Genomic DNA, 72,089 nt, shown 5'->3' on the forward strand with positions numbered 1-72,089 from the left:
CATAACTATGTACAAACACGCTTAGCTTCAGGACAAATTGGAAATAATTGAGAGAGGCGAAGCACTGATTCCCCAGTTCTGGCATTGATTGCTTTCATGGCTGGATCCATTTTACCTCTTCTGACCTGTTTCTTCCTCTGTTAAGCAGGGGAATCTCTGAGGCTTCCTTTCCAGTCTGGATCTATAATTCATCAGTGTGTAGGGAGCCTGCAGATCATCAGTTTAGGGTCTTATCTCTTAAGAAACAAGTGCCTGGAACCCTTGGTAAACTATGATTTGCTGAGGTCTCACAGTCAGTATGTGTCAGAGGCTCGAACCCAAGACTGCCAGACATCAGGGGCTCCAAATCCAGTGCCTCTGAGTATTAGTAGAGCTTTGATAGGAGACCCAGGCATCCATGATAATGGCTATTCACTATTTCACTATTTACTATATGCTACATGGGAAAGTGTAGTGGCACCATAGTGCATAGAGTGTTGGTTCTGAGTTCAAATCCAACCCCAGACACTTCCTAGCAATATTACCTTATACAAACCACTTAACCTTGCTTGAGGGTAGTTTGGTCTTTTGTAAAAACAATGAGCTGGAGGGGGCATCTAGGTAGCTCAGTGAATTGAGAGCCAGGCCTAGAAATGGGAGGTCCTAGGTTCAAATTTGGCCTCAGACATTTCCCAGCTGTGTGACCCTGGGCAAGTCACTTAACCCCCATTTGCTTAACCCTTTCCACTCCTTTGCTTTGGAACCAATACCCAGTATTAATTCCAAGACGGAAGGTAAGGGTTTAAAAAAAATGAGGCAGAGAAGAAAGCCAAAGGAGGGTTATTGAAGAATAGGATGTGATTGAAATGACTAAACAAGACAACAACAAATATGCCAGATACACACTTTACAAATATTATCTCATTTGCCTCACAAAAAGCATGGGAGGTGGGTGCTATTATTACCCCCATTTTACAGATGGGAAAACTGAGGCAAATGTGTTTGCTGCCTGGTGTGGCAGTGTCAGAAACAGGATTTAAATAATCATAATAGCTAAAATTTATGCCAGGCCCTGTGCTAAGCATTTTATAAATATCTCATTTGTCCCACGATAGACCTGGGAGGTAGATGCTATTACTGTTCCCATTTTACAGATTGGGAAACCGAGGCAGAGGTTGTGCCCAGGGTCACACAGCTAGGAAGTGTCTGAGGCTGGATTTGAATTCGTCTTCCTGTCCCCAGTTCCCGCGCTCTGGGCTTTGTGGAGCCACCTAGCGTAAGTAGGCGCTTTGGGAGCCCAGGGGAGAGGTAGACTAGCAGAGTCACGAAGCCATGGGGTCGGGATTCTTACGGAGCTCACTCTGGGTCCAGATGCACGTGGGTAGCAAGATCTAAGCAGCAGAGGGAGGGGCTGGCGCGCCCTCTGCCGACCGCGCAGGCTCTTTGCAGGCCGGGCGCGAGGGCGGTAGAGGCGGAGCAATCGGCGGAAATGCATCTGCTCGGCTGCCTCCACCATGGGCGAACTGGTACAGGAAGAGCTTTCGGCTCTGGAGTCAATTTTCTGTGGGCCGGACGAGTGGGAGGTGGTGAGCTGCTCAGGTGACTGACGCCCCTCTCTCCTCTACGGCCCCGTGTCTGAACCCACCTCGTTTGCATTTCCTCGCTATCTCTTATGTGAGGGCCGAGAATGTCCCTTAGACATCATCCCATGCGGCCCCTCCCATTTTGTAGAGGAGAAAACGTAGACTTCGGGGAACCGGCGAGTGGGAGCTCCAGCCCTTCCTCCCTTAACCACAGGGATGTGGAGAGGCAACAAAAATTTAATATTCCTTACATTCCAATAGACCAAGTGAATATAGCCCAACAGGCGGACTAGTGGAAAGAGCACAGGGTTTGTAGCCGGGTTTCTCTATTGTGGGTATTCTGAACGGAGCTGAGGATTGATTTAAGGGGGACCCTGTGAATTTGAATGGGAAAAGAAGCCACCCTTATTTTCGCTAATCTTTGGCTTCCTTTGCAATAGTAACATTTTATTTTGTGTATTTCAAGGATGGAGTCTGGCACCAGTCTGTAAAGGAGGCCATTACTTCTGGCTTTGAATCCTTACTCAGATACTAGCAGGGTGGTGAGCAAGGCGCTGATTTTTCTGACCCTTGATTACCTCAACTAAAAAAGGGGTATAATCTGTAGAGCACCATTTAGAAGGGGCTGGCCTTAGAGTCCCAAAGACCTAAGTAAAATAAGACTCATATTAGTTGCTGTGTGATCCAGGACAAGTCACTTTGCCATCTCAGTGCTACAGTCAGTTCTAAAGCTATAATTTACCACAAAGTTGCCCGTTTTCTGCAGTGGAGTGTCCTTTACACAAAATCACAGGTTTTGCACCCCTCTCCTCAGAAACTCAACTCCCAGAATTATTAAGAAACTGAAATGACATAAGTAAAGTGTTTTGAAAAATTTTAAGTGATATAAATGCCATCTATTCATATTTGGAGTAGGAAGTAAAGAGTTGGTGAGTCAGAAATTTGTCTGTAGAGGATTGCTTTATTTGTATGGAATTATTCATATACTCTTCTAGGAAACTTGGAAAGATTCGTGCCATCAAAATAGTGGTTACTTCACTATGGTACCACTCTTTTACTATTTATATAGCCTGTTTACTTGTTTGCCTTTTATTTCTAATACTTTTTCTAGTTCCTTCTTTGTTGGGTATTTGCTTATATACAAATCCTTATTTGAGCTTAAGGGTAACACTGGCAAAGAAGATTGTTAAAATTTATTTGCCATCATCTTTTGAGGGATAGGGAAATTCTATGAAGAAAATCTTCATGGAATTAAAAAAAAAGAAAGAAAAAGGTCCTTCAAACTGGATACTTTGATTCTAGTTGATTTCACTGTGAAGATGAACACAGGGAAGAATGTTGAAAAACATTGGAAAATATAGCCCAGAGATGGAACAGACATATAAACCTCTCAGAAGCTTCATGCTTCTGTATCATGAATATTTTCTTCCAGAAGCTCAAGACATTAGACTTGGTGAACACTGAGTAACATAAAAAATGAAATTAGCTATATCTAATAGATAGGAAGTAGCTAGGCATTGACTTGAAATTCTGAAGAGAAAAATAGCTTTTTTTGTATAATCATACCTTTGGCTAGAGTAAGGATTACAATCAACATAAAATTAGAAGAAAAGCTACAGATGAGAAGATAGTGTGCACAAATTTCAATAGCTTCAATCTGACCTATTCATATGAAATGAGTTGAAAATCAGGAAATGGCAAAAGATAAAGATATTGACTTTTATTATCACCATTTTTGCAAAAGTATAATTTATTTAAAAGCTGTGGCCACTGGGTAGAGAAATAAGAGCTCAGACTGTATTGGTCAACAAGCATTATTGAGTTCCTACTAAATTTGAATCACTGGAAATAGAAAAACCAAAATAACACAGTCCTTGCCCACAAGCAGCTTACTAGCAAGGAAGAACTAATTGTTGAGGTGGAAATAATAGTAACTAAAGAGAAGGGAATAGTTCCACAGTTTGTTACAGAGTAAAGAAAATTGAGACATGGTTTAACATGAGCTCAACGTTTTAGGGAAACAAATTTCAAAGTGTTCAGAGGAAATTTCATAGATAGGTAGAATCTTTTGCTGTAAAATACTGCATGGAAAATCACCTCAGGAGAGAAAGGAATTCCTTAAGAATGAAATTCTGAAAACATAAAGGGAAACAGTTGTAATGAGAAGAAATGGGATATTTGAAGAGACATGTACATGCATGGTGACCTCACCAAACTGGATTTAAAAAAAGATAAAAGATGGAAGCAACAATGGGTAATGGAAGTTAAATATATGAGTATGGTATGGTCAGAAATGTTAAAGTTCAGAGTGAATACAGGGTAATGATAGAAGCAAAGGACAAGAAAGGGATAAAAAAGTTAACTATATTGAGAGAAAAAGGTAGACTAAAGAAACAGTAGGATCTTGACTTGGGATATATGATATGATATGATAACTATCAATAGAAATAGCTCCTTAGCAATGACAACAAAAATGACCAGTAAGGAAATACAAGTAGTGTCTGATGCTATTTTTGTGAAAAAGGTGGAGAGATATGGACTAGACCTTAGCACAGTCAGAAAGCTTCAGAACTGTTTGGATCACCAGACTCAAAGAATAAATTATTGTCAATGTAGTAGGAGGCCTTTTGGAGTACCCCAGGGATTTGTGCTTGACCTTGTGATGTCTAATATCTTTATCAGTGACTTGGATAAAGGAAAAAATGGCATACTTATCAACTTTACAGATGGCATGAAACTTAGATAAGCCAGTAAATGAGTCAGGATCTAAAAGGATCATGATAGGCTGGAGCAGGGATTCTTAAACTGAGGTACATAAACTTTAAAAAAGAATTTGTATTTTGTATTTCAATTTAATTAGTTTCTTTTGTAATCCTTAAAAAAAACCAAACCTGTATTTGGAAACATAATTTTGGGAAAGGGCCCATAGTTTTCACCAGATTTCCCCATACTAGAATTGAAGATATATACACACCCTATATATATCACATACATACATACATGTATGTGTATTTGGAAGTCACATGGAAATGATAATTAAATCCATGGGAGTTGGTGAGATTATAGGGAAGGAGAGAAGAGTGCCCAGGACAGAGACTTCATAATTAGTGACTGTGATAGGCATTATAGGTGAGTGAGTAAAAGAGAATGAAGTGGAGTGATCAGAGAAGTAAAAGGAAACCAAGTCAGCTTTCTGTATATATATGTCACATAAATGCCTGAGAACCCTTGAACCAAATACACTTCTCACTGATGCTTACTGTAAGCTTCTTGTGCCTTTTTCCTTTCCTTATTCATTCCTAAATGTTAGTGACAGTTCCACTGTCATCAATGTTTAACATCAGTTCATATAGAGAGACTGTTCCATTTCACACTTACTTTCTTCCTTTAATTTTTAAATACATTTGGGATCATTGACCTCATTTTCCCCTCCAGTTACCCCTTAGTAGTTTGTGAGGAGATACTGCTTGGAAGCATTTATTAATCCTTCATAATATTTTTCAAATGAGTTTTTTTACTAAATCAGTATTGCCTTGTGAATTGTTTTGTGGAGCTGTTTTGGACCATTTTCACCTTGTGGTAACTTTTACACTGGGAAGAAGGCACGGGAATAAACATTTTGATTGCACCTAATATGTTCTAAGCTCTGTGCTAATGGCCTAAAAATATTATTTTATTTGATCCTCACAACAACCATGGGAGGTAGGTGCTGTTATTATCCCCATTTTATAGATGAGGAAACCAAGGAAAGCAGACTGTAAGTTACTTGCCCAGGGTCACACAGTGTCTTGACTACAGGCCCAATACTCTATTCTATTGTACCACCTTACTGCCTAAGAAGTGATGTTAAAATGAAAATTAAGGAGACAAATTAGCAGTGAAATGCTTGTAATACTTGGGAAAAGCACTAATTTTAGGTGAAATGATTAGTATAGATAACAGTTATCTAGATTAATAATTTGTAAAATGTGCATACTGAGTTAGTTATCTACATGATTTCAGAGAGTAGTATTAGGATTAGGTTCAGATAGTTACAGAAGAGCCTTTCCTTTTATAACTGGAAAGGCAGAAAATTGAATTTCTGGGGGATGGGGTAGGAAGGGAGGCCATTATAAGGGGATTGGTTCTTTGTACATCTGAATGATTAATGGACTACTGAAATGCATCACTAGGGAAAGGGGATTTTCCCAGAAGAAAGAGACACCTTTTATAGAACTATTTCAATGTTTTTTAGGTTAAAAAATGTTAACTCAATAAAAGGAGGAAGGGGGCAATGTTTTCCATTTAAAAAGGACAATTATTTTTTCCTTATTCCCTCAGTTATTTTATCCTCATTATTTAGCATCTGTTATGTACAATTATAGATTTATCATAATAGATGTGTGTGTGAAGAGGGATAGGAACTGTTATTTAGAGCAATGATGTCCAGGCCCTCAAGGAGTTTATGAAAGTCTTGATACAATGCTCTTTTCATCCCTTCTCTCTTTATTTAGCTTGATTTCCTTATTTTCTGCATCCTATTTTCTTTCCAAACCATTATTGATTATTACTCTCTGCATTTTTAAACTCTGATACATTTTATAGACTACTTAAAGACCTAAGGATATTTCTATACTCAACTTTTTATACCTCTTTAGTTATGGGTGCAAGTTCCAAGATAACATATCATTCATTCGTCATTAGTAGGAAGGGTGTGACTTTTTTGGGTTATGAGTATGAGCCTGAGAAATTGAAAAAATGTAGCCTGGGTTAGAGAAGAATAAAGAAGAGTCTTTGACTTGGGATACAAATGTGGAAAATGAGTATAGTGCCTTAATAATGAGGACACTGTGGACTCTTTATCAACTGTTAAGTTGAGCATGACTTTAAAGCCATGACTCCTAATTAATTTAATTAAGTGTTCTGGCATCAATAAGTAATTGAATTATAAAAGAACCTAGTATAACATCATAGAACTTTTTGTTACTGAAAAGCTTATTGGGAAGTGCATTCACTGAATTCAATAGTGGTATTTTTAAATGTGCTGTGTAGGGAGTACGGTAGCCTGCTTAGCTGCCATTGTTAGTTCTCAAATTTCTTGTAAAGGTGGGGTAAGGAGTAGGAACTCGCTGCCATTATACCCTGTATGGTATTCCCTGGGCTAGGCTCTGAAAAATACATCTTTTCACCTTGCCACTGGGATAAAGTGAATCTGAGAGGTATTATAGCTTAGGGGCAGAAATAGTGATTGCCTTGCTGAGGTATAGCCCAGTTTTGTGAATGTGTGACAATTAGCATGCAACTAAATAAATTCTATATTGATAAGAATACAGTGCAAAATAGTGAAAAGATTGTTGGATAAGGGAAGCCTCTGCAGTCACAACCTGCTTATACTCTCATTTTCCTCATCTGTAAAGAGATTATAATATAGTACCTAAGGTACCTACCTCAGGCTATTTTGAGGTTTACATGGGAGAATGTATACAAACACTATGATAAACTGTAAACCTTCAGTTATTATATAAATATTTATTAAAGGAATGTAATAGAATCCTGAGTTTGAATCTTATCATTTCATGTTGGTTCAGTTATGTGAATTGAGGTTTAATTTTTTTCTTTTTTACAAAATAAGTGTCTTAAAATAGGTACTAGGTATTTATTACTTACATTTTCCTGCTTTTAAGGAGGAAATTATAGAACATTGCTATATATTTAGAATTTATTCTACTTACCAACATAGAGTAAAATATATATTTTCCTCCCCCCCCCCTTTTTTTTGAATGGGCTTTAAAAAAAGTATCTAACCTGTAATTTCATTGTCCCAAGTGAGGAACTTCCTATACTAATTCTGATTTGTGCCTTCTCTGTAATTTATAGTTTTTAAATAGTTTAAAATGTCTCAAGGTAATTCACTCATTCAACAACAATAGCTACATATCTACCAAGCATTGTGTTAGGTTCTGGAGATTCAGAGACAAAAACAGAGTCCCTGCCCCTGTGTAACTTACATTCTAATGGGGGAAGTATATGGAAAATAAAATATAGAATATATCCACAGTAATTTTGTGTGTTAGGAGGGAGAGCACTAGCATCTTGTGGTGTTCAGAATGGCTTTCCAGTTGGATGCACTTAGGTTGAACTTTGAAGGAAACTAGATTCTGGAAAGATATAGGTGAGGCATAGAGGATAGCTTATGCAAAAACACAAGTGAAAGATGGAATAATATTTTCAGGGAATAGCTAGGCCTGTTTACCTAGAATGAAAGGCCATCTCTGTAGTACTGGCCCTCATCACATTTCACCTAGAATATTGTAATAGCTTCCTAATTGATCTCCCTGTTCCTAGTCATTTCTCTTTCCAGACATTCTTCACACTGTCACAGTAAGAGTGGAACTGGAAAGAAGGGGATGAATGTGAGATACAATGTGGTGGAATTGATAACACTTTGTAATTGATTTTATGTGAGGTCTTGTAAGGGAGAATGCAGAATAGAGACTTGACTTTTGAGGATGTGAACCTTAGTGACCAAAAAGATGGAGGTTCCTTGAGTACAAAGAATACATTCAGGAAGAAAAGGAGGTGTTTTTTTTTTTTTGTTCATTCATTTTGTGTGCGTGTGAATGTGAAGTTTGTATGTATGTCTACAAGACATATATTACTGGGGTTCAAGAAAGAGTCTTGGGCCAGATATGTAGAACTGGGACATATTTGCCTGAAATGAAATAAAGAATAGAAATCACTGCTTCCATATGTGTAAAGATGTTTTCTTTCCTTCCCAGTTTATTTTCGTTAAAATCTTCCTCACACTTATTTGAGTGATAACTTGCATGAATTTTTATGAACATTACTTTCTAAGAATATTTAAAATTACTATAAATAAAGGCAGCCTGTGTTTTTTGCCTAATCAGAAACATTGCCTTTTCCATCAGTACATAAGATATATTGACAGATTCTTTTGGCTTTAAGTGATATGGTCAGTTCTGTACTTACTCAAAATTCATTTTACAGGAAGCACATTTTTTTAAAGATATAGGTTGGATAAACCTGTCCAAACAAAAAATAGATCATGAACTTAAGTATTTAAGGAGGAAATTGTATACCTATCATGCAAATAATAGAATTTGAATTCTTTGAGAGTAAGGGTTATTCATTTTTTGTATCTATATCTTTATTGGTCAGGGGGTGGCATGTTGATTAGATGCAAAATGATTGAATGCAAAAATGTATATCTCAGGGGAAAATGAGTATCAGTATATCTCTTGAATAGGAAGCAGTGAGTAGTAGTCTCTCGGTAACCGAGGATGATGATTGTCTTTGTGTGCTTTCATCTGTGATGTAGATGAGTATGCACAAAAACACTTGTGCGTGAAGGAGATTTAAGTGGAAAAGTCGATGCACAGAGATAGTCCCACTCTCTCAGCATTGGAAGCCTGGGTCCAGTGGCACGAAAAATCGTTACACCTGGAGACTTCCTCAGCTGTATTGGATGCCCATGTTGTCCTTTGTGCTCCAACACGCCCTAAGCACTCCACAGTGCTTTGTTGCGTCGCCCTCTCAGCCGTTGAACCTTCTTATTGGTTTCTTCTGTCTGTTCGGCCGAAGAAGTCTTCACATGCTGGGTGAGCAAAGCCTTGGTTCACCAGGGGTCTGCGACCCGATAGCTATCCTCACAAGGTTTAGCCGGCCTGTCGAAGCTGTTGCCCAGGGTGTGGCCGCTGCCGCATGCTAGCAGCTACTAGGAGTCACAAGTGAGAGCTGGGTGTCAGGTGAGGGTCAGAGGTTGGAGAGCTGCCCTAGGAGGGCACAACAAGCCCTCCATACCAGAGATACTACTCTTCCCTGAGCACCCCATACACCCCATGGTACAGTAAAAGACCACTGGTTCTGGAGTCAAAGGATTTGGCTTCAAATTCTGTCTTTGTTTTATTGTGTGGTATTGGGAAAGTCACTTAATCTTCCTTTATCTCATTTTCCTTATTTGTAAAATGAGTGGATCAGACTAGATGGCCTCAGTGGTTCTTTCTAGCTCTAAGGTAATGATCCTATAATTCATATTCTTGGTTTAGAGATTCTTACTGAGTTTTAAAAATAGAATATCTTTACCTTCTAATTAAAAAAATATTTCTTTTCATTTTTTAGAATATTTTTTCATGATTACATGATTTATGTTCTCTCTCCCTCCTCATTCTTCCCCCTTCCTTGAGCTGACAAGCACTTCCATGTCTTATTACTCAAAGCCTATTTCTGTATTATTTATATTTGTAATAGAGTAATCTTTAAAAAACCATAACCCCTAATCATATAGCCATATAACTGAGTGATAAATCATATGTTTTGCATTTCTATTCCCATAGTTCTTTCTCTAGAAGTGGATAACATTCTGTTGCTTAAGATCCATGGGGTTGTTCTTGATTATTGCATTGCTGTTAGTAGTAGACTCTATTACATTTGATCATTGCACAATGTTTTACTTTCTGTATACAGTGTTTTCCTGGTTCTGCTCAGTTCACTCCACATCAGTTCATGGAGGTCTTTCCAGTTTATATAGAAATCAAGCAGTTCATCATTCCTTATAGCACAGTAGTATTCCATTGCCATCATATATCACAATTTGTTCAGCCATTCCCTAATTGAGGGACATTCCCTCATTTTCTATTTTTTTTTTTGCCACCACAAAAAGTGTAACTATAAATATTTTTGTATAAACATTTTTTTTTAATCTCTTTCAGGTACAAATCCAGTAGTGGTGTCAAAGGATCAAAAGGCAGAATGGTTGGATCAGTTCACAACTAATAGCAATGAATTAGTGTCTCAATTTTGCTACTCCAAATCTCCAACATTTATTATTTTTCTTTTATCATATTGTTCAATCTGCTAGGTGTGAGGTGGTACTTCAGAGTTATTTTGATTTGCATTTCCCTAATCAGGAGGTCTTAAGAACACTTTCATGTGATTATTTATAGTTTTGATTTCTTCTTCTGGGAATTGCCCATTCATATCCTTTGACTATTTTTCAATTGGGGAATTGGCTTGATTTCTTGTAAATTTGACTTAGTTCCTTATATATTTGGGAAATTATACCTTTGTCAGAGAATTTTGTTGTAAATTTTTTTCCCAGTTTGTTGCTTCCCTTCTTATTTTGGAGCATTGGTTTTATTTGTACAAAAACTTTTTTTTTTAATTTTAATTTTAATTTTTTAATTAATTAATTTAGTCAATTTAGAACATTATACCTTGGTTACAAGAATCATATTATTTCCTTATTTCCCTCCCTCCCCTCCCCCCACCCTTCCCATAGCTGACACGCAATTTCACTGGGTATTAAATGTGTCCTTGATCAAAACCTATTTCCATGTTGTTGGTGTTTGCATGAGGATGTTCATTTACAGTCTATATCCCCAACCATATTCCCTCGATCCATGTAGTCAAGTAGTTGTTTTTCTTCTGTGTTTCTACTCTGATAGTTTTTCCTCTGAATGTGGATAGTATTTTTTCTCATAGACCCCTCCAAGTTGTTCAGGATCACTGCATTGCCACTAATGGAGAAGTCCATTACATTTGATTGTACCATAGTGTATTGGTCTCTGTTCTCCAGGTATGTAGGAGCTGCCTGCAGTTCCTACACAATTTACTTGTGGGTGGTGACCTGAGAAGGAGAATGGAGACTGGAGGAAAATGGATGAATAGATAATAGAGATAGAGGGAGAAATGCAGGAATAAAGACTCAGAGACAACAAGTTAAAACACGTAGGGAAAAGCGAACTCCAGTAATACTTCTCATGAGCAAGAGAGTAATAGGAGTAATGAGAAGTATGAGAGGCAAGAGCGTAGTGAGAAGCAAGAGTGCATGAGGAGCAAGAGAAGCTAGAGCTGCTAGAGGATCAATAGGGAGACTCGCATGTGTTCCCTAACTTTTATTGGCGATTTTTGGAATGTGAGGTGGGAGGTGATTAGTGAATACGTAACATGACATAGGTTTTAACATTGGTTGAATTGACAATCACGAAATAAAAGAGGAGGAGATTAATCCAACATGTGACTTGGAAAGGAATGTGGTCTAATAAGGCATGAGCTAGGACATTGTGGCCGATAATGTCCTGCTCAGGAATTCTCTTGTCCTTTGGATTGAACACTTCGCAGTACAGTAGTCAATAAGTAACATGACCACGAGTCTGGAATACATAAGATACAATACAATATCAATACATCAATCATACTTCCAAGATGCTAATATGCCTGGTATGCTACATGGTACTGTAAAATTAAAATTTAGGGGAGACTGAGGCAGGTAGAAATTAGTTTCTCTCTGCAAGGAGTACCATATTTATGAGGTTTATTAAAGGTTGAGAATTTAAGAATATACAAGTAAGAAAAGGCACATGCCAGGTGGGCCATAAGGCCCACCCAAAATTTCACTTACTTCAATGAGGCACATCTGTTTGCCAGTGGAGACAGGAAATAAAGAGAGCCTGCCTATGGGGAAGACCCTTTAAATAAAATTTTGCTCTTGTCCCAGGTGAGAATTCAGTGAGATTAGAGGGCATTCTGGGAGCTAGCAAGGACTCCTGGGGAATGGAGTCCAGAGTTCAAATCTCAATTTTACATTCCCCCCGTTTGATCCTCTGGGAAGAAGTCCTTCCCCAAAGGATCATAAAAACATAATCAATTTAAAGATTACAATAATTTGAGGATAAGAGAAAAAAAAGAACGAAACCAATAATTGCTGGACGCATTGACAGAAAGCCAGTTAGGGAGCAGTCCCCTTTGGCATGAAATTGTATATATACAAATAAATGTTCAATCAATTACACCCAAAGTTCATTTTTGTGCAGCTTGTGGTCTGGAGGCTTCTTCATGGTGGCTTTTCCAACAGCTCAGTTCTTGATTCAGAGAGGTAGCTTCTTTTTTACCTAAAATTCTTCTCAAAAGGAATTTAAACTTTGCAATTTAAATAATGATACTTTTTTACATTCCCCCCGTTAAGAGGGTGATTAAAAAAACAGGATCACTTAGGGATGCATGGCTGAGGTATATGAATCAATTGGTAAGAGAAATTAACAAAAACGTCAGAAAAATCCAAAAGAAAAGAAAAATTTCTGGAAGAAAATATAGACTATCAAAGTCTTATGTGCAAAAATTCCAAGTAAAAAGAAAAATAAATCTATAACAGGTCCTTGAATCAGGGCCCAATTAAAATGATCTAAGCAATGATGCATTTACCTAGTCAGTAGCCAGGACTACAGAAATTTGCCACACTATGAGAGGCAGAAAAGAAAGGGACCAGATTATAGAAGCCAAGTAGGAGCCAAGTTTGGGGATACTCATCTGTGAGGATCTTCAGAGTGAGTGTGGACACAAGGAAAGCCTATGTCTAACAATGTTAAACACAGTAACCCCGAGTCTTCACACTATGTTCAAGACCTTTGTATTGGCCTAGAAGTGCATCAATCCATCCTGGATTGGCTTTTCTTTGGCTCTGTGGTATATATCTTGTCCTGGAATCAGACAGAACCATTAAGCAAAGTCCCATAATTTTTTAAAATAATTAGTGGCATTGTTTTTAGAGTCACAAGCTTTTTGGGCATGCTCTGACAATTGTATTTCAAACTTATAGTACTGAAAAGTCAAAAAGTTAAAGAAAATCTTAATTCTGGTGACATGTGCTTGAAATATAAAAAAGAGAAAAAACAAATAGTATATTGCACATGTAAGAAAAATATAATAATAAAAGAGCTTTAAAATTCAAAAATATAGCTTATAATCATTGACACACCATGTCAGCTAAGAAAATTAAGATTACAAGACTTTCTCACCAAAATGAGATCCATTTCCTCTTATCTGGCCATGCTCACTGTGAGTAGAAGGCAAATGAATTGAACAAGGTTAACAATTTTTCATTTTTAAAAATACAGTAGTACAAATATGTAGATATCAATATCGCCAAAATTTTCAATAGCCCAATTAATTCACATAAGTTGCTGTATGACATTTTAAAAACCTATGAATTGATGGATATTTGTCACAAGTTTTTACAAATGTAGCAATCTTTCAACCTTGGTATTCAAACATATTTTTTTAAAACAAAGTAAAACTCATCTTGGGTTAAGAACATAATCAAGAAATCTATATATCATTCTGGTGCAAGTAAAGTAGTGAGCTGAAGAGTATAAATAAAGGGATGCTCCTTTTTTGGAGGCCTTTTTAGGGGTACAAATGCCCTGAGATTAACTGCCCAACTTCCATTCACATATTTAGAAATGTGGGAAGGTTGGGGGTTATAAAATTTATTTCACTTCAGCCACTATTGGCCTTACCTCGTGGTAGGGGCAGGCAAAAATAACCAGAGATTGTTAAAAAAAATTACAAAAATCATATTTAAAAAACCCTTAAAATCATTTGAGATATTTAACACATTAAATTTTTCCAAGGTTGTTATACAATTATAACCAGTTCTGAAGAAGTCCATCTATCTCTATGACAATTTTACAAAGGCAAAATAGAAAAACTTTTTTCACATATGGGCTTATTCAATAATATTTTTTCAGCACAGTTATAGGGGAAAAACAGAATTTTAAAAATTCAGTACATTCAAAATGAACAGCATAACAGAATAATATCAAATCCAATAATATATGAACTTAAAATCACAAAGTTATATCTTAAAACAATCAGGAAAAATGCAATAGAGTACAGAGATTTGTATAAACCATTGGAGTCTGAAATGCCTCAAAATTTATCCTTGAGTCTCTTTGAAGTTCTTTAGGTGTGTTTTTTTTCTTTTAATTAATTATCCATTTAAATGTCTATTGTCTGAAGGCAGAGTGGTAAGGGCTAGGCAATGGGTTTCAAGGGACCCGTCCAGGGCCCCACAGCTGGGAAGTATCTGAGGCCAGATTTTAACCCAGGACCGCATGTCTGTAGGCCTGGCTCTCAGTTTGCTGAGCCACCCATTGCCTCCCCAAAGTTGAATCTTTGGGCTGAATCTTTCTTCTGGCACACAGGTGAAATCAATGAAATTACCAGAACAGTCAAAAGGTATCCTTTTAAACAGCCCATTGCTTTTTAAGTTTCTGTTTGAAAAATCTGTTTCTTCTCCTTGCCCTTTTCTCTCTCTCCTGCTCTGATACCTCCTCCTGCCCCAGTCCACGTGGAGGCTTAGCCTAAGGGAAAATTACCTGTTCTCCTTTTCCTCTTGTCTCTCCCCTACACCCTCGTGGCCAATACTGTTATCAGCTGGTCGCAATGAGTCCTGATCATCTGCTCCAAGGATCTGGGTGATGAGCCCGCTGGGGTCACGCTGGTGGGTCTGGGTCTGGGGTGATGAGCTGTCTGAGTCGGAGGCCAGATGGGTGAGAGACAGACCTCCAGGGTGGGCAGGGCTGAGAGTTCGGGCACCAGGTGAGAGGCCAGGAGCAGAAGCAGGAGCTGGAGAGGGCCTCAGGCAGGAGCTGATCAAGGTGGTTTTCTAAAAAGCATCTTGGAGAAACATGGCTTAAAAAAATAATTATCTAGGCTAAAAAATTTGAGAAGTTCTCATCCCTTCATGGTCGCCAACTGTAAAATTAAAATTTAGGGGAGACTGAGGCAGGTAGAAATTAGTTTCTCTCTGCAAGGAGTACCATATTTATGAGGTTTATTAAAGGTTGAGAATTTAAGAATATACAAGTAAGAAAAGGCACATGCCAGGTGGGCCATAAGGCCCACCCAAAATTTCACTTACTTCAATGAGGCGCATCTGTTTGCCAGCGGAGACAGGAAGTAAAGAGAGCCTGCCTATGGGGAAGACCCTTTAAATAAAATTTTGCTCTTGTCCCAGGTGAGAATTCAGTGAGATTAGAGGGCATTCTGGGAGCTAGCAAGGACTCCTGGGGAATGGAGTCCAGAGTTCAAATCTCAATTTTACATTACAATGTTCTGGTTCTGCATCAATTCCTGGAGGTCATTCAGGTTCCCATGGAATTCTTCCAGTTTATTATTCCCTTGAATACAATAACATTCCAACACCACAATTTGTTCAGCCATTTCCCAATTGGAGGACATCCCTTCATTTTCTGATTTTTTGCCACCACAAAGAGCACAGCTGAATATTCTTGTATAAATCTTTTTCCTTATTATCTCTTTGGGGTACAAACCCAGCAGTGCTTATGGCTGGATCAAAGGGCAGACAGTCTTTTAGCTCCCTTTGGGCATAGTTCCAACTTGCCTTCCAGAATGGTTGGATCAATTCACAACTCTACTAGCAGTGCATTAATATCCCAACTTTACCACATACTCTCCAGCATTCATTACTTTCCATTGCTGTCATGTTAGCCAGTGTACTATGTGTGAGGTGATACCTCAGAGTGGTTTTGATTTGCATCTCTCTGATTATAAGAGATTTAGAACACTTTTTTCATGTTTTATTAATAGTTTTGATTTTTTTAACTGAAAATTGCCTATTCATGTCCCTTGCCCATTTACCAATTGGAGAATGGCTTAATTTTTTTTGTATAATTGATTTAGCTCTTTATAAATTTGAGTAATTAGATCTTTGTCAGAGGTTTTTGTTATGAAGATTGTTTCCCAATTTGTTGCTTCCCTTCTAATTTTGTTTGCATTGGTTCTGTTTGTACAAAAACTTTTTAATTTGATGTAATCAAAATTATTTTACATTTTGTGATTTTTTCTAGCTCTTGCTTGGTTTTATAGTCTTTCCTTTCTCAAAGATCTGACATGTATACTATTCTGTGTTCACCTAATTTGCTTATAGTTTCCTTCTTTATATTCAAGTCATTCACCCATTCTGTTTATCTTGGTGTAGGGTGTGAGATGTTGATCCAAACCTAATCTCTCCCATACTGTCTTCCCATTTTCCCAGCAGCTTTTATCAAATAGTGGATTTTGGTCCTAAAATCCGGGATCTTTGGGCTTATCATAGACTGTCTTGCTGAGGTCACTTACTGCAAGTCTATTCCACTGATCCTCCCTTCTGTCTCTTAGCCAGTACCAAATTGTTTTGATATCCAGTGCTTTATAGTATAGTTTGAGATCTGGGACTGCAAGACCTCCTTCTTTCACATTTTTTTTTCAGGATTTCCCTGGATATCCTTGATCTTTTCTTCTTACAAATGAACTTTGTTATGTTTTTTTCTAATTCAGTAAAAAAGGTTTTTGGTAGTTCAATGGGTATGGCACTAAATAAGTAAATTAATTTGGGTAGGATTGTCATTTTTATTATGTTAGCTCGTCCTACCCATGAGCAATTGATGCTTTTTCAATTGTTTAGATCTAGTTTTAATTGTGTGGAGAGTGTTTTGTAGTTGTGTTGATATAGTTCCTGTGTTTGTCTCGGCAGATAGATTCCTAAGTATTTTATATTGTCCAGGGTGATTTTAAATGGAATTTCTCTTTTTAATTCTTGCTGCTGAGATGTGTTGGAAATATATAGCAATGCTGATGACTTATGTGGGTTTATTTTGTATCCTGTAACTTTGCTAAAGTTGTTGATTAATTCCACTAGCTTTTTGGTGGATTCTCCAGGATTCTTGAAGTAGACCATCATATCATCTGCAAATAGTGATATCTTGGTCTCCTCATTGTCTATTTTAATACTTTCAATTTATTTTTCTTCTCTAATTGCTACAGCTAGTGTTTCTAGTACAATGTTAAATAATAGAGGTGATAATGGGCATCCTTGTTTCACTCCTGATCTTATTGGGAAGGCTTTTAGTTTATCCCCATTGCAGATGATGTTTGCTGAAGGTTTTTAGATATTTACTGTATATTATTTTTAGGAAAGGCTCTTCTATTCCTATGCTTTCTAGTGTTTTCAATAGGAATGAGTATTGTATTTTGTCAAAGGCTTTTTCTGCATCTATTGAGATAATCATGTGATTTTTGTCGGTTTGCTTCTTAATATGGTCAACTATGTGGATGGTTTTCCTAATATTGAACCATCCTTGCATTCCTGGTATAAATCCTACCTGGTCATAATGAATAACCCTTATGATCAGTTGCTGGAGGCTTTTCTCTAATATTCTATTTGAGATTTTTGCATCTATGTTCATTAAGGAGATTGGTCTATAGTTTCCTTTTTCTGTTTTTGACCTGCCTGGCTTTGGAATCAGTACCATATTTGTGTTGTAAAAGGAATTTGGTAGAACTTCTTTGCTTATTCTGTCAAATAGTTTGTATAATATTGGGATTAGTTGTTCTTTGAATGTTTGATAGAATTCATTTGTGAATTCATCTGGACCTAGGGATTTTTTCTTAGGGAGTTCTTTGATGGCTTGTTCAATTTCTTTTTCTGATATTGGGTTGTTTAGGTAATTTATTTCTTCCTCTGTTAGTCTAGGCAATTTATATTTTTGTAAGTATTCATCCATATCACCTAGATTGCCATATTTGTTGCCATATAATTGGGCATTGTAGTTTTTAATGATTGCCTTAATTTCCTCTTCATTAGAGATGAGGTCTCCCTTTTCATCTGAATACTGTCAATTTGGTTTTCTTCTTTCCTTTTTTTAATTAGATTGACCAGTACTTTGTCTATTTTATGTGGTTTTTCAAAGTACCAGCTTCTAGTTTTATTTATTAAATAAATAGTTCTTTGACTTTCAATTTTATTAATTTCTCCTTTGATTTTTTAGGATCTCTAATTTCATCTTTGAGGGTTTTTAACTTGTTCACTTTCTAGTTTTTAATTTGCATGCCCAATTCATTGACCTCTGCCCTCTCTAATTTGTTAATATGTGAACTCAAGGATATAAATTTCCCCCTGAGTACTACTTTGGCTTCATCCCATAGATTTTGAAAGGATGTCTCATCATTGTAATTTTCTTCAATGAAATTATTAATTGTTTCTATGATTTATTCTTTAACCAATTCTGGGGAATTGTATTGTTTAATTTCCAATTAATTTTTATTTGCCTCTCCATGTACCCTTACTAATTATTATTTTCATTGCATTGTGATCTGAGAAAGTTGCATTTATTATTTCTGCTCTTTTGCACTTATTTGCAATGTTTTTATGCCCTTGTACATGGTAAATCTTTGTGGATGTACCATATGCTGCTGAGAGGAAGGTGTATTCCTTTTTGTCCCTATTTATTTTTCTCCACATATCTACTAACTCTAATTTTTCCAAGATTTCATTCACTTCTCTTACCTCTTATTTATTTTTTGGTTTGATTTATCTAGTTCTCATGGAGGAAGGTTCAGGTCTCCCACTAGGATAGTTTTTCTATCTATTTCATCCTTGAGCTCCACTATTTTCTCCTTTAGAAATTTGGATGCTATGCCATTTGGTGCATACATATTGAGTAGTGATATTTCCTCATTCTCTATACTGCCATTTATCAGGATGTCATTACCTTCCCTATCTCTTTTAACTAGATTTATTTTTACCTTAGACTTTGTCAAATATCATGATTGCAACTGCTGCCTTCTTTTTATCAGTTGATGCCCAATAGATTTGGCTCCATCTTCTTACTTTTTCCCTATGCGTGTCTACCTTCCTCATGTGTGTTTCTTGTAGGCAGCATATAGTAGGGTTTTGGATTCTAATCCACTCTGCTATTTGCTTGCGTTTTATGGATGAGTTCATTCTATTCACATTCAGAGTTATGATTATCAGCTGTGTATTTCTCAGCATTTTGATTTCCACTCCTAGTTCTGCCTTTTCTTCTTTTACTATTTCCTTCTACACCAATGTTTTGTTTTTAATCAGTTCCCCTAATCCTCCCCCCCCTTATTTTCTTTACAGTCTTTTTAAACTACCCCCCACCCTCTCCCTCCCTTGTACTGCTTCCCTCCCCACCAGACCATTTGTTACTTTGCTACTTCCCAATAGGGTGCAAATCAATTCTCTGCCCCAATGTATTTGATTGTTCTTCCCTCTTTGAGTCAATTTCAGTGCATGTAAGAGTTGAGTATTTCCTATCTCCAACCTCTTTACCCTTCCAGTGTATAGATGTTCTCCCCTTTCCTGCCATGTGCTTCCTTATGACATATAAATTTACCCCCTTTTGTTTATTTTCCCATTTCTTTTAGCACACACATAAATACACATATGTATTTATGCATACATATTTATGTCTTGGCATTTCATCCTATACAGTTTGTCACTGTTCCCTATAAGTGTAATTTTTCTAGGTGCCCAGGTAATAATAAAATTTTTTAAGAGTTACCAATGACCTCTTTTCTCATAGGGATACATATAGTTTTAACTTACTGGGTCTCTTAAAAAAAGTTTTTTGTTTTGTTTTTCTGTTTTCCCTCTTAATTATCTTTTGATGATTCTCTTGAGTTCTATGCTTGGGCATCAAATTTTCTGTTCAGGTCTGGTCTTTTCTTTACAGAAGCTTGGAATTCTTCTATTTTGTTAAATGACCATACTTTCCCCTGTAAGAATAATAGTTTTGTTGGGTAGTTGATTCTTGGTTGTAGACCTAGTTCCCTTGGTCTCTGGAATATCATATTCCATGCCTTTTGGTCCTTTAGCGTAGATGCAGCCAGATCCTGTATTATCCTCACTCTGGTTCCATGGTATCTGAATGACTTCTTCTTAGCAGCTTGTAATATTTTTCCCTTGGTCTGATAGTTCTTGAATTTGGCTATAACATTCCTGGGTGTTGTCAGTTGGGGATTAAGTACAGTAGGTGATCTGTGGATTCTTTCAATCTCCACTTTTCCCTCTTGTCCTAGAATATCGGGGCAGTTTTCTTGGATAATTTCCTGTAGTATGATGTCCAGGATTTTTCTTTTGTCATGGTCTTCTGGTAGATCAACGATTCTTAAGTTGTCTCTCCTGGAATGATTTTCTAAATCTTCTGTTTTGTGAATGAGGTGTTTCACATTTTCCTCAATTTTTTCATTCTTTTGATTTTGTTTTATAGTTTCCTGCTGCCTTGTGAAGTCGCTTGCTTCTAATTGTTGTATTCTAGTTTTTAAAGACTGAATTTCATCCCTGGCTTTTTGGTCATCCTTCTCATTCTGATCTTTCATCTCCTTTATCTCATTTTCAAGCTGATTAATTTTGACTTTCAAGACACTATTTTCTTGTTTTAGTTCAAGTGCTTCTGTTTCCAGATGACTTATCTTGCTTTTTAAGTTCTTTTCCCAGTTCTCTTCAGCCTCTCTTTATTGTGTTTTGAATTATATTTTGAGGTCTTCCAAAGCCTGTATCCAATTTGCTGTTGTTTCTATTTTTTTTGCTTGGTGTTTCCTCATCCTTCTCTGTTCCGTAGAAACTGTCGATTGTAATTTCCTTTTTCTTTTTCTGTTGCTTGCTCATATTTACCTCTTCTTTATTCCCTTCAGTTACCTGCGCTTTTGCTCCTCTCATTTTTTTTTTTGGTTGGATCTGTGGTTTTGGGCTTTTCTGTCAGCCTTCACCCTTGGAGCTTAGTCAGGAAATCTCTCAGCTCAGTTTGTGTGAGAGGGATGTTAGAGTGTGGACTTCCCTGTCCTTTGAAGGCTTTGATGGGATTGAGTCCAGCTGGGTTGAGCTGGATGTGCCTTGAGGCCAAAACCTTGGGGGGGGGGATATGGAGTGTCTCCACTGCTTCAACTAGGCTGCCTGCTCTGAGCTTCTTATCCAACTGCTTCCCCACCACCTGTGTTCGGTGCTCTGAGCCTGGCATAGCTTTCCCTGCAAGGTACTCCCTCCAGACCTGCATCCTTCCCCACCCAGAGGTTCCAGCACTGGAGGCTTAGCGCTCTAGGTGAGGGAGGGGCCTCAGACCTTCCTTCTTCCTTTCCCTTAAGTCAGAGTGTTCTCAAATTCAGGCTTTTGGAGGGTGTACCTTTTAAGTTGAGTCCAACAAGACTCTGTCTTGTTGATAGGTTTGATTTTTCAGTCCCCTAGGAGCATTTAGTTTGTAATTGGTAAGGAAAGGTTTTCAGAGGTCTGAACTTTTCGCTGCCTCTATGCCACCATCTTGACTCTGCCTCTATAAAAGCTTAAATTTTTTTTATTTAATTGATTAATTAAGAAATTTTTTTCCAAGACTACATGATTCATGTTCTTTCTCTCCCCTCCTCCCACCCCTCTCCCTGAACCAATGAGCAGTACCACTGGATTTTACATGTATCATTGATCAAGACCTATTTCCATATTGATATTTGCACTAGGGTGATTGTTTAGAGTTTACATCCCCAATCATATGCCCATCGACTCATGTAACAAAGCAGTTCTTTTTCTTCTCTGTTTCTACTCCTACAGTTCTTTCTCTGGATGTGGATAGTGTTCTTTCTCATAAGTTCCTCAGAATTGACCTGGATCATTGCATTGCTGCTAGTAGAGAAATCCACTATATTTGATTGTGTCACAGTGTATCAGTCTCTGTGTATAAGGTTCTCCTGGTTTTGCTCATTTCACTCTGCATCAGTTCCTGGAGATTGTTCCAGTTCACATGGAATTCCTCCAGTTCATTATTCCTTTTAGCACTACAATTTGTTCAGCCATTCCCCAATCAAAGGGCATCCCCCTATTTTCCAGTTTTTTTGACACCACCAGTGCAGCTATAATTATTTTTGTACAAGTCTTTCCCCTTATTATCTCCTTGGTGTATAAATCCAACAGTGGTATGACTGGATCAAAGGGCAGGTCATCTTTTCAAGCCCTTTGGGCATAGTTCCAAATTGCCATCCAGAATGGTTAGATCAATTCACAATCCCACCAGCAGTGCATTAATGTCCCTATTTTGCCACATCCTCTCCAACATTTATTGTCTTCCTTTGCTGTCATGTTAGCTAATCTGCTAGGTGTGAAGTGTGTACAAACCCTTTTTAATTTAATATAATAAAAATTATTCATTTTACATATTATAATGTTCTCTATCTCTTGATTGGTCTTAAATTTCTTCCTTTCTCCTAGATCTGAAAGGTATACTATTCTATGTTCACCCAATTTATCTATGATTTCAATCTTTATATTTAAGTCATTTACCCATTTTGAATTTATCTTGGTATATAAGGTGTGAGATGTTGATCCAAACATAATTTTTCCCATACTGTTTTCCAATTTTTCCAGCAATTTTGGTCTAATAGTGGATTTTGGTCCTAAAAGCTGGGATCTTTGGGTTTATCGACCACTAGTTTGCTGAAGTCATTTACCTCTAGTCTATTTCACTGATCCACTACCTTTTAACTTTTTTATATTAGATATTGATGTATAATAAAATAGAGTGCTTGATAGTTGGAGTCACAAAGAATGTCATTCAAATCCTGACTCAAACTGGGTGACCTTGTATAGGCAAGTCATTTAATTTCTTTGACTGTATTTTCTTATTTGTAAAATATAATGAGTTCCTACTTCACAGGGTTATTGTGAGCTTTAAAGGTGATCATTTATATAAAACACTTTTTAAGCCTTAAAATATCAACTTATTGCTGTTATCTTCATGGTGGTTTTTTTGTTTATATGAGGGAAAGATGAACAGTTGGCTGTCCTTTTACTACTGGGTCATGGATTAAATCAACTCTACTAACCTTTGAGCTATCCTTCCAGCTGTAACTTCCTTATGTTTTAGAGCTTCATTTGTTGTGTCAATAATGATATGATTAATATCTTAAGTAACTTATACAGTTGTAGAGTTCAACTTAACACAAAAACTTCCTTTTTTGAAAATTTACCTGCATTCGGCTTAAAATGTTAGAGCATGTACTCTAATTTCTCTCTTCCCTCCTTAACTCCAAGTTGTTCTTTTTTCTGTTATGTTTGCTTTTTAATTAATATACAAAAATATCCAGAACACTGAAACTTTTAAGACAGTTTTTCAGATTCAGACTGGCAAATTGTCTAATAAAAACTTTGAGCAATATGAACTGCCAACCACAGAGTGATCTTTATCCTGTGACATAGTACAAACAGTTAATTTATTGTTTACAAATGGCCTAAAAACTGTTATTTTTAGAATCTGTCTCTTCTTTGTTACTCTCTATACCAAGGAAATTGACTTCTTTGTTTCATGAACTGCCATGGCCAAACAGTTTATCAGTTGGCAGTTAACCTGCGTGGTGGTAAGAAAGCTGCTGTGGTCTAGAAGCCATGCCTTTAATTAAAAAACAAACAAACAAAAAACCCTTTATTTTCTGTCTTGGAATTGATATTAATTCCAAGGCAGAAAAGTGAGCTGTATCTTTTTTAATGCAACACATTTCATTATCTTTTTTTGACTGCCACATCAACAAAAATTCATTCATTTTGATCTTGCACTCCATTTCAGAATCTTATATATTATATTTATCAATTACATATTATAGTTATGAAGTTGATTTTTTGTACCAACAGTAGTTTTTCATTTATTTGTACCAAATTTCATCTTGTTAGATTTAGTCCAGCTCTTTAGCCCTGAAATTCTTTCTGTTATGGTCCATGGATCCATAGGCAATCTAGCAAAGCCCCTAGGCCTTTTCTCACAATATTGTTTTTAAATGCACAATTAAAAAAATAGGAGTATAGAAGAAACTGATTATATTGGAATCCAGTAACCAAAAAATTTTTAAAAAAGTTCTCAAAGAGGCAGCTGGGTGGCTCAGTGGATTGGCAGCCAGGCCTAGAGACAGGAGGTCTAGATTAAAATCTGGCCTCAGATTGTTCCTAACTGTATGACCCTGGGCAAATCATTAACCCCTATTGCTTAGCTCTTACCACTCTTCTGCCTTGGAACAAATACATAGTATTGATTCTAAGACAGAAGGTAAGGGTTTAAAAAAACAAAAAACAAACAAGCTCTTCCTGTCATGATCCTTTTGAACCCTGACTAATCCATTGGATTAGCTCTTTTTTTTTAAGTTTTCTTATTGGCAAAATTGATGAGCAGTACTGTTTATTCTTTTATTGTTGATAAAGCTGTTAGACACCACAAGGCCAAGCACAAATCCCTGATGTTACTCCAATAGAGACTTGTTACCACCTTAACATTAAATCATTTACTCTTTGATTCTAGTCATCCAACTAGTTCTAAATCCATTTGACTGATATTTTGGTCCATATCTATCTTTTCCACAAATGTAGTATGAGACACTTTATCAAAATCTTTTCTAAAATTGAAGAAATCTATACTTTCATTTCTTTTCTCTACTAACAGTCATCTTGTTAAAAAAGGAATGAGGATAATTAGTACAACTGGTTCTTGACAAAGCCCTGCTGGATCTTTGTAGTTACTGCTTTTCTAGCTAGGTACTTGCCAGGTATCTCCTTAATAAACCATTCTAGAATTTACCCAGGAATAGAAGTAGTTTTCTACTGGCCTGTAGTTTTTCAGATACTGTTCTTTTTCCTCTTTTGAAAATTGGGCAAACACCTTTCCCAATTTTGTGGTTTCTCTTTTGTTTCCCTTGATCTTTCAAGCAGTGATGTTAGCAATTATATCTGCTAAGTCTTCTAGGACTCAAAAATATAGTAAATTTGGGCAAGGTGATTTTAATTCAAAGGCAACAAGATGCTCTCTTACTATTTCTTTACTTATCTTAAGGGTGTCAATTTCTTGTTAGTCTTTTAAGTTCTGTCATTTCTAGTTTAAAGGTTATGTCAGAGAACAGAAAAAAAAAATTAGAATTGAACAATTCTCCCTTCTCTTTGTTGTTATTATTCTTCAGTCTTTCCTACAGAAAGATCCTAGCTCTTCTTTTTTCTTTCTTTCCTCTTGGGCTTGTTTTGGGGTATGGAGAGGAAAAAAACCAACAAACTAAGTAAGTCTCTTTTTGACATCCTTAGTATCTCTCCAATCTCAATTCATTTTGAACTTTTTCATTCCTGTTCCATTTGTTACCTGGTCTTGTTTCCATCTTCTCTAATTTGTATTAACTATCATCTTTGTAAATACAAATGCTAAACATTTGGTTTTTTTTTTTAACAAAATTAGGACTTTTGCATTTTAATTTAAAATTAGAAATTGCCATAAATGAAAATAGTAAAATTTTTAGTTATTTATTTCCATTTTCTTTCTAGATTGCATCCCCCAAATTAGATGACAGCTATACTGCTTACTAGAGAATAATTGTTCATATTGAAGAAGTATGGGCAGGCATGTATTCATTTTTTCAAAAAGATCTATTAAAGTTCCCTTTTCTTTGCAGGTGCCACTTTTTGAAGACACTACCCACCATTAATTTTTATTCAACTTTTTAATAGTTTTAGGCATAGGAAAATTATATAGGATCACCCATTAAAAAATTATAGATTGAGAACCAGAAGGGATTTTAGAGGTCATATCATCCAACTCATTCATTTTACAAATAAGAATATTGAAAAACCAGAAGAGTTTAAATGTCTTATTTGAGTCCACATAAATGATTAGAAGTACCAGGATCTAAATTGAAATCCTCTAACCCCAGATACAGTATTCATTGTTCTATATTATGTCAATTTTGGTCTTCTTTTTGAGAATTCATTTATTACAATTCTGGTTTGTTACAGTTCTTATTTAAAGTTATCCTAGTTTATCCTTTAAAAAATTTTTTTAAAAATCTTATTTTGTTTGAAAGATTTTTAGTGCTAAAACTTATTGCTTCTTAATATTAAGATTTCATTTTATCTCTTGCTGTCCGTACTTATTTCATTCTCATTCACATGATAGGAAGTCAAATTCTGTGATGAAAATGAACTTTTTTAACCTTTAAGAAGCATATACAATGCTTTAAGTTAGTAAGTAAAAATATAAATGATAACTATAAAGTTTCATCTCACACCTAGCAAAATAGGAAAACATAACAAAAGAGAAGTTATTTTTGGAAGGACCTTGAAAAGACACACTACTGTGCAATTGATGGGATTGTGATCTGGTCCAAACATTCTAGATTATAATTTATAATAATTTAAAGATAATTAAAATGTCCATACCCCTTAATTCAGAGATCTCACTGTTAGACTTAAACTTTAAGAAGCTCCAGGATAAAAATGTATCATGTGTAATAAAATATTTAAGCAACTTATTTTTTGTAGAAACAAATAGAAAAAAGTATATGCCTATTGATGAGGGAATTGCTAAATATTTGGAGTAAATGGATATAACAGAATATTATTGCAGTATAAGCAATGATATATATCATATCTAGAGAAACATGAGAAGACATAAACTAAATGAAAGAGAAGTAAGCAGAATCCGGAAAATTATAAACAATGACTGCCAAAACATAAATGGAAAGAACAATAAAACAATCTGAACTGAATATTGTAAAGTTAAAATGATTAAATTTGGGCCCCCATCAAAAGATGTGAAAATATACCTCTTCACCTTTGCAAAGATGGACATGACATGCAATATCAAACTTAGCTGAATATTGGTTATTTTTGCTGAACTTCCCCCCACCCCCTTTTTTTTGTATTAAAGGTTTAATTTTAGGGAGAAGCAGAGAGAGAGAGACAGATTAGGGAGTTATGATGATAGAAAAACAACAACGATAAATGGGATTTGTGTAGAATTTTAAGGTTTGCAAAACTCTTTAAATATATTTTCTCATTTTAGTCTCACAATAACCTTGGGAAGTAGGTGCTGTTTTACAGATGAGGAGATTGAGATAGATTGGTTAAATGACTTGTCCAGAGTCACAAAGGTATAAGTGTCTGAGACTGGGTTTGCACTTAACTCCAGATACAGAGATTTAACTGTTGTGCTAGCCTGAGTGTTTAGAGCTGTGAGAGGTTAAGTGACCTATCCTGAATCACATATCCAGTATGTGTCAGAAGTGGGAGTTGGACTTCCTTCTTCAAAAAATGATCATTTTAAAAATCTTTTCCTACTAATAACTGAAGCCCCACAAACTATCTGGGGCAATTTCTTTGTTTTTGACTTCAGACTTGTAGTCATTTCCTTCCACAAATAGTGACAATTATTAATCTTTCTAAAGACATTTATAATCAATGTAGGTTCCCTGTCTATCAGCTACTGTAGGTGGTTATTTGAAATGGAAGCTTAAAAAGGACTATATACAACATAAAATCGTTGGAATGGAAGAGACCAGAAACCATTTAATCCTTTCTTTATTTCTGAGAAAAATGATTTAAAAAATTCTTTTGTAGCAAAAAGTTTATTCCACTGTCTAATTACATGTTAGAGGGACTAAATAATACCACCCTGGACTTTAATAACATTTTTACTCAAAAAAAAAGTACTTTTACATATAATCCATAGTATGCTTAAGTATTGTATATATGTACTTTTTAATTTACTGGGAGGAAGTAAGCTCTTCTTAAAAAAACAAACACCTTTTGGGAAGTTGAAGTATCAATTGGACTGGAGAGGGCAAACTTGCCATTTACTTTAATTTGTTTCCAGTATTTCAGTCTTTTCAAACAGTTACCAAGACAGTGCTTCAACCTTCATTGAAAAATCAGATTCTACAAAGGTGTTGTGGAATCAATACTCTATATTGGTTCTAAGGCAGAAGAGTGGTAAGGGCTAGGCAATGGGGGTCAAGTGATTTGCCCAGGGTCACACAGCTGGGAAGTGTCTGAGGTCAGATTTGAACCCAGGACCTCCCATCTCTAGGCCTGGCTCTCAATCCACTGAGCCACCCTGCTGTCCCCCAAAGGCACTATCTTGAGGGAAGTTTGGTGGCTATCTTTGTTGGACATTGGTTTAAAATCTACTCTTTGAATTATTGGTTTAGATGACAATCAAAACCATTATTTCCATTTGTAATTGAATAGTTTTAATTTTCTAATATTTAAAACCATTATAGAAATTTAGAATTATTTTTCATTAAATTCTTAATAGTAAGAGTTAAAGGAGGCAATGATACCCAGATTTTCAACAATGAATATAAGGTAGCAATTTGAATATCATATTTCTTAAAATGGAATTATAACAACATTAAATTGCCATTGCATTTGTCTTTCTTCGAGAGTCCTTCAGCTGGTGAACAATGATTTTCAGGTATGAAAATGAAGAAGCATTTGACTTCCTATCATGTGAAAAAGAATAAAACAAGTGCATGCAGGGAAAGAGGTTGAGAGAGGCTCTAACTCGAACTTCAAAGAAATTCATTTGTGCACTCAGTTCTGTTGTAGTTTGCCTTTCTGATCTCTTTGCTTCTGTCCCCTATAGAATGAATTGGTCTGACATTCTATCAACTTTTTTGAAAAATGAGGTGAAATGAAGTAGAACACATCAAAAGAGTGAAGATATGAAAGAGAATAGAATTTTTTAATACTTAGTGTCTATTTTTTTCCCTTGTTCTTCTGGAGCTAGGTGGATTTGGTTGATATGCACTCATTTTTAGTTCATGATATTACCTTAATGTTATATTGACTTGGATATATTTAGTGAAAAAAGGACTGTTGGGAGCATTGCCATATGTACTTACCATACTTAGCATGTTTCCTTTAATTATTTTGATAATTTTTTTCTGTGTCAGTATGCATTAATTTGATATCACTTTATTTCCTTGACTTGTATATATAGTGCAATTTCTCCCAATTTTTATCTGTAGTTCTCACAATTTTCACTTGGGTTCAAGAAGAAAAGCTTAGGAGAATTAATGCTTTCTAATTATTTTCAGGACTAGGTAGACTGAATATAATTGACTATTAAGTGCTCAAAGGAAATAATTTATAAATAAAACCTTTTTTTTTTTTAGCAATCAGTGACATCTTATTACTTGAAAGTTTTCACATTGTGAGGCATGTTAAAAATAAGCCTTCCCTAACTCCTTTCAATTCCAGTATTATGTCTGTTAATTCTTTTCTATTTCTCTGTATATATTTTGTATATTTTTTTGCATGTTGTCTCTCATTAGATGGTAAGCTCCTTGAGGGTAAGATCTGTCTTTTGTCTCCTTTTGTTTCTCCAGTGCTTAGCATAATGCCCAGCACAAAGTAGGTGTTTAATAAATGTTTATTGTTTGATTATGCTCTTAAGTTATTAGTGTTTTATTTAAACTGAATTATACATGGTTGATTATTTTGGGTCTCTTCCAGAAACAGGTGGAACTTCATTCAGAATTAACACAAATGGACAAGGATTTTTGGATGAAAATATACCATTACATCTGTCATTTCATTTACCAGCTACTTACCCATTTTGCCTGCCAGGAATCTCAGTTAATTCTCACCACCTTACCAGAGCTCAATGTATAGTTATAAAAGAGAAGCTACTTGAACAAGCAGAAAAACTTTTGTCTGAGCCTATGGTACATCAGCTGGTTCTATGGATTCAACAGAATCTCAAGTACCTCATTGGGCAACCAGAAACAACTATTGGCTCTGAAGACTGCTCTTTGTCTACAAGTACATCTGTGAATGATGGAATGTGGATAACCCTTTTGCATTTAGATCATATGAGAGCAAAGACAAAGTATGTCAAAACTGTGGAGAAGTGGACTTCAAATTTAAGACTTACTGGAAGACTGATGTTTTTAGGCAAAATTATCCTTATTCTTCTACAAGGAGACAGAAACAATATCAAGGTGCCAAAATTGAATACTGAATGAAAGTTTTGTTATTTTGTCACTAGAAAATGAAGGAATAAAAGAGTGTTTCATAGCAGTTAGTGAGGAATGGGCAAATTACTATGGGTTATATCTGTAGTTTCTGTTGTTTAAAGTACTTATTTTCTTTGAAAGGATGTCTACCTACTATTTATATACAACAAAACTAAGAAGCTTTGAAGAGTTTTTTGTTTTTATTTATTAAATTAGGTCATTTGAAAAATTGAAATTGAAATTGAAGATTGAAATTAGTGACTAATAACAGATGCAAGATGAAGATATATATCTATAACATATTCCTGTGTCTTACAAAGTTGGGTTGACCAAGTTTTTTCCCAGTATTCTCATTCAAGGATCAGCTTAAATTTAGAGAGGCTTGTATGACCACATTGACACTGTGATATTGAAATCACTTTAAAAGACTGATATATATTAATTTAAGGTCACCAAAGAATTCACTTATGTAATTCCTAAATGAAACACTCAAGTCAGTTGTCAAATTTTTATGGTTTTTAATTACAACAGGAGGAAGAAAGTGTTAGAGGGAGGGAAGGAGGGAGAGAGAGAGAGAGACAGAGACAGAGAGACAGAGAGAGAGACAGAGAGAGAGACAGAGACAGAGAGAGACAGAGAGAGAGAGAGAGAGAAGGAAAAAGGGAGAGAAGGAAAGAAGTTTAACTCAGAACCACTCTGGCTCAGGGTGAGCCAAAGCGGGCATTAAGGTCTTGGATAGCCAAGGCAGGGAAAGGGATCAGTTCTTATCACTCATGTGACCAATCTGAAGGAAAGCAGTCTGCAGGGCTCCTCCAAACTCAAGTACCAGCCTCGAACTGTCCTCTACCCTCCTCACAGGAAGTCCCGAGAACTCCAGAGGCTGTTCTCTACCTCACTTCCTGCATCTCACATGTGCCAATGGTGGCTCTAGCTTGACCTAGGACCGCCCAGAGGTCTGTCCTTTTTTTGCATGTCTGTTGAAGGCCATATCCTCAAATAATTAAATCTTGAGTTTGCTGCAGCCCTTCCTAATCTTATTACACTGAGTAGGGTGGAGAATGTAGTTTCCAAGACCTGATTCTGTTATTCCAAGTATCTCTATTGTTATTGATCAGGAAATAGCTAAATCTGATTTTCTAAAGAATGGTCTGAATAGGATGGAGTAGTTTTGAAATTCACAACACATGAGAGAACTTTTATCAGAAGTGTACTCACATCAATGAAATCACATATTGTGAAGTTATAAGATATTAATTACTGTATATATTTTATAAAGGTACATCTGCATGTATATGCATATATTTTCCTAATGAGCACAGGAAGGCATAGTATGATATGTTCAGGATAAGCAATAATTTTTTTCTCAGCTCTTTGTAATAAAAAAAAAATCAGTTTGACACTTTTTTAAAAGTCTATAATACCTAGAAAGACTGGTCTGTATAATTAAGATTTCGTTTCAGAGAGGTATAACTATTATTGCTTATCAGTTTGTTATCTCTTACCATCCATTTTTCTTTCTAGCTGACTACCTGAGATCTGAAGAAGTAAAATGTCTTACCTAGAGTCATAAAGCTAATATTTCTTAGATTAAATTTGAGTCCAGGTTTTTCTAAGTTCAAGATGAGTATTCTGCCACTACAATATTTTCTCTCAAAATAAAGACTAAATGAAGTTAAAATAAATTAATTTGGATAAATTAGTTGAGCCTACGTATGATTTGGAACACTGGTCAGTGGATATGGACACATTGGCAAATTTATTTTCAGAGTTCCCTTATTAACCTGCCTATATGTTGGAATTCTGTGAAAATATACTTGTTTTCAGATTTTTAAAAGATGCTATACTAATTTGAAGAGTCAGATAATACCAGTTTGAAGAGGAGTAATGTAATATGTTAGAGAGCTATCCTTAGTTAGAAGACTAGAGTTAGAGCAACTCTTAAGATTATAAGTCACTGAGCAGTTACCATCTGTATCAAGAGAAGGAATTCTCTTAATAAGGGTCCCTTCACCAATAAAAACTTAGGATGGGACAAAAAATTTGAATATATTATAAATATTATTCATTGAGGCTATGAATATAGCATGAAAATACCTGACTCTTTCTCTTATCTCTATGCAAACCCAGAGGTAACCATGTTAAAATATGGCCCAAGATATGGATTTTTTAATCTATGAAATAAACTCTGCATATTTATTACTTTAAAAACTAAATCTCTAAGATAGTATGATATGTATTTAATGTCCTGATTTATCATTTAGGAGTACCTGATTCTTCAGAAAACCTCCAAAGTAGATGTGGACTCAAGCGGAAAGAAATGCAAAGAGAAAATGATTAGTATACTCTTTGAAACAAAAGTACAGATGGAACACAAAAGGTATAATTTAGTACTATTGCAGATAGAAAAGCAAATGAATCGATAATTACATTCTGACAAATCTGGGCATATTCATGAGTTTCTCTTGTATAATGTAGGTTCCTGGCATTTGAAGTCAAAGAGTATTCATCCTTGGATGAGTTACGAAAGGAATTTGAAGCTGCAGGACTCAAGGAGCTGTTCTCTGAGTTTGTACTTAAGCTGGTAAAATGAAATAAAAAACACAAGGATCTTTTAGTAAAATAGGAGTTGCATGTATTGGATTCTGTGAACAATTACATTAAAACACTTTTGGGGAACAACTTTATTTTTGGGGGGAATAAAATGTGAAAACATCTCAACTCAAGGAAAAAAATTCACATTTCATTTAAGTTAGATTTAATTAAACAAATATCAAGCACTTTTGTTGAGGGTGAGTGTTAAATCCTTGGAATAGAAAAGCAAAGAAAAATTGGTTTTAATTTGTGCCTTGATGTTTACCAAAAAAGTCTGAATTTAATTATTGACACATTTTTGAAAGACAAAAGGTGAAAAAATTATGGCAAATTCTATCATCTTTTTAGGATATACATTTATTTCTCCTTTTATTCATACCTCAGTGTCTTAACTTTTACCTGACTGCACCTGAAGAAGTCCTTGTTTATATGAGAAATTTTCCTCAAAGTCTTTATCACTTTTATTTAACATAAATTATATATAAAGGTACTTACTTTCATATTTTTAAAATAGCTTTGCTATCTTTAGATAGGATTTTTCCCCCTCTCATGCAATATGAATTTAAAGAAACCTCAGAGACCCAATTCAACCTATACCTGAATAAAAGTCCCCTATATAACTATCATATGTGACAAATAAATGAAGAAATAGACATTATTAATAATTACTATGGGACAGCACTGTGCTGGGTATGCCAATTTTTAAAACAAGTCCCTGTTCTTAATAAGCTTACACTTTGATAGGAGGAGACAGCACATATAAAGAAGTAAGGGCTAGTGAAGGGAATTTTAGTCTGGAAAATCACAAAACTTGTGAGTAGAGGCATAGGGTAGCTAATTGTTAAATTCTTTCCAGGAACAAATGTCATATTAATCTGATTACTGATCACAGAGCAAATTGGGCAGCCAGGCAGGCAGGCCAGATAGAAGGATACTTAGAGATTCCCTTTATTTACTTATTGGTTTTGGATAACTAGATGGGATATGAAGGATGCCTTGTTGTTGACTAGAATGTTTGTATGCTCTCATAAATTAGAATATCCAAATGTTATAGAGTTCCAAAAACTGGTGGAGGGGGGAAATCAACCAGCCCCCACGTCCATTTCACTTTTTGATTGCTTTAATGATGAGGAAGTTTTTCATTACATCAAATCTAAATCTGCTTCTTTACAACATCTATTCATAGTCTTAATTCAGTTTCTGGATCTAAATAGAGAAAGTCCATTTCTTTCTAAGTATGACACTTGAAGACTGTTTTCAAGTCCTTTAAGTCTTCTCATGTCCAAATATTCTCATGTTTTGTCTTCTGTTCTTAACATTTCAAGTTGGAGTTTAAAAAATATTTTATATTGATTGCCTTTTGGTGTGGCTTAAATCAGTATTCTCCAAAATACTAATGCTTTTAAAAACTAACTAACATTGATGTTACATGGAACCCAGTTTGCAATTCCTTTCTTTGGGGCCCTCAAGCAGCATGGCACTTTATTAGCAACAGGATCAGAAATCAAGCAGCATGGCACTTTATTAGCAACAGGATCAGAAATGTCAGTTTTAATTAAAACTCATATGAAAATGCACTATCTAGTTTTATAAGTGGAGAAGTGATTTTCATAAAATGACCTTGCCATGGTCAAAGGAAATTGAAAATGATATAAATATTAGTTTTTATTTCTCATAAAATCTATTAAACAAAATTTCCTTAAGACCCATTTATGTCCCATTAGGGAAATAAACCATATCATAAAGCATATATTAAATTTAGAACCTCTATAAACTTTATATAGTTATAACAGACCTATAAGTAGGCAAATATACCCAGGAGAGATTACCTATTATGTCCATGAGGCCACAAGAGCTTTTAAGCCAAGGGGCAAAGTGATACAGGAGATCATGCTTTTAATACCTGGACTCTATAGGCAGAGAAGAAAGGCAAAAACGAGCATAGTTTGTTCTAATGAATAAAATATTCTTAATTTTCTGTTAACATTCAGTTTAGTAGGGAAAGGGAGTTGTAACAGAATTTCAGATTTGAATGGGGCTTCAGAAGTCACCTTTACAACAGATACCTGAAACTGAAACCTGTGTATTATGTAACTGACAAATATTTATCTACAACAGGGGTTCTTACCTTTTGAAGGCTGTGAACTTGTTTTCTTAATATTTTGAGAAATAAATTTCAATATAATTTGTTTCCTTTGCCATCTAAAGTGTTTTATACATATAAAAAACATTTTGAGAGAAGGTCCATAGACTTCACCAAATTGCTAAAGGGGTTGACACAGAAGTGTTAAGAACTAATAACCTTTATTTGAAGACTTCAAGTTGAGAGTAGGTACTACTTTGCATGGCAGCCCATTCCACTTCTGAGTACTTCTAATTGTTAGTTCATTCTAAATATTTTTTGCAATGTCCCCTCATTGCTCCTATTCTACCTTCTGGTGCCAGGTAAACCAACTGTAACCCTGCTTCTACTTGACAGTTCTTTAGGTATTTGAAAACAGCTATTATATAATCTTAAAATTTTTTTTTGCCTATAGGCTAACCATCACCAATTCCTTAACCAGATCCACAGATAGCATAAAATTGAAGTCATTCATCATCCTGGTTATTCTCTATATACTTTCTCACTCATATCCTTCTTAAAATATGCTGCCTAAGACTGAACACAGCCCAGCAGATATAGTCTGATGTGAGAGAGAGACAAATCCAGAGACTTTTGAAAATGGAAAAGCCTGGAGAAAATGTAAAGATTCCAGCAGCAGCAGGGGGGATGGGTGGAAAAGGATTTGGAACCTTGGGAAAGCAACAACCCAGGAAGAGCAGTTGGTCTGTGCTCTCTTGACTGGAGACCTCCTGAGGCCAATATCTGACTGGATCCCAATTTCAAAAATCTTTCCCATCCTTGAATCTAATCACCATCCTCCCAAACCAGCAAGTGGACAGAATTGGAGAGAAAAGGAGTCCACCTGAAGATTTATCTTAATCTCCTTTACCCTGAACTTGGGGATGCCTGCTGTGCAGGGTCAGAAGCCAGGGTTCAACACTCTGAACCTCTCAGGAGCTCAGGCCACCAAACCTGGCTTACCTAACTTTGGGGGGAAAGAGTTTAGACAGCTAGGGATCCCCTTTTCCCTCTTCCCTACTTGACCCCTATTTACTAGATATTCAACCTTATCCTTTATCCCTGTTGTTAGAATAAACTCATTACAAAGTCGACTGACACAAGTCTGAGGGAAGAGTTCTCACAACTGAGGGGGAGAAAGAAGTGATCTCTCTCCCCAGGTAAAAGAAGCCTGATATTTAGAAGAAGACAAACAGTGGGGAGTAAACAGGCAGGCTTGGTGAGGAACCATAACTAAAGAGAGTTGGAAGGGGGAAACAACAAACTCATCCTCCTTCTACCTCTTGGTTCAAGACCACCATCAACTTCACCTCCCTTGGTTCTGACCTTAAGGGAGGGAAGACTCCATTCTCTCCCTCTCCTCTCTCCCCACATAAAATCCCTCTTATTAAATAACACAGACCAGGGCAGAGCATGTTAGGACTATAATCTTATTCCTGCAAAATAGCTTTTTTTTTTCTTTTTGGTAACACTCACCTTCCATCTCGGAACCAATTGGTTCCAAGGCAGAAGAGTGGTAAGAGCTAGGCAATGGGGATCAAGTGACTTGCCCAGGGTCACATAGCTAGGAAGTGTCTGAGGCCAGATTTGAACCTTGGGCCTCCCATCTCTAAGCCTGGCTCTCAATCCACTGAGCCATCCAGCTGTCCCCCCAAATTACATTAAAATTTTTTTTTCTTTCTTACAGGAGGATGCATTATTAATATTTTTTCTAGGCAATGGGGATTAAGTGACTTGCCCAGAGTCACACAACCAAGAAGTGTCTGAGGCCAGATTTGAACCTAGGACCTCCCATTTCTAGGCCTGGCTCTTAATCCACTGAGCCACCTAGCTTCCCCTCTGCAAAATAGCTTTTTACAAAAAAGTTAGTTTTAACTAATATCTTTTGTTTTAGATTTCTTCTTATATCCTATTCTCTTATCCTTCCTGGACAGATATTCCTTATAATAACGACCTTTTTAGAAAAAGAGATACAGTAATTCAAATTAACACATTAGAAAAATGGCATTATACTCATACATTATCTAATATACATCTGTGGACCTATATATATATTTGCGTGTGTATATATGTCCAACTGTTTATCTGTAATCTGTCTATGTAAAAAAAAAAAGATCCATGGGGCAAATGAAGGTCTTTGAATTTGCTTTGTGGTTCCAGTTTTTGGCATTTGACAAATACTACACAGGTCCATTTTTTGGTCATGACTATAGCAGTTTTGAACTGGACTAAAAAAGACCTCCCTTATCTCAGTAATTTTTACCTAACCTGAGCTTTGATTCCAATGTACGCATTTTTTCTGTGAACCATTTTTCACCTCTAACCTTCCATAAGCTTACTCTTGAAGAGCTCTAGAACCATATAAACATGTAGGTGAGTGCTTTTTCTCTCAGTTGTTTTTGCATTATTGTTCAAACTTAAAATTATATAAAAGAAAGTATTATTTGTGACTACTGTTTATAATGGAATACACAATTCAACCAGAAGAATTAAATAAATTCAGATTTAGTTCAACTTCTTGACCAAGGGTTCTTTTTAAAAAATAATTTTTATTGATATTTTTTGTTTCTAAAATGATCATAATTTCCCTGTATCCTTTTCCATCCCCTTCCCAGAGAGTCATCACATGAGAGAAATAACATTTAAAGCTAAACGAATTCATACAATAAAAAAGCCCGGAAACATATGCAATGTATAATGCCTGTGGACCCTCTACCTCCTACCTACAAAGGGATGTGATCATGTTCTTGTGTCTTTTCATTTCAATCCCTCTTGATAATTTTGTTACATTTACTTTTGAGTTTTTGGTATGTTATTCCCATTTATATTATAATTGCTATGTATGTTGATTTCTTAGCTCTGTTTACTTCACACTATCAGTTCATATAACTGTGATTTTGTACATTCACCAACTTTTCTTACAGCACAGCAGCATTCTGTTATTTTAACATACTATAATTTATTTAGCCATTCTGCAAGTGATTGGTATCTGCTTTGTTTAGCTGTTATGAAAAGTGCTGCTATAAAGATCTTGGAGTGTGGGGACTTTCTTCATATTGGCTTCCTTGAGGTTATAAGCTCAGCAATAGTCTCTCTGGGTCAAAAGTTAGGGATATTTTAGTCCCTTTATCTACATATTTCCAAATTGCTTTCCCAAATGATTGTACCATTTCATGGCTTCACCAGCAATGTGTTAGTGTGCTTATCTTTCCATTAACCTTCCCACATTAACTGTCACTATTTCCTTTTGCCAATTTGCAGTGTGAGAGAAAATCTCCAGATGATTTTGATTTTTTCTTATTAGTTATTTGGAAAAATTTTTTTCATGTGATTATGAATAGTTGCAGCTTTTCTTTTGTCAAATATTTGTTCTAATCCTTTGACCATTTATCTATTGAACATTTTGGATATTAAGTCTGTCTTATGTATATGTATGAATTAGTGTATGTATGTGAGTATACACACACAGACATATGTTTGTATAGTTTACTTATCTTGTTTACCAAATTCTCATCAGAGTAATTTGATAGGAAGATGTTTTTGCCATTCAACCACTTCCTTTCATATCCTAGATACTTTAATATTGCTTGTGCAGAAACTTTAATTTCAAGTTCCTTCTTCTGAAGTATATTATGTTCCTTACATCTTTTTTTAAAGTTGACCCCTGGCTCTTTTCCCTTTATCCCTCATCTCCTTTTCTAATTTTATGTTCCTCCTTCCTCTCTTTCCCTTTACCTAGTCCTTTTCCTTAGTTTTTAAATTTTATTTTTTGTACCCTTTTCCGAAAAGGATTTCTCATTTCTGATCATCTTTTTTGATTACTTCTAGACTCATTGTCATATTCATGACCCCTATGATTATCTGGTTTCCTTATATTCCCTGTATTCTTGCTATCAAAGGTACCATGCTACCAAGGTAGCCACTCTAGGCTGTCTCCACAAGGCTCCTTTGCCATTACTTTGTAGGGTTTGCCTAATGTGTGCCTCATTTCCCCATTGCTAGACCTTGATTTGGTCCTCTTTCCCCCTGCTCCCTTCTCCTTTTATGTACTTCCCATGTTGTAATGTAGTTCACAAAAGAAGTGTTCACCTTAGGAGGGGTCCTATTCTGTCCATAATACCTGCTGTTCACCCTTTTACTGTTATTTCTACTAGATTTATATTTTTACCCATGTCTCTTGGGATAGATTTAGAAAGTCTCTTACTGTTCTTTTTGTTGTGATTGTTACTGTTATTGCCTTTGTCTGCTTCATTAATTCAGTCTTCCTATATTTTTATTTTTTGGTATGTTCAAGATGCAAATAATTTCTTCAGGTCTGGTTTTATTTCGAAAGCATTGTTTCAAATTCTTCTTTATTATTGAATATCCATCTTTTGTCCTGTAAGGTTAAGTTTAGATTTGAAAGCTATGCCACCCTGTATTTCTTCCTGAACTCCATTGCTCTTTGGAAGACATGATGTACTTTCTGGTGGGTGTAGAGTAATTTTGCATTATTTGAATGTTCTTTCCTTTGTATTTGAAAGTTTTTTCTCATGGCTGGCAGAACTTCTTTCTGAATTGAATTGTTCAATTTAACCCCTACTTGTCTTGGAATTTGTATCCTTGGTGGTTTTTTTTACCCCCTGAAGGGTGACTTGTCAATTCTTTTAATTGGAATTTCATTTTCTAAAGTTTTGGGCATTTTTTTTCTATTATTTTCTTCCTTATCACTTTAAATATTTTTTCCTGTTGTGTTCTGGGATATCTATGATTCTTAGGTTGACTTCATCTTCTCAGAGTTCAGTATGTTTTGCTTGAGTGATGAGCATATTTTCTATTAATGTTATTGGAGTTTTTTTGCTTCCCTTCTTCTAGATTGTCCACATTTCTGTGTATTTGCATTCCCAATCTATTGTTCTCTCTTTTCTTTCCTGAAGCTTGCCATTGCAGATTTAAGTTTTTATATTATTTATTATTTTTGTTGCATAGAATACAATTTCTGTTCACATAATTTTAATTTCTCTTTCATATCACTAGGAATAGTATGTTGTGTTTCCATATTTTCTTCAAATTTCATAGGGTCTTCTGTCTTATCAAATATTAGACAATTTTCTTTTTCTTAAATATTTATTAATAGATCTCTGAACTAATTTGCTATATTTCTTTTATTATTTATGTTGATTTATCTGCTTATGGTCAACGTCTTTGAGTTTTCTGCTTCCTAAAGTCTTACTTTTATTCCTTAATCCTTTCCCCATTATTTTCCTTATTACTCACTTTCTGATTCCCTCCACTCTGATTGTGGTTTCCTTGAGGATAGGATCCCAAATTGTCTCAGATTCCTCCCATAATGAGCAGTTCATGTACTAGCAGCCCAAGTTTATGGCTCAACTGACTCCAGCTTTTGGGTGGTCAGACCTGGTGGAGTGTTTCATAGTGCTCCACGTGCCCTCAGGCTTGGTGGAATGCTGTACAATCCATTACATGCATTGTGTTCTGTCCTGGTAAATAGCTTTATTATCTCTGTTCCTCAGTTCTGTAGCCTGGAACAAGCAGTTTAGGACTTTGCAATGTGGGTGCTTCCAGGTTTCCTTTAGCAGGTCTCCACACCTAAGCAAGCTTTTGCCCTTGAAGGATTGTGACCAAGCCCGCAGTTGAAGTCCAAGAAAAGTTTCCCAGCCTGGAGCCAGGGTCCCTGTGGCTCTGGAAAGAAGGAGGGAGGACCAAGGTGTAGGGGTGAGTTTTAATGTAAGTCTGTGTCATGTCCTTGGATCTGCTGTTACAGCCTTGCTGCCAGTAGTGTAGGAGATAAGGTAGGGATGCTGAGTGAATCAATCATATCCTGGATTTTGAGGGATTTTAAAAAATCCATTTGTATTCTGTATATCATAGACAATGGAAACACCAGAAGTTTCTCTTATCTTTAGCTCATAATTTCCATTTTGGAGAGGTTTTAGATCAGAGAGGAATAGGAGTCAGAGAAAATATAAGTCCATCATCCTATTGTTTACATTCCCTGGAAGTCTCTAAGTCAGGATTCTTAACTTTTTTTGTGTGTGTCTTTCTTGGATATCTTTTGGGAGTTTGGATAAAGCTGCCAAACACTTCTCAGATAATGTTTTTAAATGCATAAAATAAAATAGGATTACAAAGGAAGGCCATTACTTTGAAAAATTTATTATTTTTAAAGCCCTATGTTCAGTCTTAGAATTGATACTAAGCATCAGTTCCAAGGCAGAAGAGTGGTAAGGGCTAAACAGCTGGGGTTAAGTGACTTGCCTTAGGTCACACAGTTAGAAAGTATCTGAGGCCAAATTTGAACCCAGGCCCTCCTGACTCTAGGCCTGGCTCTCTATCCACTGAGCCACATAGCTGTACCTCTTTATGTAATTTAAAACAATAAAACTAAGAAACAAAAGGCGACATAGGTATTAATTGGATCTTCATTTTTTAATTAAAGAATCAGGAGGGACCAGGATCATATTCCAGCCTTTCACAGTGAGATCTTTACCTTTAACCCTCATGTATCTCTTCAGTGCTTATATTTTTTTATTCATTCATTTCAATTGTGTCTGATTCTTTGTGACTCCATTTGTTTTTTTTTTTTTGGTCAAGAGACAGGAATGGTTTGCCATTTCTTTCTCTAGCTCATTTTACAGCTATGAAAACCAGGGCAAATAGGGTGAAGTGACTTGCCCAGAGTTACACAGCTAAAGTTTCTGAGTCCAGATTTGAACTCAAGAAGATGAACCTTCTGACCCCAGGCCTGACATTCTATTCTTTGTGCCACCTAGCTGCCCAACTTAATGTATTTATAAAAAAATTTAGAAATAAACTCCAATAAAAAAAAAACAACAGACTTTATCCCTTAAACTATACTAAATGTGAGATAGCTGAGTGGCTTTAGTATGTATGTGTATATTACATATAGATTAAATGTTTTAATAATTTGGGCCAATGAGCACATTATTTCAAATAGTTATAAATTCTGATAATTTTGAGAATTTTAGAATAGCTTTTTAATAAAGTTATTATATAACAATTAGCCTTAAGCAAAATCATGAAGTAGGTCAAATGTATCTTACTAATTTCCCAGCCTTCCATTCTGTTTGCTTTATTCCCTCTTTACAACCACATAAAATATCTTTTCTGCAGCTTGACTTTTTGAAGAAAGAAAACTGACTTTTTTAGTCCATCACTATAAGCAGTTCTGACGACAAGAATCTGAAAAAGTCACTAACTAGGCAGTAAAGAATAAAGTTTTGAGCTTACCTTAGTGTTTTCAGGTACCTAGACACTTGTGGGTTTCTAAATGGAGCTATAAAATTGACATTGCTAAGTTTTCTTTTGGCAACAAATAGTAAGATGGTGGGAAAGAATCCAGGAGAGAGCTCAGTCCTGATTCATTCCTTCTACTTTTTTTCACTGTTATCCTTTAAGCATAATGGGATTATTATCAGACACAAGAGTTGAGTCTAATCCTAAAATACTAGTAGGTTTCTCAGGCAAGGGGCAAACTGTCTTTTCAAATGGAATAGGTGAGAATTACAACTGGAATTGGAAGATATAAGGAAGTAGAGTGGGAATGGGAAGCATAGAAGCAACTGGAATTGGTTCTCTCTATATCTTAATTTTGCTGGTAGAGTTAATTTCTCAGGCAGAAATTTTGTAGGATGTTGATTTGTATCATCTTGGAGATGGCTTAAAGACATCTTAGTTACACAAATAATGTTCTAAATATTTGCATTAGCTAATATTTCTGTTTAGCAGTTCCAGTCACTCTCCCCCTATGCTCATTTCCTTCTTTTGTGACTTATATTATTCAGTTAGGGAAAATCTATTAAGTATCTTTTTTGGGCATGGTACTGTTGTGGGGGAGCTTTGAGGTGAAAACCCCAGTTTCAGGACAGGTTACACTTTGCAAGAATGCAAGATTTCAAAACCTAGCTTAAAAATAGAGAAATTTATTAATTTGAAAGTCATGTAAAGAGGTCAGGAGACAGTGTGTAGGTTGAACACTGCCTCCCAGAGGAGATGGGGTTTGGAGATTTTATACCCTTTTGAAAACAGGGCATAATTAACTTTTAAGGCAGAGTTGCAAATTGCTTTCCAGAATGACTGAACCATTTCACAACCCCACCAACTGTGCATTATGTTCTTGTTTTCCAACAGTCTCTTCAACATTTGTTTTCTTTGTTTCCTTTTTTAAAAAAAATCAACTTTGCCAATCTGATGAATATGAGATAGAACCTCAGTGAAGCTATAATTTGCTTTTCCCTCATTATTAGTGATTTGGAAAAAAAATTTCACCTGGCTATTGATAGCTTAAATTTTTTATTCTGAAAACTGCTGCTTCCTATACTTTATTTGTCAATTGATAAGCAAGACTTCTATAATAATTGCAGTTTGAGCAAAGGTACATGCAATGCTGATACTTATTCCAGGAAGCCACTTGAAATTTTCATAGATTTCAACTATATTTTTGAAAGGTAGAATTCAATTTAATAATAAGCTTTAAATTATTTTTCAGCAAACTGTATAACATATAAAACATTTTTGTATAATACAAAGTTAATAGCCAATGAAACTAGGTTGTTAGGCATTTTTCTGGTGCAAATATATTTAGAATTACAATAACATTGAAAAGTTAGGTTTTATATTAGGCCTTGCAAAGCATATTCTTCATAAGACCCCTAGAAAAGAAGAAAAGGAAAAAAAATTAAGCCTAATGAGAGGCAGCTGCATGTCATAGTGGATAGTGTGATTTATCAAGAATCAAGGAGTCTCAGGTCTGCCCAAATACTGTCTCAGTCTTTTTAGAGTTTATGAAACCCAGAGCAAGTCACTCAGCTCCTTTAAGCCCCACTTTCCTCACCTTTTTTTTTTAAATTTCATGGATTTATTCCATATTTGTGACAATATAATATACTATGTGGTGGTACAGAAAACTTTTCCTACAATCACAAAATATTCACTTAAAAACTCATTTCCAGGAAAATTGGCTCCCCCTGCTTCTAAATAACCCCTCAATTTATCTTGACTTTATTTTGTTGTTTTTGTTTTGCTTTCTTAACTCAAAAGCAATTTGATGAGTTAGTCATTTGGATGGCTAACCTCTGTCCCTCAAAAGAAAGGGATGTGTTGATGAAAAGATTTGGTATTTTTCCATTTCACCTGTAATCTATTAAAAAAGCATTAATTAAAAAATGTAAACAATAAAATTCACAATTTTTCTTTAAAAAATCCAAGCTTACAATAAGGGCATTTGTCAGTCAGTACACAAGGATTTACAATGAATGGCCACTTGCTTTTTCTTCTAATTGAAATATGTTTTTAAAATCAATAGCACAAGTAAATAGGAAGTGGGTGCTAAAAACCTCCTCATGCTCTTATAATAGTAAGCATTTTTGATATAACCAATGACTGAAGTATTACACCACACAAAATTCTAATCAGTGAATGCAATGCATCTTTATAGATTATTTTCTGTCCTTGTAATTTGAGAGGAACTGAGATACTATTGTCAGTATTCAAATCCTCTAGTGTGTTAAAAAGTGGCAGTAGTTACAATCATTCAATTTCTGCTCCTTTCTGGCCCTTTTTACAGTAGATTCTTAAGTATAGTTAGCAATTATGGAAATAAAGGAATGACAAAAATACAAAATGCTCAATTTTTTATCTGCTTTAAAAATATGGTCAACATACCATTTATTTGTTATTAGTACAATAGTAATTTTGTGCTAAGAATTACAAACCATTGATTCTAGGTGCTTCAGTTCACAAAGAGAATCTGATAACAGTTGAAAAAATTAATAAATTTCTTAAAACTTGTAGCAATTTGTTATTAAACTGAAACTACTACAAAAGGAATGACAAATGACTTGATAAAATGCACTAAAATTTTTGAAAATCTTAGCTGAGTAGTCAGAATTTCAGTGTACTAATATTTACACATTTTATGTCATATAGTTGAAGCTACCACATACAAGAAATCAAAAAATAAATCATCTTGAAACCTAACTAAACTGCATATTCGAGGAATACAAGCTTTTTAATTAAAAAAAATTGTTTGCCCACAGTAGTTAGTTGAGAAAATCTGTTCTGTCACCTTTTGGCTTGTGAAAAACATTTTCAAGAGTTCATTCTAAATGATTAACAAAATCTTTTAACTATTACATGTAGGTATTTTGTTTCCCCCCTTCTATTTCTTCTACCCCTGCTTGTTTTTTTCCAGATCATTGATGCAACTGCTCATATCATCAGTTCAGACAATTATCTGGTCTGACATGGTTTGAAATTTGTCTTGCATCTGCTGGAGAAGGGTATGAACCACAGTGGTCAGGTCCTGTACAGTTTTGGGGTGTGTCTCCACCATTGCTCCAGCTCTGGACTCTTTCCTCATCTTTAAAACTGAAAGGGTTTAACTCGGTGATCTCTAAGATCCCTTCCAGTGCTAAATGTATGATCTTTGGTTTCATCCATGCACCCAAATATTACATCTAACAAAGTTTTGATAAAATCACTGTATTTGTGTCTTACATTTTTTGTTTTCTATGCATTTAAAAAACTTTTATAGATGATTCCCTTTTGAAAAAGTTACACAAATATTTTAGGTGATTTTGAGGGTTATAATATTCTAGGTGGTAAAAATAATAAGGAAATTTTAAAAAGGTTGCAAAAGCTTTATGAATTGCTATTGATCCTAATGCCTATTGAAGGGGACTGGAGCATTATCTTTCTTTATTTCATTTTTATTCTTATCTGATCTCTTTTTGCCAGTCCCTTTCTGCCTGTACTTGGTACTAACTCAGTTCTAACTCTTTAGCTGAGATATTTGACTTGGCAGGGTTGCTCGGTGTCTTAGGCCTTCTATGCAATAACTTCTATAACTGTCAACTCTAGTTGTGACAAGCCAAGGCATGTGGCAAACCCTCCTTCCCAACCCATTGAAATCCCTTCCCTGGGCTTTTGCAGGCCCAATTGACCTCCTTCACCTTAGACCTCAGGCCATGAACCTAGGGAAACTCGATTCTCTTCCCTTTGGTGCCAGGAATAAGAATGATGCTTCCCTTTCTAGCTTTGGAGGCACTGAAGTGTGTGTTACTTAAAGGTCTTTAAGGTGGTGGTGCAGAATCTCAGAAAAATCAATATGTGAAAAGTACTATCCCACCTTAACCGACTCTCTGATTAGAGCATGAAAAAAATAATATTCATGCAATAATGTAGATAACTTGCCCAGAAAAAGCAAAACATGATAAAGGTCCTAAATCATTCCTTCATCTCCTTAAGGAGCTGAAACTGTGTCGGTAAGCTTGCTTTCCTTGTTGAGGTTAACTCCATATTAAGAAGGTTAACAGAGAAGGTCTTGGTTCTGCCATTGATGAGTGCTCCTTAATAAGGTCTGCACTTGCTTTGCCCTGGGAACATCATTTAGAGACTTTTTCCCCAACCTAGGCTTTCCCTTAAGGTTTTAACTGATGTCTAGGTTGCCACGAAAAAGAAAAAGGGACCCTAACTTCTCTGCTCACCAATTATAGAACAAGAGTAATATAATCTGATATACAATGCAGATGGATTCAGAGCAGAGCCTCCAAATAGTCTAAATACCTCTCCTTCCCTCCTTTAGCCCTCTCTCACCTGTTTCTTAAATTTCTTAACTTTGGCAGTACTAGTCTTTAGCTTTTATAGTCATCCCTTAACAACAAAAATACTTTGTGAGGATTAAAACATTTTTTTCCAGGTTTATAGTTATTCTTGATAATTCTAGATAATTAAGATGTCATTGTATGTAATCATGTCTGGATCTCCCAAGTCAAACATCCTGCTAAAGGAGAATACAAATATCTCTTTGATTCTAAAGATGTAGGTAATACTGAAGGAGCAGGACCAACAGTTGTTGGTTTAGTTTGGTATCCACTCTAGATTTCCCCAAGGAAAAATAGTTCTGGCATATTTGGGCAGGTTAAAAAAATCCTCTTGAATTCTGAAGTTATTCCTAAATTTATATTCATATTAAACTTTCAGAATTTCCTCCTAGTAATAAAACCACAAAGTTATCTCACTATCATTTAATTGATTTATTTATGTTTAGAATAGCATGGCACCTATGTCCTAGGATTTGTAATTATTTCATTAGTTTCAAAAATACTGTGTTTTATTAGTCATAGTCTTCTAAAAATGAAATTGAATTGCTTCTCCTTTATATTTAAGAACATCATGTTCTTCTACTGTAATCTATTCTTTAAAGCTAGCTTACTTAAAAAAAACAAACAAACCCATTCACTGTAATTCTAGTGAATAACAGTGAAATCTCGTATAATATAAATTTGTGTGCTTTCTTTTAATTTAGAAGCCTAGAGTTAGAATTTAGAAGTGACTTTGGACAACTTCTACTTGCACCAAATGCATGTTTCTTTTCTATACCATCCCTGTCAGGCAGCCCTCCAGACTATACCTGAATATTAACTTTTGGAAACATCACAACCTTACACGTTAGCTGGCTCCATTGCTGGACAACTGTAGGTATGTGGAGCTGAAATTGGTGTTCTTGAAACAGCTTTCCCCTACTTGTTGCCTTCTATCATACAACAGAATAAACCTGCTTTCTCTTTTACATGGCAGCTATTCACATATTGGTAAGAGCAAATTTTTAAAACTTCTCCAGTTACTGTGATTATTCTTCACATGACATAATTTCAGATTTCTTATAATTCTTGTCATTCTCTATTGGCTCTAAAGTTTGAAGTATGGCTTCCAAAACTAGACCCAATCTTACAGTGTGGAAGAACTTTAACTTTCCCCCCCTTTTTTTCCTGGAAATTTTGTCATATGGAGGGATTGATAACAGGTCTTAGAGGTTTACCCATCCTGAACTTTTTCACTCCTGAAAAGAAAGTAGGCTTTCCAGCTAAGTGTTTTAAAAAACGACGAAACCCTTAAATCATGTGGTTTTCTTTGCTGACAAAGTGAATATAAACTTATGGACTATTAGTTAGCTGAAGGGCTTCTTCTCTTGCCCCAACTTGGACAAGAGAAAATCTGTTCTAGCTATTGTAAGAGGAGAGACCAGGCCAGTTCTGAGTTGATCAAGCCTTAAATAATGTAGTAATTTTTCCAACATGTGCTCTTTTCTGGAACATATGGTAGATGTCATTTTTATCCACACATGCTTATTTAATGAGGCAATAGCAGAATCTCTTATTAACAAGACTTTTTTTAGCTAGTAGCACTTTTTAAATTGTATGTACTTTTCAATCTGGACCCTAAAAAAGATTTTTAAAGTATACTTTAAACCATCTTCACTTCTAGTTATTTTTACATAAAATGAAAAGAATAATTTTATATTTGTGTTGACAATACTGCTTTTAGTTATACTTCAGAGGTAAGTAGGAGTGTAAAATGGTAGGATATGAATTAGGGACTTGGAAAAGTATAATATGGAGACCCTTGTCTCTAGTTAGCTTTAAACCTGACCATAATGCTAGATGAAGGTCACCCACATGCTTGGTTTTTTCTTCTTTAAATGGGACATAAAGCTAAAAGCTTGATTGAAAGATGAAGATTAGAAACCTTTATGGTTCTTTGTAAGAATACACTCCTCAGCTTTTGTCTAAATTAAAACATAAAGACATTGTGCTAATTTCAATGTTGTTGCAGCTATTTTTCTAGATATAAAAAGGGTTAAATGCTTTTTAGATATGTAAAAATAATTAAATGTTAAAAAAGGATAAAATAAGATTATCAGTTTGGTACCAGTCACGGGCAATCTTTTTTAAAAAACGTCATTCTGGAAAATGAGTGACTTGTAGGCAAGATTTCTTACAAAATTGCCTTTGCTACTTGGATTCCTGTCGGGAATGGATGAAAGAAGACCACGATTTTAGACAATAGAAGTTTCTTAATGAGAGGTAATTTGATTCACTAATTTTAAGTTTGTATTTTCTTTTCCTTTCTCTAGAGTGCATGTGAGCTCAAAGGTGGTGTCTTTGGAAGCTTTTATTTTGGGGTCTAGAATATAAACCTTTCTCTAGTGATCCTGTGTATCCTTTCTTTGGTATTATATTATCTTTAACAACTTGGAAAACTGTAAGAATGGTGATTAGCGAAATGACCATCTATCATTTCAGAGGATTGATGACCAAGCATAGTACCAAACTCCTGAGAGAGAGCTGGTAGTTTTAGGAAGAATATACACACATGGGTGTGCACACATGTGCACACACATACATAATTACACATATATAATAAAATTTGTTCTGTTGTTTAGTCATGTCAGACGGTGACCCTGTGGATCATACAGTCTATGAGGTTTTCTTGGCAAAGCTATTGGCATGGTTTGCCATTTCCTTCTCTAGTGGATTAAGTCAAACAGCCAGGGGTAAATGATTTACCTAGGGTCACACAGCTAGCATGGATTTGAACTCAGTTCATCTTGACTTCAGATCCAGTGCCCTATCCACTATGGCCCCTAGCCAGCATGTATATATGTTATATATGTGTGTATGTGTACACTTAGAAGTGTGTATGTGTACACACACACACACATATACACAGACACACTCATGTATTTATATATAGGCAACAAGGGAATTTGTTTGCTATATATGCTACAAAGAGCTTATTTTTCTTATATTTTTTCCCCTGATAGAGTAGGAAGTGGTAGGGAGGAGAAAGGGAAAATAGAGTCTATTTATTAAATTTCTTTTTTAAACAGAGAAATGGTAAGGGGAAGTGCTACGAATGTGTAATATAACATGTAATTTCAGATGAGGTCATTATATTGCTAGTTTCTGTTAATTGCTTTGTTGCTGGGGATCTCTCATGAAGTGGAGATAATCTGTAAATGTTTATAATATAAAAACCAAAAAACGTTAATAAAACCTAAAAAATAAAAGATTATGCTATATCTCTTAAAAAACAAACAACCCCAACAAACTCTTACCTTCTTACTATTAATTATAAAACAGAAGAGTACAAGGACTAGGAATTGGGGTTAAGTGACTTGCCCAAGGTCACACAGCTAAGAAGTGTCTGGGGCAAGATTTGGATCCAGGTCCTCGTGACTCCAGGCCTGGCACTCTGCTGCCCCATATACTCTCTCTTTGAAGTACTTTTACATGGTATCCTGACAGGTAAGTATTTCTGTAATGATTTTGTGTTTACCTTTTCCATCATGTAAATTCAGTAGTTGTGAGCAATATATTGTATGTATTTAATTTGTATCAATTATAGATGTATGCAGAATTAAGAACTATCACCATCTTAATAGCAGTCCATAGTTATTATTTTAGATGATCATATATATGCACTTTAATGTCTACCTTAGTTGATATTGTCTCAACCATGTAGTATTCTCTTCCAGTAAGTACCACACACACACACACACAACTGTCTCTTTTTTGATAGGAAGGGGAAAAAAAATCCCTGCCTAGAATTTAAAAACATTTTGCATATTAGCTTAGGGAGTCTTTGAACTTCAAGAAAAAAATCCCTTACTACTTTGGGTATGGAACAATTATGTATTCAAGGACTTTAATTTTATGCTAATAACACAGCAAGCTTTATATTTTCCTTTGTTTTGTTTGCATTCCTTAAAGATAATTTAATGCAAATAATCTCTCCATATACTGCATTAGAGCGTTTCAGATGGTGGCACTATAGTTAAGATTTTATCAGCACTTCCATTATAAATCTCTATTACCCATAGTTTATAATTTAATTGCAGAAACTTGCTGCTGGCTGAAACTAGATACTTAGGGTTTCAGGCAAGAAGCAGTGTTTCTCTTTTTAAAATTTACTCCCATTTCCATGCAATTACATATTAGTGCAAGTATAGGAAGGAACTGATTCATCCAAGTTCTGATTCTGAAAAATGTCAAGCAGATCATTTTCACTAAAGTAAGCTCTGCCTAAAAGTAACTGATAGTTAATCAATGTAATATTGATACAGTTTTACCATATCAGAAGTGATAAAACTGAATTGCTTCCTCTTCATTCATGTTAAAAAACAAACAAACAAACAACTATACACACATAAGAAACAGGGCAGAAAACTTTTTTTGGGGAATAGAAAATGTCAGAATTTATACTTGAGTGTCTGTATCATTCTAAGGGCCCAGTAACTCGTGAAACTATTTTTTAAACCATAACTTCTTTTAACTAGAACCTAGTCCTTTTAGAATTTGGATTCTCATTTCTTTAACACAAAAATTTGTCAAATTAAAGTAAAAGGGTAAAAAGGTGAAGAGATGCATCCTCTGTGATTCTTTACCTTCTCTGACATATAAATCATGCCTCTTCAGTGATCATGACAGGCTGCAGGGGTTAATTAGTATGCACAGGCATTTTAATGTCTTTCCATAGTACAGTTCAGAAGATCAGTTTTAGGATATGTGGTGGTTTTGTTATCAGATGTCTAACTAGAACTTTGTAGTGGAGAAAGGTTAACCTGTCACAGGACAAGCAATGTCTAATCAACCATATTCAATTTGGTTTTTGTCAAACTCAGAAAAAAAAAGAAACAGATGGAGAGAACAACAAGATGTTCTATTTCATTCAACCACATTGACCTTCATCCATTTCATCCTTCATCCATTTCATCCCAACCTGTTAGACTGAATGTGTGACTGTGACTTTGAGTATGATGGTGACTTCTCACCCGTAGAGTGACAAATGCTCTTCCTTAAAAACTGTCTGACCCTACATAGAGGCCATCTCTTTGGGAGGTACACCTTGACTCTTTCCTTTATCATTTTCAAGTTCTAAGATAGAGATAGTGAAAGAAAAATAATTCTGAAGACTCGAAGCAAAGAGGAAGACTTTTATATATAAGTAAAAATATATATGCTATAATGATTCAAGGCAATTATAAAGACATTTGCTTTTTATCCAAGTTCTTAAAGTATACACATTACAGATATTAAAAAATTCAAAAGGAAAATTATCATTAGTGTTATTAAAACCCTTACCTTCTCTCTTAGAATCATTCTAGGACACAAGAGCAGCAAGGACTAGGCAGCTGGGATGAAATGACTTGTCCAGGGCCCCAAAGCTAGGCTGTATCTGCACCAAAGGGACATTTATTGTGTTGTAAGGTCAGTGCTTTTGGGACCCAAAGGAAATTATTGAGACAACCTAAATGTTGAAAAATTGAGAAATAGAATCTATGAATATTGTGTTTATATACATATACATATCTGTTTTCATCTATGTGTGACACAAGCTCTCCCCGGCCTCTGCTTCAGCCACTCCATGCTGCTGTGTGCTACTGAGAGGGTTGGATGCAGAATGAAGACTGGAATTCAAATTCCAGCTCTGACATTGACTACCTGTATAATCTTGTACCAATTATTTCACCTCTTTACCTTTTTTTCCTCATCTTGAAAATAGGAATAACAATAGCTGTACTAACTAGCTCACAGGATTATTTTACCTTAAATGATGTAATGCATCCCAGGTATTATGAAAACTTAAAAATGTTATCTAAATGTCTTTTGTTGCTATTAACAACGAGAATTATCTCAAAGTGGTACTAGTTGCCTTGGAAGATGATAGGTTCTCCCTTGCAGCAAGGATAATAATAATAATAATAATAATAATAACTTGCATTTTTATACTATGTGCTCTGAGTTCTATTTTATAATTATTTTAATTTATTTATAATTCTATATTTTATATTTTTATAATCATTTGATAATATTATTTTTTAAATGAGTGTTTTACAATACTAAGGCATTGTGCTGAGGGTCTTACAAATATTATTTCATTGAGTTTCACAAGAACCCTGGGAGGTAGGTACTATTATTATCCCCATTTTACAGTTGAAGAAACCAAGGCAGACAGGGTTAAATGACTCTTCTGCAGTCATTATCTGCATACCTATTATCTGAAAGCTTGCTGAGCCCATTTCAGGGCTGCTCATTGTAAAAATAATGGGCAGTGAACTGATCATAAACTGATTTAATACTCTGCTTGCTTGCTGTGCTTACAAAGTATCTTCAGTTTATATAAATGAAGCTCATAAGTGAACTTCTCTTCAGAGCCAGGCGCAAGGATGCTAAAGGGACTCTTGTTAAGAAAAATAAAATACTTACTGAAAATATAAGGATAAAAAAGGATTTCTAACTCTAGGGATTCTAACTCTACCCAAATAAAACTTCCTGGTTCTGCAAGGAATCGCTTCTCCTGTTTCCATAGGCTACACTGATCTTTCCTGATCTGACCAACTTGAATTTTTACTATTCTAAATAAACTAACACTATTATCCTTTTAATTCTTAACTTTGTCTCCAAGTTATAGAAATAATAAAGGCTAGCTGGCTGAACCCCAGCAAGAATCAAATTAGGATGCTGAGCCTTAGCAGACTCAGAGTCCAAACCAAAGACCAGGTCTTTCTTTGGTCTTCTCAGAGTTAAAACAATCTATAAAAACAGCGATAGTCACTAGTATTTCCTAAGTTAGGAAAGGAAAACACTAAGCTCTTTCAGGTCTTTCCCTCCTTTCCTTCTACTCACAGGGGGTGGGGGGAAGAGAAAGAGAGAGGGGGAGAGAGAGAGAGAGAGAGAGAGAGAGAGAGAGAGAGAGAGAGAGAGAGAGAGAGAGAGAGAGAGAGAGAGAGAGAGAGAGAGAGAGAGAGAGAGAACCTCCTCTAAGCCCTCAGAGAGAGTCTAACTTTGCCAAGTGCCAGAGACTAACTACCACAGAAAAACCATTAGACTTGAAACTGACACTGTCTCAACTCTGTTTGAAACCCCAGTTCTTTCTCAAGCCAGCTTCTCTACTTCTTATCTCTAATATAATAAAACTTAATTTCTAATATCATCCTTATAATTTCTCCCCTTTAAGCATGTGGAGAGATAAAAAATCTCTCCCGTATGCTCGCTATTCTATGTAATTCTAAAGCTATAACTAACCATTTTTAGGGTCCCCCTGTCACCCAACTTTCCCCTGTGGCTCCAAGAAGCAGTGTAGCATGAGCAGTGGCCAAACCTTTATAAAACTGTCTCAGGACAGAGGGTCACTTTATAGGAGTGTCTACCCTGAGCAATTGAAGACTCTCCCTGGTGTCCCAATAGCCATGAAGGCAGCTGAAGCAGGGGTTGCTTAGAGGTTGGGCAGACAAAGAAGACAGCAAGGACATCCACTGCTTCTTGGGGCAATGCCACTTTTCTTGATCTATGTCTTGCTACTGGGCTTCAGTGACTGTGGAAGAGAGAGTGAGGCTGGTGACTTTGAGCAACTCTGCCTCACTTAAATGCAATTCTCTTGCAAGTCAAGATATTACCCCTCAATGCCATTGGTCCTCCATAAAATGAAGGACAAACAGCAGTTTTAATCATGTATCATAATGATCTCATTCTAGTCATGCTTTTGAGAACCAGCCTGGTACCACAGACAAGTTTGTTGGACTTGGAATCAGTGTATCTATGTTCAAATTACAGCTCAGCCATGTACTCTGGGTGACTTTAGGCAAGTCACATAATCTGAAAAAAAAATCAGCAGATTATATAATTTTATATATTATACACAATATAAATTATTTTATATATAATATAAAATTTTTATATATTATATATAGAATTTTGTGAATTATATGATATATTTCATATATAATTATTTTCTATATAATATATAAGAATTACATAATTATTTTATGCTTCATATATAAATACTATATATCATATAAATATCATTTATATATTATATATTATATGCATACTATATATTGTATAATAGGCAGGCATGGAGAGAGGAGGTTGGGAAGATCAGGTATTTCCTGGGACTTCCTTCAAATAAGTCATCCACTCTGAGATGCTTAGAACACCAATGACATTTCTTGATGCCTCCTTTGTCTTGTGTCTGTGCCTCAAATGTGGGCTGCAGATGCCATGCTTGCTCTTGGTCCAGACCCCCAGAATCTCTCCTTCTAATTCTGGAATAAAATCAACCACTTATACAATGGCTTTGTTGGTGAGAGGAGGTGCATGGGTCCTGTTCCCTCTCAGTTTTGATTGATTTAATAATAATTTTAAAAAGTTCTCACCTAGTTGAGGTACCAGAGTTAAAATGGGGTTGGGGTAGGGTTTGTCTCCATGCTAAATTAGGATGAAACTTTCTCCAGTTAGTTAAAAGGGAACCATCAGTAAAGATAAAATCTGATCAGGGGAGCAGTGAAGTGGCTCAGTGGATTGAAAGCCAAACCTGGAGAGAGGAGATCCTGGGTTCAAATGTGACCTTAGACACTTCCTAGCTGTGTGACCATGGTCAAGTCACTTAACCCCCATTGCCTAGCCCTTACTACTCTTTTGCCTTGGAACCAATACATAGTATTGATTCTAAGACAGAAGGTAAAGATTTTTATAATAAAATAAAATAAAATAAAATCTGGCCTGACTTAATTTCAGGTGAGTTAGATTTGGTCATAGAGTGTAATACACACCTATCTGCACTTACATACACATATAAAATATGTGACAGTTTATGCAAATGGACTTCAGTCACGTTTTTTTTCAATGGAAGACTTTAATGGCAGGCAATGGCTTTAGGTTCATTGTTTCTCCATTATACTAGTTTTATGTTTAATTTTTTTTCACTCAAATCAGTAGCTTTAATTTCTGAAGAGTCGATTTTCAATATTTAAAAGACTTCATGTTAAATCGAATGCAGTGCTGGAACACTTTTGGTTATGGCAAAGTGCCTTTCCATTAAATGGATCTGTGGGGGAAAAAAAGATTTATCATGGTTAACGAATTCAGGGATTTCAGTTGCTGAAAGTAGTCTCATGATGCATAATATACATAGTATTACTCACCCATAACATCATCAGGCTTGCTGCATAAGAACTGCTAAATACATTTTGAGTATCATAAAAACTTGGCTTATTGAAAAGAGCGTGATGCTTGCCACCTCCTCATTTCTGCATCTCCCGCTATTGACTAGAGGTAGCAGATCTGAATAAAATCTATGAATTGCATTGGCCTTAAAGATTACTTGCTAAACCAGTGTTATCACAGGTAATATCAACAATATATGTATGAAGCCCTGAAATTCAGATTGTATTTTCTTGTGTGTGATTGCCTTCAGAACTCTGGTGGTGAATTTTATGAACCACATTATCAGCTTCATAGTTTTGCACAGATCTTGAATCAGGGAAAAGGAAAAAAAAAACAAAAAACAACCCACCCCTTTCGTGGTGATAGGAATTAAGCAATTCTGATTTTCTGAAAATCTCTGACTACATCACTTTACAATTTATATATTAAGAAAACATTAACAAAAAGATTCTTATTACATCTCTTGAAAGAACAAGTATTTACTGCATCAAGGAAGTGGAGTAGATAGTGATAGAAATGGTGTTAGGAAAATTTGGAGTATAAATCCTTCCTTGCCATATGACCCTGAGCAAGTCACTTATTTTCACTGGGCCTTACTTTTGCTCATTTGTGAAAATGAGGGGGATAACAATAGCATCCACTCTGCAGAGTTGTTATGATATCCAAGGGAGACAATATAGTTAAAGTATTTTATAAATTCTGATTATATTAACAATATTTTATAATAAAATATGAATATTTCCTATATTACACATTTCAAGTTAAGTGTGGAAAATTTAAAATAATTTCATTTGAGCATCATTTCAAGAGGCAGTTTAGGAATATACTATAACAAATATCTACCATTCCTCCATCATCCATGAAGTTATCTAATGTTACATTTTTGAGACTATTGGTTAATGCTAAATTCCTTTTGAGGGTATGAAGAGGTATTTTAATTAAGTTTTCAAAATTGCTTTTGGATCATCTTTAAAAGTCTTTACTACTTTATTTCTATTAACAAATTAGTAATTAAAATTTAAAGGAAATAATCACAGTAGGTCATATTTTTATTAACTTGAGGTAGATAATGAACCTGCCCTATATAAAGGCAGAACTAAATCTGCTGAGAGACCAGGGATGGTGTGTTTTAATTAAGGTAATCCTTATTTGCATCTAACAAACAGCATCGCTACTTAGAAATTTAAGACCTTAGTGATGCATATTAGTACATTACCTCAACAAATCTAATAGAGATTTAATACTTGTATTTGAAGTAGCAATCTGTCATAAATTAGGAGCATTTGCATAGTAAATTTCAAGGATGTTATTCTTTGCAGTTTTATATAATTAAGGAACACATTAAACATTAAAATTTCATAATTTTTGTAGTGCTAGGGATGCATGCTTTGTTATTAAACTAAGCCTCATTTTCATCTTCACATAACCCTATGGAAAAACACAGGTTTAATAAAGACATAATTAAATGTACAGTCACTGAGTTTTTTTCTTAAAATTTGATGGCTTTTGCATTTAAAAAATTATTTTGGCATGCAAGAAATGGAAGAGATCCATTCGATTGTTTGGAGAATATTTTGTCATAAGAAAAAGGTAGGCCAGGAGATAGACCCTGAGAAACCCTGTTAAATGGTTATAAACTACATCAGCTATAAACTATGTGTTCTCTAAATAGAGGTAGGGCAGAATCTTCTTTTATTAGTCTGGTGTTTTACAGTATTAATATGTACCTGAAGGCAGTTATACTAAAGAAATAAAAGACTCCTTTTAATTAAGAATGACAACTTTTCCCTCAAGGTACCGTTTATTTTGATGTTTAACAAGATACATTTAACTTTGTTACTTTATTGGCCCAAAGAGAATTATTTTAGAAAGTATAGTTTCAGATAATGCACAGCAGCTAAGCTCACCTGTGGTCACTTAAAATGTAATTGAAGTGAATTCCTCTGCTACTTAGACTATGTTACTTGTAAGGTGACCTAGGATGCGAGTTAAGTAGGAAGGCAAAGGAGGAGTGAGGAATGTATTGTTGATTCTTGTTTCGCCCAGACTGACATTTTTATATCTGAAAAATTTATAACTGATATTCTTACGTATTTTATTTTTGTTGTCTTCTAAAACCTAGTTGGCTACAAGGAGAATATTTATCCTAGTCCAAGTCTAGAAAAAAAGGAAAAGTACTAAGATTTTCCTTCAATAATGAAACACCTTAGTGTGCTATCAAGAGCTGTCCTGAGAGTCAAGAATACTAAGATTCAAGCCTCTTTGATTTGGGTTGTCATGTGGATGAAGGTTTAGGAATGTTTTTTCTTGACTCAAGAAGACAGAAGTCAGAACAACTGGTGAAAGCTCTAAAAATGTGAATTTATTCTTGAAGCAATGAAAAAACCTTTCAACCATCAAAGCTATCTGAAAGTAGAAAGATCTTTTTCAGGAGAGAGAAGATTCCTTTTCTACATGTGAAAGGAAATCATTGTAGAGGAAATCATTTTTAAGATATCTGTTGGACTAGGATTCTGGGGCTCCTATCCTTTGTAAGATTAAAAATTAATATCCAATACTCCAAGTATTATATAAAATGTATTAATGATCACTTGAAGTAGAGGAAAGAAGAAAAAAAAATTACCTTCTGTAAAAAAGAGGCTTTCCCAGACAGCACACATGGGAGCAGAGAGAGAGGGCGGGCAAAACATCCAACTCTATACAATATGCAAGCATGCAAGGTGGGGTTAAAGAGGAAAGGGATGCTGGGAGATATAGTTTAGAAGTACAAGATTTTCTAATTACATACCTTTTTTTGTATTATGAACCCCTTTGGGAAGTCTGATGAAGCCTAGTCACTCTTCAGAAAGATTAAAAAATATAAAAGAAGAGAAGACCAAATTCCTATTAGAGCTTAATGAAAATAAAGATGCAGTTTTTTTCTCATTTATGTGCACATACTCTCTGAAATGTATCTAAGGGGACTACACTGTCTTTCCCTGATTTGCACATTATGTACCTCAGATGAACAAACCCTGCTATAGAACTTGTCCATCAGAATGCAAATCAGGGCAGATAGTATATCCTCAATGATTACAGATGGTCTAAAAAGTGTACAACTTTTAGCATCCCCTGCCCTGATGTCACTTCAGGAGAAGAGATGTACAACATATTAAGGGCCATGTTGTGTTTTACTTTGTGTCAGTGTGGTCAGATAATTCATCACTGATGAAATAATTCACCAGCCATCCTATTGGTCTCTCCATCCCTAACTAGGCTGTTCCTTATGAATCACACATAGTTTTAAAGAGAGAAAATTCAATGAAGAAGATATAGAGAAGAAAGTTAGAAAATGAGGAAGGGTAAAAAAAGAGAGGGAGAAAAGATAAAGACAGAAGAAATACTGAAATGGAGAGAAAAGGAGAAAGAAAGAGAATGAAGGAAAATTGTTACAGGGAAGATGGGAATCATTTTCAGATATACAAATGAAAGAAAAAGAAAGCAGAAGATAGAAAGAAGGAAAGAAAAAGAAGCCTAGAAGATGGTGGAGATATGACTAGATAGCAGGTCTTCTGAAAAAGATTTGGTGGCTTTAGCAAACTGGAAACATAATATAAGTCAACAGAGCGATATAGTATCCTCCAAACCTAATGCAATCTTAGGCTACATTCAGAGACGTACTATTGACTACATACTATGTAGGATCCACTACAAATTTATGTTATGTGATCTGAACTTCAAGGCAATCTTTTTCCACCTCCCTAATTGACTCACTTTCTTATCACACTGACCCAAATTTTTTTTATCCTTCCTTAAACCTTCCAAAACTCCAACTTCCCAATCCTCTCAGCTGAGATTCTTTGCCTCATGGTTCATTGAAAAAAAAAATTGAGGCCATTTGTTGAGATCTTCTTATTTCTCCCTCATCCTCCTCAACTTTCTTCTCATGGATGTCTTCTACCACTCATAGAATGAGGTGGCTTTTCTGCCAAGGTGAAGGGTCTCCACTAGCACAAGTAGAGGCTTTTTTTTTTTTTGGATAACTTGAAAACAGGGTCAAGTCACTAAAGATCCTGGGAGCTGTCATTTTCCTAGCTCAGGGTAATATGACGTTCTCATAGGATTAGAACTGTGGAGTTTTTCTATTGCAGGGGCAGCTTTTTAATCCTTCTAGACAGAGACCCATACAGTCCTGGCACATAGTAGCTCATTGGATGATTAACTAGAGGAGAGCAAGTGGGACTAGCAAACATCAGGGGCAGAGGAAGCCCCCTGGAGATCGAGCCTAAGCTGGATTGTTTTCCTTTCTGTGGCTTTCTGCTTGGTTTATCAAGAGACCCTAAAAGGTGAAGAGAGGTGGCTCAATGGATGGAGATCCATCCCTAGAGATGGGAGGTCCTGGGTTTAAATGTGTCCTCAGATACTTCCTAACTGTGACCCTGGGCAAGTCACTTACCTCCAGTTGCCTAGCCCTCCCCACTCTTCTACCTTGTAACAAATACTTAATATCGATTCCAAGATTTTTTAAAAAGTGAGACTGTAATAGGGAGTGAATGAATTATGATTATTTGGAAAAACAGCTAGAACAATGATATATTTATTCTACCCCCCGATCCTCCCTTCTGTTTTATGGCTTTGTTCAATGTTAACTTTTTGTCTGCTGTTTAAAATTTTGCTTATTGCTTATTTGTATTTTAAACAATGGCTTTGTAGGTACATATTGGTCTAATTGTATCATGAGTTTGCATTTTTTCTATAGGAGTGTGATGGTGGGGGGCAAGGAGTAGAAACTCTAGATAATTAATTGCACTAAATTCAGCTGGCTGGGGAAACTCCTTTCTGACCTGGTGATAAAAAAAATATAGCTTTGAAGCTCAGATATTTATGAATTGTATTAATTACTTCTATTTTAAAGCTTTTTCACTGTGAAGAATAGAGAAGAAATATGGATGCAGGATGCTGGTCCAGGCTAAAAAACTCTTTGAGTTGATCACTTTTGCCTCCTAGCACAGGTGGCAATACAGCCAGACTAAATATGTAATAATGATAATAATAACAATAATGATGACAAAGCTAGCTAACAGCTAGGTTTATAAGACACACACACATGTACTTGAACCCATACCCTCTGTCTTAGATTAATGTCATCTGTTGCTTTCAAGGCAGAAGAGCAGTAAAGGCTAGGCAATGGGGGTTAAGGAACTTGCCCAAGATCACACAGCTAGGAAGTATCTGATGCCAGATCTGAACACAGGACCTTCTGTCTCCATGCCATTCTCTCTCTCCACTTAGCTGCACTCCCTTTCATTTTATATATATTAACCGTATCTGATTCTCACAATAACACTGTAAGGAAGGTGCTATCTTATCTCTATTTTACAGATAAAGAAACTGAGGCAAATAGCTCTTAAGTGATTTGTCTAGAGCCACCTAGATGATAAGTCTCTGAGGCTAGATGTGAACTCTGGTCTACCTAACTCAAAGTCCAACATTCTATATATTGCTTTAATTAACTGCTTAGATGCAAAGGAAAAGGAAATCTGCCCTAGAAGTGATATTTTCTCAATATATTTGAAAGACTGAATATCAGAGAAAAAATCACAGATGTTATTACCACTGAAAGAAAGGTGAGAGAAGACAACAACCATTGACTTATTTTTTCCATTCAACAAGGCATCTTCTAAACATTTATTAAGATTGTATGATATTTGTCTTGCATTTCCTTGGATTTCCAACTTTGATTAAGCATTTTTTCCTCCTGACCTTAATACCGTGGGTACTGATGTAGTAGAGTTCAAAGACTGCAAAAGCCTCGCCAGAAGGTCTGTTGCATCTATTCGTTGTATCTTCCATTTTCACTAAATATTTAGGGACTGAAAAGACCTCTTTTATCAAACTCTGTAGCTTCATTGACTGATGTTCACGATTTTGTGAGGCAATTCAACTCATAATTTTCTGTTGTCATTTGGCAAATGGCTTCAGAGTCTAAACTGGAGAAGCCCTTAACAGTCATGTCTTACCACTTGGGGAAAAGGCCAAATATTTCCCAGCAAAGATTAATTTCTGCATACTTTTAACCCTTCATTGTGATAACTGTTTAGTATTGGTTCAACTTTTCTAAGAAATTTATGATAAAGTCAATGTTTCTGCTTTTATTCATTTCCCATTTGTCAGAGTTGACAGCCCATTTAAACAGCTCAAATTGGGGTTGCTATAATTGCCTACAATATCTTCCTTTCATTTTTATTTTTCTAATCTTACCATTTCTCTAAGTAGTCAACTGACTACAGATAGTCAAATAGCTTTTTGCCCTTTGCTGATTCTAAAATATTTCCTTTCTCTAAATATATAGTCAGTTTTTTTTAGTATGCTACTACTTAATGCCCACCATCTTCCAGTGCCTTTTGCCTCTATTTTTGAAAGAATTCAATTAAATAAACATTTATTAAGAGCTTTCTAAATGTCTGGCACTGTGAATTCATGATGTCTAAGCATGACAATTCTGAGTAGATAAGGCTACTTGATGAAAGTCCTTTTACTTCTTTATCTCAACCTCTTGTTGTCCAGTGTAGTTTTTACTGTCTTCCTCTTCACCCACTTTTGCATTAATCTTTGTGCTTAAGCTCATTATGAACTTTGCAAAACAAAAGTCCTTCCCACATGACTTGTCTTTGGGTTCAATGAACCAATTCTACCACTTTCTTTCCTATTTTTCTTTCCTTCTTTTCATTTAAAGGGAAAATGTCACCATGGAAATAGATCAGTAGTAAATCAACTTATAAATTTAGTCATTGAAGATTGAATAAGGAGAACATCAATAGTTAAAATTTTATACATGTACAAGAATATTCATAGTTGCACTCTTTGTGGTGGCAAAAAATTGGAAAATGAGGGGATGCCCTTCAATTGGGGAATGGCTGAACAAATTGTGGTATATGTTGGTGATGGAATACTATTGTGCTAAATGGAATAATAAAGTGGAGGAATTCCATGGAGACTGGAACAACCTCCAGGAAGTGATGCAGAGCGAGAGGAGCAGAACTCCCATAGTATTTCCTCTGAATGTAATGTACTTCTCCATTGGTGTCAATGCAATGTCTATGAACAACTTGAAGGAATCTATGAGAAAAATCACTATCCACATTCAGAGGAAATACTATGGGAGTAAAAACACCGAAGGAAAACAACTGTTTGAATACATGGATTGAAGGGATATGGTTGGGGATGTAGACTCTAAATGAACATCCTAGCGCAAACACCAATAACATGGAAATAGGTTCTGATCAAGGACACAAGTAATACCCAATGAAATTGCGTGTTGGCTGCGGGAAGGGCAGGGGGAGGGGAGGAAGGAATAGAATATGATTTTTGTAACCAAGGAATAATGTTTGAAATTGACCAAATAAAATAAAAAAATTTTAAAAATATTTTATTGATTTTAGTTAGTCAAGATCCACCTTCTTAACCTCTCACATAAATCCCCTTCCCAAATGAGGATACAAGAAAAACAGTGCTCATTATGAACATGTATCAAAGCGATTTTCCATATTGGTCTCGTCCAAAAAAAATTTTGTCTCATTCTGCTTTCTGAGTCCTTTACCTTTCCATGAGGAGTTGGGTAGCAAGTGTCAACATGGAATCTAGAAAACCCAAACGTGTAGCCTAGTAGGATCTGATGAACCCCAAGTTTTAGTACTAGCTTGTAAGTTGGAGACCCCAAAGCTTGTCCTTGGTCCCTGTTCCCCTGAGAATCTATCCTGAGGGGAATCCCAGGCTAGCAGTTTCAGACTGAATTATGGACCCTGAGGTAAATGACAATCCCAGTTCCATGGAGCTAAGCCTATGCTAAGTACCCTTTTTGTCATATGCAGTCTTCCCTCTAGTATCAGAGACCCTTTCTCAAGAAGACCCACACCAGGGCAGGGACCATCCTTTTAGCATCCCTCACACCCTAGCCTCTGTCTGTGATTCCCTTCCCAAGCTTGATTGTATCTGGTCCCTACAGTTTGAACACTCCCATTTCCTTGTAGCTATGATGATGTCAATCATCTTTCCCTGCCCTAGGATCTCCCCAAATGGTATATAGGTTCCCCAAATTCTTTTGTTCCATGGAATTGTCAGTCTAGCACAGTTGGCTTTCCCAGGGGTCAGTGACCAGAGCAACCAGAGTTCAATCCTTGGACTCTGAGTAGACTTGTGGCACGCAGCTCAACTCAGCACTGTACCTTTTTCCTTAATGAAAGAGTGGTTTTTCTGACTATTTAATAGTTCTGTGTTTTTTCTCAGTCAACACATGTTTCATCATTAGTTCGCTGGAATGGCCATTATGCTGATAAGAGTTCAGTCCAATAGTTTTCTTATCACATTTCTATCACTTGTTCATCTGTTTTCTAATTTGTGGGCACCTTTCCCTAGAGCAGACAGCTAGATGGTACAGTGGATAGAGTTTTGGTTCTGTAATCAGGAAGACTCATCTTCATGAGTTCAAATATGGCCTCAGATGCTTCCAAGCTGTGCCATCTTGGACAAGTCACTTGACTCAGTTTTATCATCTATAAAATGAGCTGTAGAAGGAAGTGGTAAACCACTACAATTTCTTTGCCAAGAAAACCCTAAATGGTATCACAAAGAGTCAAACATGATCAAAATGACCCAACAACTTCTTAGATACCATTTTTACCATCTCTAGAAGAGCTATTATAAACATTTTTGTATATCTTTAGTTTGATTTGCTTAGTATTAAACCCTCCTATTCCCTTTCTATTGTATTTTCCTATTGAGTGAAATGTGTTTCCTTACCCAAATATGAGTGTGTGTGTGTGCGTGTAGTCTTTTGATCAGTTCAGATGAGAATGAAGTTCAAGTGCTATCCACTGCCCCCCACCCCCACCCCCTTATTTCTATATATATGTTCATTTGTGCACCCTGATCAGGAGATAATTTCCCCTAATCTTCCTTTCCCTCCCTTCTCCCCAGTGTATTCCCCTTTTCTCTTTCTGTTCTTAAAATCATCAAGACATAATGGAACCATTCCCAAGCCTTGTCTGTTTGTACTCCCTTTTGACCCTTGATGCTGATAGAGTTCAGAGGGGACTTGTTTCATTTCCTCATATTTGAATGTAAAGCAACTTATCTTTGTCCTTTATCATTGTATATTTATATTTACCTTTTTATGGTTCTTTTAATTCCTGTATTTGAATTTCAAAGTTTCTCTGCAGCTTTGGTCTTTTAATTAGAAATGCTTGGAACTCCTCTATTTCATTAAAAGTCCATTTGGTACCTATAGCATTAAACTCAGTGTAATAGGGAGTGATATTCTTGGCTTTTGTCTTCTGGAATATATTACGATTTTTCTGCACCTTTATAGTGGTGACTGCTAAATCATGGGTGATATTGATTATTGCTACTCTCTACTTGAATTCTTTCTTTCTGACAGCTTGCAAAACTTTTTTCTCTGACCTCTAGATTTTGACTATGATACTGCTGGCAGATTTCATTTTGAAGTTTCTTTCAGGAAGTGACCAGGAAATTCTTTCAATTTCCATTTTGCCTTCTGGTTCTAAGATTTCTGGGCAGTTCTAAGATTTAATGAAAATGTGATGATCACAGGTCATGGCATTCAGATAGTCAAATGATTGTTAACTTTTTTCTTCTTGATCTCTTTTCCATATTTTTGCTATGAGATACCTCACATCTTTTTTTCAGCTTTTGATTTTGTTTTAGTATTTCTTATTACCTTGTGAATCATTGCTTGTATTTGATTTTTCCCTAATTTTCAAGGAATTTATTGTTTAGGTAAGATTTTGTACCTTTTGTATCAAACTGTTAATTCCTTTCCTGGTTCTTTTTTCTTTTCTAAAGTCCTCAAGTGCTTTCATTCCATTAAAAAAAAACCAAACAACCCTTCATTTAAAAAATCTTTAAAAAATTATTGTTTCCTTATTTCTTTTAGGAATTCTAGTTGAATTTATTCCCAAGCTATATTTTTCTCTGAATCTTTACTTATTGATATTTTATAATCATTCTCATTTATGTTTGTGCCTTGGTGAACTTTTTTTTTTATTTGCCCATTTTTCCCAGCCTCCTTCCTGACATTGGACTTGATGTTAGGGCTAGACTATGCTCAACTTCTGAAGGAGAGACATGGGTTGGTCCTTGTCAATATGGAATTTAGGAATCCCAAACTTGTGGCCTAATGGGATCTGATGAACCCCAAGTTTCAGGGCTAGCTTATAGGTTGGAGACCCCAAAGCTTGTCCTTGTTCCCTGTTCCTGTGGGAATCTACCGGATATTTTGTGTTTTGTTATTCTAGGATCTCAGGGAGAGTCTGGGGACTTGAAAGCTTTCAGTGCTTTCAAAGTGGTGAGATTTAAGGCAAGTATGATTGCTCTCCCCTGTTCTGAACTTTGCAAGTTACTGACCTGGGTTTGGGTCTGAGCAAGAGTAGATTCCTGCTAGCGTCAGCCTTTTCTCAGCCAGCTAGAAATTTCTACTTAATCAGAGTGGTGAAAATTTGTAGGCTCTCTTTTAATCATGAGGGTCTTGGCCTGGCTATTCCTCTATAGTTGGGCTAGGTGCTTTACCTGGGACCTGCTCTGTGCCTGGAATCTGAACCATACCATTATTGCTGCTGCTGCTTCTGAACTTCCTCCCTGGAATACTGTTCAAGGGCTTCCTATTCTCAGTCCAAGTTCCTTTCTCAGCCTGCCCTGGTCTGTGACATGGACCTACACAGTAGGCAACCAGGCTATCAGCACCCATCCTTGTTGCATTGCTCCAGCATAGGTCTAGTGGTGCCTCGGTACAATTCTGGGACCTTCTTTTTATCTAGTGCAGAGCTTCTCCAGGTGTGCTTCTGGCTCAAGCAGTTCCCAGGGTCTGGACACCTCTCTGCCCATCTTTCTAGCACAAGTGGGGCTGGACAAATGATTCCTTGCCTGGATTTCCTTACAAATATTCTAGCATATTCTAGATCCATCTGGAGAAGATTTTAGATGAGAATTAACTGCACTATTTCCAACTAATTTACTATTTTCATCAATAGTTAAAATTTATTTTATTATTTACAATAAATAATACTAATATTTTAAATAAATAATCACACTATTAAAATAATATTTTAAGTAAATAATAAATAGTTAAATCCAGGTAGTTAGGTAGCTCAGTGGATTGAGAGACAGACCCAGAGATGGGAAGTCCAGGGTTCCGACCTGGCCTCAGACACTTCCCAACTGTGTGACCCTGACAAGCCACTTAACCCCAATTGCTTAGCTCTTTCTGCTCTTCTTCTTTGGAACCAATATTTAGTATTGATTCTAAGGTGGAAGGTTAAGGATTAAAAAAAAAGTTAAATGACTGATTCTCAGTTTATTGAGGAAATTATATTTATGTTGTATCATTTAATAATTGATTTCATCATGTATTTGACCCTATTCCCCATTTTGTCAAGCCCCATTTCTCAGTTAAGCTCAAAAATGTGGTCTGTTCTACTCTGAATTGGCTTAAGGGCATGATTGAAAGGAAGTGGCACTATAGCTCATATAACTAGCCCCTGGGATATATGTTTTGCTGTCTATGAGCCTCCAACCAATTTAACTTGGGATCTCTGTTTTATTGCCTATAAACAAAAACTAGTTTAAGGCTGAGCTTCTCCCCAAAAGACAGTTTTTTTCACTCTTGTCTCTCTTTGGGAAATTAGGAGTGGTTTGATCTCCCCCTGGGAATTGGGTCCTGGTTTAGGTGATTCTGATTTTCTAGTCAAGAGTACAAGAGGAAGTTGAGTCTAATAAAGCAATGAATATTTCTTTTTTTTTTAAACCCTTACCTTCTGTCTTGGAGTCAATACTGTGTATTGGCTCCAAGGCAGAAGAGTGGTAAGGGCTAGGCAATGGGGGTCAAGTGACTTGCCCAGGGTCACATAGCTGGGAAGTGTCTGAGGCCAGATTTGAACCTAGGACCTCCCGTCTCTAGGGCTAGCTCTCAATCCACTGAGCTACCCAGCTGCCCTGCAATGAATATTTCTTAATTGTCAGAGAGAAGTGGGATCATCCACACCTGAAGACCAATTCAGCTGTAGCCAGCTGTGACATTTCCCAGCTACCCAAGGCTCCTCCTTCCTTCTGTTTCATAGAGAAGGCTCCTCCCACTCCACTTGATGGAGGGAGCCAGCTGACCCACTTCATTAATGACTGTACTCATTCCTTTTTTTGGAACCTTTATCTTAGAATCAATACTAAGTAGAGACTCCAAGACAGAAGAGAAGCAAGGGCTAGGCAATTGGAGTTAAGTGACTTACTCAGGGTCCCCCAGCTAGGAAGTGTCTAAAAGCTGATTTGAACCCAGAACTTCCTGTCTCTAGGTTTGGCTCTCCATCCTAGCTGCCCTTCTCATCACTGGTAATAAACTGCTTAGAAAAAAAATGTCTCATAGTTTGTTGCATTTTACTCACCACAGTTAATTCATTTATGTTTTACTCATCACAGTTTTACTCTGCCCTCTTTTCTGTCATGGCTGTTGTTATTCTGGAGGGATTTGTGGAAGACAGAGCCCAATTTTGTATTTCTATCTGTTTCATGGGAAGGAACTCCTCAAGTGTTGAGATCCCAGATCCATTTGATAGAGCTTTTGTGATCCTTTGAGCACCCCTTGGCAGCTTGGTAGCACAGGCTTGGCTTCAGAAATATACATGGCATGTCACTGGACCTAGGTTGCCTAGCCCTTGACACTCTTCTGTCTTAGAATTGATTGATACTAAGACAGACGGTAAAGATTTTAGAAAAAACAACTCCTCCATAAATTCCCAAATATTATAGGGGCTCATCAAAGATAGAGTATTAATCACTCACAAGTACAGGTTCAGTTCTTGCTTCATTGGGAGCACAGTTCAAAACTGACAGTACTGATTGAAACAGTAAAAACAGCCAATGGAGACAGAAATTAAAGTATTGGGCAGAAGTTGAAAAAAGCAAGCAAGCAAACAAAAGAAAACAATTTTTAATATTGATATAGCTGCTTGTGGTTTTTTTTTTCTGGTGTGTGTGTAAAATTACAAGGAAATAATGTCATAACTGTTTAGGAATATTAAACAACAGCAAGAACAGTGCCCTCCCCCCAAACTAAAGTCTTTAATATTTGTCTCTTATTTTTCTCTTCTTTGCTATGGTATCAATCTGTCTTTTTTCTCTTAAATTGTTAACTTCTTTTTGAAACCACAGTTCTGTCCTACCAGACTGGCTATTATTTGGAGCTTTCCAAAAATTTATGAATCTTTGGGAGTCTCTAGTGTTTCTCCCTAAATTCTCTGAGTATAGAGAAAAATTTGAAACAACATTTACCTCTTTCAACTCCCACCTCATAGAAGGATTAAACTTTTTTTTTTATCATATGCTAGCTTTCACTATAGAGGTGAAAGATTAGGGAATTTATTGGGAAAGAATTCAGAGTTCTCCTTTACAGACTGTTGTGAGCAGTAGTAGGTCTAAGACTCTATAATGGGCATGTGTCTGATATTTTATTTAAAATCCCAAAGCAAACAAGCAAAAAAGGTGTGAGCTGACAGCTAAAAACATCTATAGTTTCCCACGAATAGTAAGTTTAAATAGTAATTTCATTAATTTCTTCACCTTAGTCAAGATATATTAGTATAAGTTGCTTAACCAAATATAAGAAGACCTATCTCATTTAACCTTTGGTCTTTTACTTTGTAACCAACCAGGAGTAGTGAAGAAATAAATTAGTGTAACATCCCTTTTTAGAAAAAAAAAACAACAACCTGAAGATAAGCAGTGGATGTAATTCTTTTCCTGTTTTTAATTTAATAGCAAGTTTATGATTTTATGCAAAACCATTTGCATTACATCTGACCCTCCGGGAGCTATGTTTTCCCCCCTTTTTTGTGGGTATAATTTTGTGTCTTTAATAATCTGCTGTTAAATCCAGCCTGAGCTTGATTAATGAATTGTGATGAGCTATTGCATTAATTTTCAGGTTTGGTCTAATACCCTAAAAGGCTGTAGCAATGCTTACAGTTATTAATGCTAATAAACTCTCAGAAAAGCCATGGGAGGATAGTGTGAAAAAATAATGTGGAAAAAAATTCTTGTCTTTTGGGGGGGCCTACACAATCTTGGCATTGGGGGAGTCTCTATTTCTTATTGTAGAATGGGTTTTAGAGCCATGAAATACAAGATACTATTGAATGAGGCAAACCTTCTAGAGCTTCATTGTGCAAATATCCTTTTAGAAAAATTGCATTCCTTGCTACACTCTGCCCCTCTGGCAAGTCAATATTCAACCTATCCTTCAGTGTTCTATTTTCAGACTCTGACCCCAACATGGACCTGACATCCACTGGTACCAGTGTGATCGAATGATAGCAAGGACTGAGTTGTGCTGAAAAAAAATCTTTGTTCAAGAACATTTATAGCTTTAAGATGCAAAAAACAAACAAATGAACAAAAACTCTGAAACCTCCAAAAGACCTCACCCTTTTTCTACCAATTGGATAGATTAGAGATAAAAAAGACAAAAAAAGTCAGTAATATAGTGATATAGAGTCCAGTTCCTACATTTTCTAAAGTTAGTTGCTTTTATGGAGGATTTTCACAAAGTATTATGACTGTTTATAGTTACTGACATTCAACTTTTATTCCATCCAGTAGCTCAGCTCAGTAGGGTGTAGACTATTAGAGTTGCTATTTTTTTTTAAAGCACTGCATTAATAGAACAAAGGGAACTATAATTCTCTTAGGGCAAATGCAGAGAGGTAAGAAAGAGTTCAAGATATTAATTTAGTATAGGTAGAGGGAAAACAATCTGAGAAAGGTATATCTGATAGGCTTTCCTTCAAATTTAGAGTTGAGTTTCTGAAAACAGACCAATAACATAGAGAACCCCCCAAAGGAAATTTTATGGGTGTACATACACATATATATGTGTATAATGTAGTAAGCAAAGGAAGATTGCAAAAGGATCCTTCTGCAATCTTTCTTTGTTTACTACAGTATACATAAATTCATGTGTGCACACACATGTTTATATATATAAAACTATGCCTACTACTACAATACTTTTGCCAAAAAAAAACCCCAAATGAGGTCACAAAGAGACAGGAATGAAACAACTGAACAATAACATGTACACATATATGTATGTAACCCCAGTGCCATATATATGTATATATGTATATATACATATATTAAGTGAGAAATAAGAATTAATTTCATGTGTGTATATAATTTGTATCTGTGTTATCTGTGTATCTCTCTGTGAAACTCTCTATGTCTGTCTGTCTACCTATCTATTGTGAACTTTAGATTACTCCACCCTTCTTAGTCTAACAAAAATCAGGAATGTCTACACCCATACTTAAGGATTAAGTATTTAGGAGGATGGCCTATGACAGACATGTGCTAGCAAATGACAAATCAGAAACAACTGACAGACCCCTGGGCTATCCTAAGTCAAGCCTAAGATGCCATTGGTACATGTGAGATGCAAGAAAGTGATGTAAAACCATCTATATATTTTGCATCACTTCCTCTCTCCAGCTCTCTTTGGCAGCAGAGAGGTGACTGGCGGCAGTGTGCTGAGGATTTTGGCCTCTTGGCATTGCAACAGCTATTGTCTGGTTTAGCAGCAAGTTTCCCTTGATACCATACTGGAGGAAGCCTAGTAACCTAGTTCAGGTGAGGCATCTTCTCTGAGCTCTCTAGGAGTTTAGGCTGATTCTTTCTCCTTTACCTTCCAAACACTATCCACTTAGAAGCCTCTAATCTTCTTCAGAAACCTTGTGGCAAAGGACTTTGAACTCCCCCTGGCACAGGCCAGGTGGGAGAAATCCTATACCCTTTCCCTCTCTCTTCTCCTTGATTTCTTCCCTCTATATTGATTAAACCACCATAGATTTCCAAACTGACTTGGGTATTTTATTTGGGATGTCCCCTGGTGACCAAAAATTAAATTTAGATTAGGTCACGACCCTAAATTATCCTTATACTATCTATCTGTCTGTCTGTCTGTCTGTCTGTCCATCTATATCTATCTATCTATCTATCTATCTATCTATCTATCTATCTATCTATCTATCTAGTGGTGGTAGTATTGGATTACGATCCATAAGGATTGAATTCTTCAAATACCTGATTTCCTATGCAACTTTGACCAAGGCATTACGTATCCATCAATACTTTGTTTTTCCTAGATGAAAAATAGTAAGACGAGTAAATTATATGGCAATCAATTCAGATAAACAAATATTTATTTTTCAAACTCATGCTGGGTCCAGGTACTGCACTACAGTGATGAATTTAAAAAGATATGACATAGGCTCTGTCCTCATGGGATAAGGACATACATTTCCTGCCCTTTTCCATTTTCCCTTAATGAATTAGTTGATAATATCACTGATAACAATGAAAATATGAAAGGTTAGATTGTTAAGGGATGATGGAGTGAGAGAATTTCAATGTGGTGTTCGTAGTATATTTTTTACTTAATGTATATACAGTTTGAGAGAACCAAAAAGTACTTCAGTATCTAGAAGAATCAATCAATTTAAAAGGATTTATTTGTTGCCTACTATGTGTCAAACATGTATTGCCTTTCCTGCAAGTTCACTTGACACTTACAGTGCTAGA

At 35.8% G+C, this 72,089-nt stretch overlaps 1 protein-coding gene across 4 annotated transcripts; it reads left to right on the forward strand.

Moving 5' to 3' along the window:
* The first annotated feature begins 1,422 nt into the window (after positions 1-1,422).
* Positions 1,423-37,176, forward strand: RWDD3 (RWD domain containing 3). 4 transcript variants are annotated; one of them, XM_007485005.3, is made up of 5 exons: positions 1,428-1,578; positions 29,452-29,933; positions 32,210-32,325; positions 32,424-32,529; positions 35,078-37,176. In XM_007485005.3, exons 1-5 carry the CDS (start codon positions 1,494-1,496, stop codon positions 35,114-35,116), a joined length of 828 nt encoding a protein of 275 aa, XP_007485067.2. In that variant the 5' UTR covers positions 1,428-1,493; the 3' UTR covers positions 35,117-37,176. The 4 variants fall into 4 exon arrangements, with proteins under 4 accessions (XP_016284527.1, XP_007485067.2, XP_056675090.1 ...); XM_001381791.5 differs by having other exon boundaries at positions 1,431-1,578; positions 29,446-29,933; XM_056819112.1 differs by lacking the exon at positions 35,078-37,176 and having other exon boundaries at positions 1,430-1,578; positions 32,424-32,568.
* The last annotated feature ends 34,913 nt before the right edge of the window (positions 37,177-72,089 follow it).

Source organism: Monodelphis domestica, chromosome 2 (genome assembly GCF_027887165.1).
Source record: "Monodelphis domestica isolate mMonDom1 chromosome 2, mMonDom1.pri, whole genome shotgun sequence".
In the NCBI taxonomy this organism is placed as follows: Eukaryota; Metazoa; Chordata; class Mammalia; order Didelphimorphia; family Didelphidae; genus Monodelphis; species Monodelphis domestica.

What these genes read in the sequence shown, in the direction of transcription:
- RWDD3 (XM_001381791.5), top strand. Translation starts at nt 1,494, where the DNA reads ATGGGCGAACTGGTACAGGAAGAGCTTTCGGCTCTGGAGTCAATTTTC. An exon ending in GGAGGTGGTGAGCTGCTCAG is followed by an intron (nt 1,579 to 29,445) that starts GTGACTGACGCC and finishes GGTCTCTTCCAG; the next exon opens with AAACAGGTGGAACTTCATTC. An exon ending in GTACAGATGGAACACAAAAG is followed by an intron (nt 32,326 to 32,423) that starts GTATAATTTAGT and finishes TGTATAATGTAG; the next exon opens with GTTCCTGGCATTTGAAGTCA.